At 45.6% G+C, this 72,089-nt stretch overlaps 1 protein-coding gene across 2 annotated transcripts; it reads right to left on the bottom strand.

Annotated features, from left to right (window-relative positions):
• Positions 1-30,776: 30,776 nt before the first annotated feature.
• Positions 30,777-64,425, bottom strand: LOC144771924 (lysozyme g-like). 2 transcript variants are annotated; one of them, XM_078656161.1, is made up of 6 exons: positions 64,362-64,425; positions 57,690-57,763; positions 50,745-50,843; positions 38,349-38,545; positions 38,086-38,224; positions 30,777-31,084 (listed from the first exon to the last, which is right to left on the bottom strand). In XM_078656161.1, the coding sequence occupies exons 2-6, from the start codon at positions 57,730-57,732 to the stop codon at positions 30,954-30,956; spliced, it is 609 nt and encodes a 202-aa protein (XP_078512287.1). In that variant the 5' UTR covers positions 57,733-57,763; positions 64,362-64,425; the 3' UTR covers positions 30,777-30,953. The 2 variants fall into 2 exon arrangements, with proteins under 2 accessions (XP_078512287.1, XP_078512285.1); XM_078656159.1 differs by lacking the exon at positions 64,362-64,425 and adding an exon at positions 58,406-58,498.
• Positions 64,426-72,089: the final 7,664 nt, after the last annotated feature.

Below are 72,089 nucleotides of genomic sequence, written 5' to 3'. Positions count from 1 at the left end.
GAACCCGTGCATGCAGAGTGACAGAGGGGACCCGGGGCGCCAACGTGCCCGACCTCCTGGAGCCCTAGCTGGGATCCGGGAGGCGAATGGCACCTCATCGGGACTTCCAGGGAAGCCCGGCCATCTGGTCACCCCATTGGGAAGCAATGGGTGCAACCAGACGGCCGAGTTGAAAGGCGCGACCAGATGGTCGGGACCGACATGACGCCAATCAGCCTGTCCCGAGCCTCCGCGGAAGGGCTCCTGCCTGCCATTCCAGGGCTCCGGGGCTGCAGGGCTCGAGGCTGCAGGGCTCCGAGGCTCCAGGGCTCCGAGGCTCCAGGGATCTGGGGCTGCAGGGCTCGGGGGCTGCAGGGCTCCAGGGCTGCAGGGCTCCAGGGCTCCGGGGCTCCGGGGCTGCAGGGCTCCAAGGCTCCAGGGGTCCGGGGCTGCAGGGCTCCGGGGCTGCAGGGCTCCGGGGCTGCAGGGCTCCGGGACTCCAGGGCTCGGGGGGCTGTAGGTCTCCGGGGGCTCTGGGGCTGCAGGGCTCGGGGGTCGCAGGGCTCCGAGGCTCCAGGGCTCTGAGGCTACGAGGCTCCAGGGATCCAAGGCTGCAGGGCTCCGGGGCTGCAGGGCTCTGGGGCTGCAGGGTTCCGGGGCTGCAGGGCTGCAGGGTTCCGGGGCTGCAGGGCTGCATGGCTCCGAGGCTCCAGGGCTCTGGGGCTGCAGGGCTCTGGGACTGCAGGGCTCCGGGACTGCAGGGCTCCGGGGCTCCAGGGCTCCCGGGATCCAGGGCTGCAGGGCTCCTGGGCCGCAGGGCTCCAGGGCTCCGGGAATGCAGGGCTCCGGGGCTGCAGGGCTCCCGGGCTGCAGGGCTCCGGGGCTCCTGGGTTCCGGGGCTCAGGGACTGCAGGGCTCCGGGGTTCCAGGGCTCCCGGGCTCCAGGGCTGCAGGGCTCCTGGGCCGCAGGGCTCCAGGGCTCGGGGAATGCAGGGCTCCAGGGCTCCGGGGCTGCAGGGCTCCGAGGCTCCAGGGGTCCGGGGCTTCAGGGCTCCAGGGCTGCAGGGCTCCGGGACTCCAGGGCTAGGGGGGCTGCAGGGCTCCGGGGGCTCCGGGGCTGCAGGGCTCGGGGGTCGCAGGTCTCTGAGGCTACGAGGCTCCAGGGATCCTGGGCTGCAGGGCTCCGGGGCTGCAGGGTTCCGGGGCTGCAGGGATCCGGGGCTCTGGGGCTGCATGGCTCCGAGGCTCCAGGGCTCTGGGGCTGCAGGGCTCCGGGACTGCAGGGCTCCGGGGCTCCAGGGCTCCCGGGCTCCAGGGCTGCAGGGCTCCTGGGCCGCAGGGTTCCAGGGCTCCGGGAATTCAGGGCTCCGGGGCCGCAGGGATCCCGGGCTGCAGGGCTCCCGGGCTGCAGGGCTCCGGTGCTCCGGGGTTCCAGGGCTCGGGGACTGCAGGGCTCCGGGGCTCCAGGGTCCCGGGCTCCAGGGCTGCAGGGCTGCAGGGCTCCTGGGCCGCAGGGCTCCAGGGCTCCGGGAATGCAGGGCTACAGGGCTCTGGGGCCGCAGGGCTCAGGGGGGGCTCTGAAATCCCAATGCTGGGCCTCAGGCACGGGGAGCACTGCCCGGGACCCATGGAGCCCGTCCCGGGTACTTTGCCACGCCGCGGGCTGGAGGAGGGAGCCCCGGACGCCTGTGAGGTGTTGCCTGGTCATCGCCCATCTGGTCCCCGGCAGGGAACCGTCAGTCCCGGAAAGGTGTCCGGGCGTACCCTTGCCCCTAGTAATCCGGAGGAAGGCTACCCCTCTTTCTGGGAACCCGTGCGTGCCGAGTGACAGAGGGGACCCAGGGCGCCAACGTGCCCGACCTCCTGGAGCCCTGGCTGGTATCCAGGAGGCGAAAGGTACCTCATCGGGACTTCCAGGGAAGCCCGGCCATCTGGTCGCCCCATTGGGAAGCAATGGGTGCAACCAGATGGCCGAGTTGAAAGGTGCAACCAGATGGCCGGGACCGACATGACGCCAATCAGCCTGCCCCGAGCCTCCACGGGAGGGCTCCTGCCTGCCCTTCCAGGGCTCCAGGGCTGCAGGGCTCGAGGCCGCAGGGCTCCGAGGCTCCAGGGCTGCAGGGCTCCGAGGCTCCAGGGCTCTGGGGCTGCAGGGCTCCGGGACTCCAGGGCTCGGGGGGCTGCAGGGCTCCGGGGGCTCCAGGGCTCCTGGGCTGCAGGGCTCCCAGGTTGCAGGATTCTCGCGCTGCAGGGCTCCGGGGCTCCAGAGCTCTGGGGCTGCAGGGCTCCGGGGGCTCCAGGGCTCCTGGGCTGCAGGGCTCCCAGGCTGCAGGATTCCCGCGCTGCAGGGCTCCGGGGCTCCAGAGCTCTGGGGCTCTGGGGCTCGGGGGCTGCAGGGCTCCCGGGCTGCAGGCCTCCTGGGCCGCAGGGCTCCAGGGCTCGGGGGACACAGGGCTCCAGGGCTCCGGGGCCGCAGGGCTTATGGGGAGCTCTGAAACCCCACGCTGGGCCTCAGGCATGGGGAGGACTGCCCGGGACCCATGGAGCCCATCCCAGGTACTTTGCCACGCCGCGGGCTGGAGGAGGGAGCTCCGGACGCCTGGGAGGTGTTGCCCGTTATCGCCCATCTGGTCCCCGGCAGGGAACCGCCAGCCCCGGAAGGGTGTCCGGGCATTCCCTTGCCCCTAGTAATCCGGAGGAATGCTACCACGCTTTCTGGGAACCTGTGCGTGCCGAGTGACGTAGGGGACCCTGGGCGCCAACGTGCCCAACCTCCTGGCGCCCTGGTTGGGATCCGGTGGGCGAATGTCACCTCATCGGGACTTCCAGGGAAGCCCGGCCATCTGGTCGCCCCATTGGGAAGCATTGGGTGCGACCAGATGGCCGAGTGGAAAGGTGCGACCAGATGGCCGGGACCCACATGATGCCAATCAACCTGCCCGATCCTCCGCGGGAGGGCTCCCGCCTGCCCTGAGCCTCCGCGGGAGGGCTCCGGCCTGCCCTTCCACTGCTCCGGGGCTGCAGGGCTCGGGGACCGCAGGGCTCCGAGGCTCTAGGGCTCCGAGGCTCCAGGGATCCAGGGCTGCAGGGCTCCCGGGCTGCATGGCTCCGGGGCTACAGGGCTGCAGGGCTTGGGGGCTGCAGGGCTCCGGGGCTCCCGGGCTCTGGGGCTGCAGGGCTTCCGGGCTCCAACCAGGCCGGGGAAATCAGGGAGTCTGCCCAGGCACGAGGGACCCCTGTCCTGGGCACACGGACCCTCAGGACGCGCTCCCGTTTTCCATGATTTTTTTTTCCAAAATTTTGCGTAGTGTGCGTAGTGGCACTACGCAATCTACGCCCAGCCCTACTTGGAATTAGCTTTTATCCATTGATGTTGTCAACAATAGCGCTAAATTTTGGGCGGTGGTCAACAGGCCCTTTTTCCACGAAACCTGTAATAGCGAGCTTGATTGTGGTATTCAGGAACAGGGTTGGCACAGTCCTTTTAAACAAGTTTATGATGGGGAAGATATGCATGCTAACCTGGACCTTAATATTGAAGAATACACCATATCCTTTACTGAGTCAGAGGTATCGGAGGCAATAATCCAAATGACGAGCAATAAGACCCCTGGACCGGACGGAGTGCCGGCAGACCTTTTTAAATCCGACATTAAGACATCGTCAAAGATATTGTATAATGTCTTCGTCAATGCCTGTCAACTGGGTCTGCCTAACACATGGGCAAAATCCGTTATAGTTCCAGTTTTAAAAAAAGGTAATAGAGGGGATCCTAGCTGCTACCGCCCGATATCTCTTATTGATTCCTCAGTTAAGGTACTAGGAAGGGTGGTGTTAAGCCAATTAACTGGCTGGCTGGAGGAGATGGGAACACTCTCTGTCGTGCAGTATCGCTTTAGAAAGGGGATGGGCATGATAGACTAATGCCTAAATCTGCAATTATTGATTGGGAAATATACAGTCGCCAAGAAGGGTGCACTTTTCCTGGCCTTTATGGACCTGTCTTCGGCTTTTGACCGAGTGAACAGGTCCAAATTGTGGACTATGCTTCTGACCTTAGGAGTTGACAAAAACATCGTCCACTTTTTAGCAGATCTACACAGGGATTTATCTGCTAATGTGAGGTACGACCAGCTGGGCAATTGCACCGAAGGAATACCCATTGTCAATGGCGTTAGGCAGGGGTGTATCTTGGCGCCCCTGCTTTTGGCACTTTATATTAACAATTTGGATTCCACTTTACGTGCTTCATGTAAAGATATTCCCTGTGCTGGGAAACGTATGATTCCGGCACTCCTCTATGCGGACGATGCCGCTCTCTTAGCTAGAACTGCGGTAGGACTCCAATTACTTTTAAATTCCTTTGCGGTTTTCATGAGATTACTGGATCTGAGTGTAAACTTTTCCAAATCTCATGTAATAGCCATTGGTCAGAGAACCACAAAGGTTAAATCTCTTCATTGTGAGGGGAACATTTTTACCAGGGTGTCGACGTTTCCATATTTAGGAGTTCTATTTGATCATCAGGGATCTTGGGGAACTCAAATTTTAGCTAAAAAAACTGTTCTGATTAGAGCAACATCGGCTGTCCTAGGTTTTACTCGCAAACTAGGAGCCAGGCCAATGAAGGCCCTTTTTCAAATATACAGAGCTAAATGTGTATCCTTTGTAATGTATGGGGCTGATCTGTAGGGCATTAAGAATGTGAAGGTCGTTCAGATGGTTGAAGACAGGTTCCTTAGGAACACTTAATCCGTCCCATATTCAACAGCCAATTACATTGTCCATCAGGAATGTGGAATTGGCTTTGTTGAAGATTCAATTGCTGTGGCACCCTTGTTAAAATGGATAGTGACTTGGCTAAACCCTGAACTAGTGCTAAACCACGAAATCTTGTATGGCACTTGATCGTGGGCATTGTATCCCCTGGCTTAAATATGTCCACAACCTATCAGAAAAGCTGGGTAGACCTGAATTATATAACTCACCAGAAAAGTTACTGAGGGGAGATGTAAAATGGACGAAAGAAACATACCTGCGAGTAGCCACTATGGCAAGAGAAGAGAGGGAGATGGAAAAGGCGACAGTAAGGGCTCATCAATTGAGGAAAACTACCCTGTCCATGGAACCATACCTGGATATTGTCACAAACCCTAATCACTGATTTTTATTGATTAGATTTAGATTAGAACAATTTCATTTTCTCCTTGGTGATTCGCCAGGTTGGAAGAGGGTTGAAGATCTTGGGGCTTGTACTTGTGACAATTTCTCTGGGCAGGACATAATGCATTTTATGTTTTTCTGCGAGCATCTTACTGGTATTCGGAAGCGCTTTATTCTCCCAATTTTAGCCAATAAGGGCTTTGTGCAAGTTACGCCAGCTCTACTCTATTTGAAGATGCTTACAAATGTATGGGAAATTTTTAACATTGCCAACTTTCTCTCTGCGGCTGTTAGAATCATAAGGAAAATAAGCTAAGCTCAAATTATATATGTTTTAACTTATTGTCGTGTCCTGATGAAATTTACCCAAACTGCCTTTTCGACTGTTTTATGTATGTAAATATTCGTATATTGTTAAACATGTTTTACATGTAAATCATGGTTTTATATCTCTTCTGACATTATATGTCTTTTAGTATGCTTTTATGGTTTGCACATAAACCGAATAAAGTAAATTTGACTGATTTACGTCAACATCACAACTCTGTTTTCTGCATACAATCGGATAGAAAGACAGATAGTAATGGTACAAAGAAATACAAAATATACCATGTTGTACATTGAAAAATTGGACCAATTACCTTTTACCGTGGCTGAGTCACCTTCTACTGAATAGTTAATCCATGGCTACATTACACCGGCAGTCACAACTTTCCAATTTCAATACTGTCTCCAGTATTACCAGGTAGGCAGATATAAAGTGCTAGGAGAAGGACACATACATGAGTACTGGGAATTACCATACAGATTTAGATGCAGGAATAGGGTAACTGAAGTTTTTCTGAGCAGTTCAAACTGTGAAAGTACCTTAAGTGGATCCTTAGTTTGTAAGGATGTTTAGCTTCACTGAACCAGTGATGCTTTGGTTGCTAATTTATCCTGTCATTTAAAGGGTTCCCCAGCTGCCTTGATTCATCCGGTATTCGAGCTGCTCTTGAATGGTCACAGTGAGTTCCAGGTTTTCTTGTTATATGCAAGTAATTGTTTCCACCGTCCCACACAGATGTGGAGGCAACACTATTGCCTTCATTGAATGTTCCCTTTATACGGTTTGATTCATGGAGCAGACTGAAGCCAAGCTTCTTCTAAAAGGTGTGGCCCTAACCTCAGCCCGAGAGACGTTTGCTCTCCAGGTGGCAAGGTCTTCATCTGAGATACAGGCATAAGTCCGTAAGAACTTCCCGCACCATTTCAGGTAAATGGTTCACTGTATCTTTAACATGTCGGATACGATGGGGATTGTTCCCCTATTTTAATGTATAGGGTGTGGGTTATTGGGTACCTTTCAGACAATCTTCTGAGTTATTCCAGCTTTAAAACACTCCTTATTGGGAAGTGTTTTTTGGAGGGCTTCGGCTGGTCCTGCTACATGTAGGTGGCATCCTGGTTTTAATTTTCCTGCTTCACAATGGATGTCCCAGTTCATCAGGAAATGGCAGTGGCACAGCTAGCGTCACGTTGTCGTGACTGATTTTGGGTGGAATTCGCGTAGCGGCGCTATGCAAAACTCTGCGAAGCTGCAAAAAGCTCCACCATGCTACGTGGAGTTCTGCGAGCTAGCGGAGTTGCTTGTCCTGCCTATTCGTGTGACGTTTCTCACCGTAAGTCAACGCGGATTGTGTGTTTAGGGAAATATTGCGCAAACTTCATCATGTGGTTGTGCATGGGCTTGGACAGCTTGTTTTTCTTCTCTGTTATGGTGCTGGAGCTTCTTTTCAATCTTGCCTAAATATTTTCAATCCTTTGTTCTCCAATTTTTTTTCTGATCTTTTTTATTAATTATCTAACCCTATTTTTTCTTAAGTGTATATTTTGCATTTTTTCTACTTTTTGTGTGTTTTTTTGTGAGTTTTTCTCTTCATGGTATTTTTCTCTATACTGCTACTTCCTTAACCTTCCTTCCTTCTTCTTCTTTTTTTATACTTTCTGCCCCACCACCCACCCAGCATCATGGTAGAGAAAGATAGCAAGGCCAAGGAAGTTGGTGCCTGGAAGGGGTGCAGGACGGGCCCTGTTTTCTGAGGTGGAGGTGGCAGTGCTAAATTATTTGTTCAGCGCCTCCTCCCCTCCACCCTGGCAGTAGGCAGCAGGCAGCAGGCAGCAGGCATGGGTCTAGGTAGGTGCTAGGGGAGTGCCAGCAGCAGTGGGCAGTGTATCACTGATCTGGGGACCTGCACATCCACAACCAGCTGATGCACCGGTGGTACGACATCCTGGACCAAAAGCAGGACTTGCTGGACCTGCTAGGTGTTTGAGTTCACAGGGCTTGGTGAGTAGCTAATTATTTAATATTATTTTTTAATTGATTAATATTTATTAATTCATATTATTATTCTATCCACTAGAATCTGTAGTAGACGTTATTAGTGTTCTTATGTAATTTTAGAGTTTCTTCTGTTTGTTTCTTCACCTTGAGTGGATCTTCAATTTGTATATATGCAACTCTAACCCCTAGTATCTGTGGTAGGCGTATGTACTGACTAATGTTCTTTTGTGATTTTAGAGTTATTCTGTCTGTATATTTTATGAAACTCAGATACTCAGAAGTCCTTATGTAATGTAACTGGTACTTTTGTAAGTACAGAGTTTATCTGTGTGTATCTCTTCCTTGAGTGACTTTACAAATTGTACATTTGCAATTTTTCCCTCCTTTCGCTCCACTTGTACATTTGCAATTTTGTTCCTGTTTTATATCTCTTATGTAACTCATTTAATCCAAAGTCCTTATGTAACGCAACTGGTTCTTTTGTAAAGCGCTCTGACACCTTCGTGTAATGTTTGCACTATATAAAATCGCTATAAATAAATAAGTACAAATAAATAAATAATATTATTTTACTTGTGTGTTCGATGTTATTGTTAATATTTTTTCCCAAATAGAAATCATGCTGCTCACATGCAGGTAAGTTACATTTACAAATGTTATATTATGTTGCGATTGTTATTCTAGACAGGTACTAATGCTCGGCACTACCTAATTGTACTTTTGTTTGCAACTTTGTGCTCGCTTGGGTAGATTATATAAGAACTTCATTTAGGTGTTGCAGACTAGGGGGACTCCTTTCCTTTGTCCTGTCACTAAGATAGTGGTAGTTAGTTAGTAAATTAGTATTTTTTTTCAATTTACCTTTATTCGGTCGTATGACCTTAAAAGTGCACAAATAAATACATTAAAACCGTAAAATCCTTAATAAAACGCCATTGATATACGAAATAATTAAAAAAGTCTGTCATGAACAATGTCCTCTTAACAACCGGTGTGCACATGGTACCTTGCATCTTCACATTTCAGATCTACACAATCAGAGTACATCAGAAAATGACTGGTACAATGTTATTTGATTTCTTCATATGAATCTACAACATACATATTTGCTATACAATGATATTAAGGATATCCGATTTTATACAGTCATAAATTAGTATTAAACAACCTTAGATAAAACATATCAGTATTTAATCCTATAAAACTGGACACCTCAATAGTCGGCAATCCCTCTTACTGGATATTAATATAATAATAATCAATTTATCTAGCTACAATTGCAACTCATAAACATATACAGCTAGATTCATCATTGAAAAATCGGCTCGCAAAGGGCCAGATTCTGAGAATCTGGCCCTTTGCGAGCGCAATTTTTGCATTTGGGACTCATCATCCCAAATGCAAAAATCGCTATTATAGAAATCGCACTTTTGCGAGGAATTGCATTTAAGGAATCTCTATTTGAGATTCCTTAAATGCAATTCATGAAACATTTAAAAATTGCGAATTCGCAATTTTGGGCCGCTATTTACCTCGAAGTCAAACCTCTTGGTAAATAGCGGAAACTTAGAAAAATGCACTTAAGTGCATTTTTCTAAGTTGTATGTTACACACACACATGTCCTTGAGACATGTGTGTGCATAGCACCAGCGTCCAATATCATTTCAGGGGTGCAACAGGGTGTACTTGGACACCCCTGCACCCTTGAAATCGCAAACTCAAATGACATTGATATGTCTTCCTATTCATTCCTATGGGCCTTTAGGCCTATAGGAATGAATTGGGAGTTATTCCTTATTTGCGATTAGCAATTAGCTAATCGCAAATAAGAAAGCTGTAGGAATCGCAAAATAAATTGCGATTTGTACATGATTCCCGTTTTGCGAGTCTGTAATAGCGATTCCTTAATAATCGCTATTACAGACTCGCAAAATGGGACTTTGATGAATCTAGGGGATAGTGCTTTGTGTCTCAAATCATCAACATTCCTGAATAGAAGTTACTAAGCTGGCAATTGTTTGAGTGCTGGCTATACTTGCAATTCAATTAAGGCTGGCACCTCACGAACAACCTGGGACATGAACTTCTGTTGCCTGAACTAGATACTCAACAAAAACCTACTTATGGCAAATACAATATATGCTAGTGTCAGGTTTTAATATCCTCAGCGCAACTCTATATTGCCTAATTCCAAGTCTACAACAGATTGGGCAACTCCATTTTTTGCGATAAAAATAATACCCTTTGCAAACAAATAAGTATGTGTTCCACTGTCTCCAATGCGTAGCCACAAGCTGGATATCCAGTTCTGTCTGTTTCTACTTCCAATACGTTGAATGACCTTAAGGGTAAATAGCTAAATCTGAATCTCACATAGAGTATTATCCCCATAGTTGGTAAAATTAGGTAATAAAAGAGCTCACTTGTATCAGTCTGGTTGTAGACACGCCTATTTACTTTTTGTTCTGGCGTTTTTTAGGGATTTGCTTCAATCCTCCTTGACATACGCGTCTGAGGATACATTTCATCTCTATACGCCATTGGTAAGCTAGTTTTATCTAGCTACAACAGATCTTTTTGTGCACGCTGACACTGGTCTAGAGGCATCCCCACATAAGGTGTCACTTTTCAATTGTTTTTACTCACCCCTTGGTAACATGTGCTTGGCTCTAAGGTATCATTTTTCAAATGACTTCACTCACCCTTTTGGTAAGATGTGCTTGGCTCTATGTATCACACACTCTTCTGCTCACTGATACTGCACTACTCACTTGATCTAACCTCCTTGTTATGCACACTTCTATTTTTAAATTGTTCACCTTCCTCTTTACTCTTTTCTCTTTCCCTCTCTATTATCTCCCTTTTCTATTAACTTAGGGGCATATTATCAAGGGGATTTATCTCCGCTTTTTTGGCTTTAAAAGGCAAGAAAGCGGAGATAAAATGATCTCCCTATTACCTAGCTGTCGCTAACACCAGTTAGCGACAGCTAGTAGGAGATAGCGACCATCTTGGGCCCCGCTTTGCATGTCAGTGATATTTATCACTAATGACATGCAAAGTGGGCGTGCCAAGATGTTAGAGACTTGAAACAGTCGCTAACATCGCTATCTCCTATTACCAGCTTTTGGAGATATTCGCGCTAAGCGCGAATATCTCCAAAAGCTAACACCTGCCCCAGAGCAGTTCATAGCCATGTTATCCAATGGTAGGTGGATAACATGGCTAAGAGCATTAGCTCGGAAATGCATGAATATAGCTGACTTTTCAGCGATATTCATGCATTTCAGCCAATTTTTATCGCTTAGGAGATAAACCTTGATAATAGCAAGGTTCCTAAGCGATAAAAATCGCCGCAGCTCGGCGATAAAAATATCGCCGCTAAACCAACATAGCGATAATTATCGCTAGTTGTTGGTAATATGCCCCGTAATTTTCTCTAATTGTTTACAATGTTTTACGTGGTGCTATACCTTTATTCTAAAACACATTCATGTTGTATGCCATTACAGAACTGAAGAAGCCCATGTTTGGGTGAAAGCATTTGCTGGTTTTATCACAAGAAGCATATCTGAAAATAAAAAGATTAGAAATGTTTATCTGCGAATGTGCATGCCTTTAATTGACGTGTTCATGTATACTTAATTGCCTATGTCTATATATTGCCACTCATCCAATCAATTTACATCCTTTTAGAACTAGCCAAAGCCTTTTCCGTGGCACCAGGTCACAGGCGCTCACAGAGATCAACAAAGACTATGTACAATGTTTGCTTTTTAATTGCATGTATTTCCAAATAAGTAAAATAGGCCTGAAAGCCTTGTTGCATGTACTAGTTTTGGTGCAGAAGCCTGCTTGATAGGGAGACAGGATCTCATTGTCATCCACCCAGAATAATAATATGCCCTGAACATGTCTAGTGAGCAATTTTTGCATGTTATCTAATAGGTTGATCGGTCTGTAATTTTATGGGGCGGAAGCGTCACCTTTTTTGTTTATAGTTATTATTTTCGCCCCTTTTTAGGTCTCAGGTAATTTTCCCCCATCATCAGCTGCATTGGACAGAAGATTTAGGTAAGGAGCCCAGACTAGCGGTTCTGACTTATTCAAGTCACCCGGTTTCTTATCAGGCCGGGTGGCTTTTGCAGGTTTCATTCTCTCGATAGCCCTAACCGTATTGTCTACGTTAAAAAGATGTCTGTCAATATTGGCACCTCTCCTTGTCTCATTGAGCTCACATCTGAGCAAATTATCAGTACCACCCACAGGGAGGATAGCTTCCCTCTTATCATATAGTAAGGTGAAGTGATCAACCCACTTCTCAGTTTGAGTAAAATTATCCTGTGCGGTGACTCCTTCTAGACTCCTGTGTGATATTATATGCCAAAATGTTCAATTGTCATTGCAGCTTGCAGTGGTCAGTAAATACTGCCAGTTCTTATCAGCGCAATTGTGCATGGCCTTTTCTAGAGCTGTTTTATATCTATTGCATGATTGGGCAACAGCTGGTTGGTTGCCCCTCTTGGATCACTGATTCTAAATAAAATGTTGCCTGTTTGAACTCATGATTGAACCATAAACATTTCTTCCAATCCCTGGGTTTCTTCACAGCAGATTGTGATAAAACCCCACCTTTCAGATCCTTGAAGAACAACAAATGGGTGGTTATTATTTGATCAGGCAATAATGTGGCTGAATCAAGGCTAGAAAGATGGCGTACATATAATTCATATATTTTGCTTGACATCTGCTATCATTTTGGGTTCTGGGTCACAAAACACTTCTAAATGTATTAGAAATGAAGGCTTCTTGTTGAGTTGTGAGGCTACCAGACACACCCCTGCTAAGGGGAGTACCAACAATGGAAAAAAGGAGGGGATTGTGGTCACTGTCAGACCGAGCTGTAATCATCATGTCATTCACCAAGGGCCACAATCTAACATCCACCAAAATATAGTCGATGACATTAGAACTAGAGCCTCTCTTGAATGTAATCTGTCTTTTGAGGTCTGAGCTTGTCCTACCGTTACTTGCCCCAAGACTTCCACACTACTAGCAAGATAAGCTGGAAGGCTACTCTAGTATGACGTGATCCTCCTGTTTCATTAGTTTAATTAGGGATTTCCCAAAATTCATCCCCATTCTCAGTTAGGGAATCAAGTACCGTGGAAGGCTCAAACGTGGAATTATAATCCCCAGCTACCAGAACCCTAGTCTGTGGCTGGTAAATACCTACCAGTTTGTCCAGCATATGTAAAGTAGGTGAGTAATTCCCTGAAGAAACAGACCTAACATAAACATTACAGATAGATATAACTAACCCTGAGGGAAAAGGAGCCTGAATCCCCATGAAATCCATTGAATTGGTTTGCAGCTGTTTGTGAGTGCACGCAATATATATACATATATTTAAATTGTTAGACTCCTGCTTTCCCTCCCTGTATTCCTTTGGACTAGCGCCTTGTAACTATATGTAGTTTATCCACAGATAAATAACCTCTCTGTGGCCCAGGTCTCTTGAAATATACAAATGTAAATATTGTTTATGAGCTTAAGCCACACAGGATCAGAAGGTTTAGGGTGAATCCCTGCAATATTCCACAATATGATTACCACACAGGAGCTAAAAGATAAATCTTCCTCCCCAGTACTACTTGGGTCCTCAGTTTCTGAAATGTCTAGAGGCACACATTTAGAATCAGTGGTACATACTACCCACTAAGCATTGATTAATGACCCCACAGAATGCAGGTTCTCAATATCAGAAAAAGTATCTTTGTTATTATCATTTACCATAGGCGGAGAAATTGCAGCAGCCACACCATTATTGCTATGACAAGGTGTCCCGCACAGTTACAAGGATCAAATGAAATGGCTAGGTCAGTTTTAGCATTTCATACAGGTGGAATACTCATGGATCCAGGCCTACTCCAAGTGATTAGGCCCTCAGATGTTTTGAGAAACGTAGGGGAAATGTTTCTAGTACATGCCCCAAGTCAATCCACATGCCCCAGTAAACCCCAGCGGACAGGTCACATCTTTGACTTCTATATTTAAACTGTGTGATTGAGTTGTTAGGTGGACAGCTCCTAGCATCAAGTGAAACCAAATTGTCCGAAGTCCCCCATCCTTCAAAAACTGTTCAATAAGATCATAATAAGATCATAAAGTGGGTTTGCCATTGGACACCTACTTGCACTAAGGATATTATCTGAAATCACAGAGCGACATCCTCTGATGTATCTAATCCAGTGCGTTTCCTTGTAAATAAGTGAATCTTCTGACTCATACTTCCCTTTTGAGGAATGGGGTTTCTGGACATTTACCATAAAGATTCTATTCACAGAAGGATAATGCATCTGTGAATTCTTTCTATTTTGACTTATACTAGACCTAGACCTACTGCTCTACCCCACTGCGCCCCCTATATGTCTCCATGGACGTCCATCATAGGAATGAAGTAATGGCCCAGTACAACCTTGGTGAATGGAATTGGATTTAGTCATACGCCCAGCAACATTCAGGGGGCTATGACCTCTCTCACAGGATTTGTAGCCTGAGTACACAGTACTCAGGAGAAGTTGGTACTTATGAAACGCAGGTATACTAGTCGAAGGTAAAGGTAGAGGTAATGATGGTACTAACATCTTCTCAGGGGCCTACGTAGAAGTTACACTTGAATTTAAATTTTTAGGTGGCTGAAGTTGTTTTACTGTTGCATCAATTGGCTAATAATGGCTTTTAACTCACCCACCTTCACCTTGAGTTCCATTATCAGGGGAATACAATCAGTAACAGAAGTAACAGTAGGGATAAAATCATCTGTTGGACTAATAGGCAGAAAGCTACTGCTAGAATTCTGTAATGAGACATCATCAGCTCAATCAAGTAAAGGTAAAAACAGATTTTTGCGTGGAAAATCAACATTGCCACATGATAAATTCATTAACAATTAGAGCCTGAATCAGGACTCCTGCTTGCATCCACATTATGGCACAGAAGGGGGTGGTGATGGACGGAGCATCTGAACCAATCAAACACTCACACCCAGTCAACAGATCTGGGTTTAATCCATCACCGTTCTTTAGCCCACTCTGCCACCCCAGTTCAGACTCACGTCTGAGCATACCCTGCCAACTTATGGTGAACAAAGTGGTACAAAAGGAGGTGGTGATGGACGAAGCATCTGAACTAATCAAACACTCACACCCAGTCAACAAATCTGGGTTAATCCATCACCGTTCTTTAGCCCCCTCTGCCACCCCAGTTCAGACATGGCCATACATAAATCAGTCTGACCCTGTGCCTCATGGGAACAGTCCAGCCCGAACTGCCAAGCCATGCCTATCCTGGACCGGAAACAAGCTTCCGAGGACCGGTTTCTGGCATTTCAGCCGTCTTCAGCCCGGCTTGCTTGAATCCAGTGGCAAAGTGAGCACGGGACTCACGTCTGAGCATACCCTGCCAACTTATGGCGAACAAAGTGGTACAAAAGGGGGTGGTGATGGACGGAGCATCTGAACCAATCAAACACTCACACCCAGTCAACAGATCTGGGTTTATTCCATCACCGTTCTTAAGCCCACTCTGCAACCCCAGTTCAGACATGGCCATACGCAAATCAGTCTGACCCTGTGCCTCATGGGAACAGTCCAGCCCGAACTGCCAAGCCATGCCTACCCTGGACCACAAACAAGCTTCCGAGGACCGGTTTCTGGCATTTCATCCGTCTTCAACCCAGCTTGCTTGAATCCAGTGGCAAAGTGAGCAAGGGACTCACGTCTGAGCATAGCCTGCCAACTTATGGTGAACAAAGTGGTACAAAAGGGGGTGGGTGTGAGTGTTTGATTGGTTCAGATGCTCCGTCCATGTGAGTGTTTGATTGGTTCACATGCTCCGTCCATCACCACCCCCTTTTGTTCCACTTTGTTCGCCATAAGCTGGCAGGGTATGCTTAGGCGTGAGTCCCTTGCTCACTTTCTCACTGGATTCAAGCAAGCCGGGCTGAAGACGGCTGAAATGCCAGACACTAAGCCTCGGAAGCTTGTTTCCGGTCCAGGGAAGGCATGGCTTGGCAGTTCGGGCTGGACTGTTCCCATGAGGCACAGGGTCAGACTGATTTGCATATGGCCATGTCTGAACTGGGGTGGCAGAGTCAGCTAAAGAACGGTGATAGATTAAACCAGATCTGTTGACTGGGTGTGAGTGTTTGATTGGTTCAATCCTGATGGTCCCTGGGGGTGAACTAGTCCACCATGTACCTCCAGTAAGTGCCACTGAGCTGCGTTATTTATTAACAGTTTTCTATAGCGCGAACAGGACCCTTGGGTATCAGAGCCCTTAACATCACATGGCATGGGTTAAAACAACAATGCATAAAAAGCAATAAGATCTTAGAAAACGTAATTAGTATTACTTTAGACCTAGTCTATAATTAGCTAATATAAAGAAAACAATAAAGGGCCAGTACCGATTAAACACGAGTAAATAATGTTCTGAGGTAGTAATTGAAAAGAGTTTAACGACTTTTCTTTAAGGCTCTATCAACTCCATTCCCATGATAAGTATCTAGTAATCACTTCAGTGATAAGTCTTAGGTGGCAATTTGTCGTACCTATGGGAGGAACTTACTCATAAGAAAGATTTTAGTTTCCCTGTTAAATTTTACAGAGTTTGCAATTTTTCTGATGTTTGCGGGAAGAGAGTTCCAAATTCTGGGAGCCACGCCTGAGAACGTCCACCCATAGGTTTTTTTCTTCTTGAAGATAGGTGGTCTCAGGAGCAGATAATTGGCACTCCTGGCAAGTCTGTTTCCTCCTGAAGTTTCTATTTTGTGGGCGAGATATTTAGGTGTGTTGTGATGAATCGCTTTATGGGTGATACATGCCATTTTCAGCTGTACTCTAGCTTCGTAAAAGCTTTCAAGTGAGGGGAGATATGGTCAAATTTCCTCGAACCTGTAATAAGCCTTGCCGCTGCATTGAGGCAAGCTTTTAGAGGTGCTGTGGAAATTTTTGGTAGTCCATATTCAATCCTAGAAATAACCAGTGATTGCACAGCTAGTTTTAAGTCGGTCTCCGTTAAAAAAGATTTCATTTTTCTCAAATAGTTCAAATGAAAACAGGCGTTTTTTGCCATTATTTTAATGCAGGTTTTCATATCAAGGTTCTCATCCAGTGTGATTCCGAGTGATTTAGCAGAATCAACTAGAGTAGGGATGCAATTTAACGCAGTGATCATTTTGGACCATTCCTTCACTATGGATTGATTCTTTTGTGGTGTGATAAGTAAGAATTCTGTTTTATTTGCGTTTAGCTTGAGATGATTGTTAGTTAGCCATTTTAGCGATATTTTGAGGGCCTCATTCATTGTGGTTATGTCTTCCAGGCTTGAAATCTTGTTGTAAAGTTGCGTGTCGTCCGCATACATGGGGTAAGATATTTTTGATTTCTGCAGAATTTCTGTAAGAGGTTTGATGTATAAGTTAAACAATGATGGAGATAAAGTGGATCCTTGAGGTACTCCGATTGTGTTTGGGCATGAAGGAGAAAGTGATTGGTTTACTAGGAATCTCTGAGTTCTGTTCTGTAAAAATGATTTGAACCATTTCAGTACAGTGCCAGACATTCCCATCCTGTCGTGAAGTCTGTTCAGTAATTTTTCGTGGTTCACTGTGTCAAATGCTGATGACAGGTCTAGGAGGATGAGTAGACAAGATTGATTGTGATCTAGTGCTTGAAGTGCATCATCGACCATGTGTAGGATTGCTGTTTCCGTGCTGTGATCTGCTCTGAATCCCGATTGACAGTCATCTAACAATGAGAAGTTGTCGATATGCCTGCTCAGCTGATTCTGCACACATTTCTCTATCAGTTTGGCAAGAAAAGGGATGTTGGTCACTTGTCGATAGTTATTTGGATCTGCTGGGTCCACTGTGGGTTTTTTGATGATCGGTACTACTTGTCCTGTCTTCAAGCTTTCTGGGAGGACCCCCTGGGAGAGTGAGGCGTTTATAATTTCAGTCCATATTGGAATCAAAGTATGGCTGATTTCTTTTAGGCATTTTGGTGGTAGTGGGTCGTTATAATGGTTGTTGGGTTTCGTGATCACTAGCGTTTTAGCAATCTCATTCTGGTCCAATAATTCGAAAGTTTCCCAGTGTGCTTTGTTTTTAGTCGTCTTGTCCGCATAATTCGGGGGCAGATTGTGATGGTGGTGTATTGTCGTCAATGTTATCTGCAGCGATCCTAAGTTCTTCTTCCAGCTTATTGGCTTTGTTAGTGAAAAAGGTAGAGAATTCTTCGCAACTTATTTGCGTTTTAGTGACCTCTTGGACAGATTTTGCCATCTTGTTGGATTGTTGTTTTATGATTTCAAACAATTTCCGTGGTCTGTTTTTGGCGTTATCCAATTATGTTCTGATAAATTCCTTTTTTGAGTGGATGATCTTCTTGTTATATTCATTTCTGATTTTTGTGAGTGATTTCAGTTCAGGGGAAGATGGGTGTTGTCTCCATTTTCTTTCTGCCCGTCTCAAATTACGCCTTTCTTCATTCAATATTCCATTAAAGCATGGGTTTTTAATCTTTTCCGTAACTCTTTTCAATTTGAGTGGTATGGTGGCATTGACTATTTCCGTTACTGAGGTAGTGTAATGGTTCGTTAGATCATTCACATTATTCATGTTGGCAGGTGGGTTTAAGTCTCTCTTGCAGCTTTCAATTAGAAGATCCATATTTGAGTCTCTGGTATCTCGGATCCATCTTTTCATTTTGTTAGTTTGAATGGTTTTTATCTTCTCCCGTGATGGTATTAGGAAGGTTATGGCGTGGTGATCTGACCAGTCGCAAGGTTCTATGGAGAGGTTTGAGATGTCATTATTCTTCAAGATGATCCAGTCCAATGTTGCTCCTTTCGAGTGTGTTGGTTGAAGACATGCTTGGGATAGTTTTAGTTCAATTAAAAAGTCTTTAAAGGCGTTGACCTGTTTGTCGTTGTTGTTGTTCCAGTGTAGATTGAAATCACCTAAAAATATCTTATTAATGTCGGTGTTGGCGTTAGCAGTGATGATCTCCATCAGTTGGTCAATGAAGTTCAAATTGTTTCCTGGTGGGTGATATAGGGCATGTAAGTTGCAAATCTGTTTGTTTGGCGATCTTATATTGAGCCCTAGGTATTCGCATGATTCGAGGGGGTCGGATTGAAATTGGCCAACTTTTAAGTTCGATCTGTGGATACAGGCAATACCGCCCCCTGTCTTTTTCTATCTGTCCAGTCTCATTATGTTATAGTGCGGTGGCACCAGAAGGTCCAAGACTGGGGACGATGATTCAGATAACCATGTTTCGGTAAGGATTGTTATGTCTATTTCCTGATTGATGATGATGTCAGCTATGTCAGAAGCATGCTTCGCTGCAGATCGACAGTTGAGCAGTAGACATTTTAAATATTTCTCCGTTCTGGTTGTGATCATGTTTAACGGATCAGTGGTTAGTTGGATTTGTTGTAAGTTGTTGAGATTTAGTTTCCTCTCATTCCTCGTGGATGTTCTGTAGGCGCCTATCGGTACACTTTTGATTTCCTGTGCCTTCATGAGGTCTGATGTTTCATATTCCCGGAGTAGTGATAGTATGTCTTCTTCAGTTAAATAATTTTAATTCCTATCCGGTCTGTTTTGTCTGTTTGACAATGGCATTGATCTCTTATTGTTTATATCTGTGCTTGTGTTTACTAGCTCTCTGATGTGTTCTACTACATTGTGAGTATTTTCTGTGATATCACATAGTTTTTCTATCCCTTTCAGGGTGTTTTGTATTTCCTGTGATAGGTTGCTGATTTGTGTTTGGATCTCGAAGATTTTTCTCATGATTTCGATCTTCACATTTTTTGTTCCCGAATTTCCGTTCTGAGCCATGTATCATTGACTTCTTGATACTTTCCTTTGGTCGATTTTCACCTCTGTCATTGATTGTGGAGTTAGCCGCTCTATCAAAGCTTGGAGAACCACTGCTGTTGTTGTTATTATTTGTGTTTCGCGTTCTCTCTGCTTCATTCCTGACTAACGTATTTTCTGTTCCGCATATGGCTCCTGGTTGAGTGACTTGTTCCTGTGGGTCTCTAGATGGAGTGTTGTTTTGTTCAGGTTCCTGTCGGTCTCTGGTTGGGGTAATACTTATAGGGTTGGTGTCGGATGAGACTAGGTTGTCTGTTGGCGTATTCTGGAGTTGTAAAGGCCTAGTATCTCTTATTTGCGTAACTTGTTCAGGTTCCTGTCGGTCTCTGGTTGGGGTAACACTTATACGGTTAGTGTCGGATGAGACTAGGTCGTCTGTTGACGGATTCTGGAGTTGTAACAGCCTAGTGTCTCTTATTTGCGTAACTTGATCCGGTTCCTGGTGGTCTCTAATTGTTGTGCTACTTATAGTGGGGTTGTTAGGTGGGACAAGGTTGTCTTCTATATGAATCTGGTGTAGTAGTGGGTTTGTGTTCTCCACATTTCTTTTTAAGGATGAGAAGATGTTGTCGAATTTTTCCAGTTCTTCGTTAGAGGCTTGGATCAACACTATTCCATTCTTGAAGATAGTTATGCAAATGTCCGCTCTAAGGTTAGGTGATGCTCTGGTCATAAATTTTGTGCCATGCGGGATGTTGGTTGTGGATTTAATATATAGCATGTTTGTAAAGGCCTTGCGCCATTTCGCCCTTCTTCTGGTGAAGAATATCATATCTTTCATGATGATTCCTTTATCCATGCAAAAGGAAGTGTCAGAGATCAATGTGTCAGGGTTTTTCCTCATGAGGTTATGCTTAAATTTTTGAGCTGCATTTTTAGAGAGATAGGTAGGGTATTTTATGATATAGGCGTTCCTACTTATTCGTTCCAGGTAGTTGTCCTCCATTTTGTGATGTGTGTTAGCGTACTAAAAATTAGTTGTCTTTTTCCTGGTGGTATGAGTATTCTCTTAGCATAAATTACTGAATAATAATTATAATTATACCTGGTAGTATAATAATAATAATATTCTCTTTAGTATAAGTAATTAAATAGTAGAATCTGATTTTAGATTCCTCTTCCAGGTAGTTTTTTTCAAGATTCCTCTGGTAAATACCCTCTCCAATACAAGTGATTATATAATAATTACTATTTTCTTATGATGTTTGAGTGGACTTTCCAAGATGTCTGCCGTTTTCGTTATCTTTCTTTAGGCTGATGTCTTTCTCTCTTTCTACAATTTATATTTGTCCTCTTTCCCTTGTCATAGTCTGTTTAAGTCCTAGATTTGGCTCCTTTCTCCATGTTTATTGATTCATCAGTCCTCTTTCAATTGCTCCTCTATCATGCCGCCATTTTTGGAGTACTATTTCTGAAGCATTTTATGAACAGTTGGTCATAATAGGCATCAAGAGCTACCTTCCCTTTTTGCAAATAGAATTGTCCTATGCGGCCGTCATTTTAAGGTCAGGCGCGCCGCTTCGTAGTTTCCCCTTCATTTTACTTTCCGGGCTTTATTACTCGTTTCTGTATTCAGACACAGCTTTCGCTAGGGAGCGCAGGGTCCATCCATTCCTTTAAACGTGCCTCAAGTCCAGCGCCGCCCCGCCTCCGCTCCCGTCCCTCACCTCGGCTCAATGCAGCGTAGCTGCGCTGGTCGGGGATCTTTGTTTCCTCGCTCCGCTGCTTGGCGACGTGGCATATCACTCCGGTTTGTACTCGGGCTCCGATCGGTCGGGCTCAGTATCTCACCCAAAGTTCCTGGGGGCCAGGGCAGCGCAGAGGATATCGTGGGGCAGTGGCAGTGCCTCCATGGGGGGCACCGAGCAGCCTGGGGCAAAGCGGCAAGCTAACAACCGGTGTCCCGCGTCATCCGATGCCTCCGACGTGGCGATCCCCGGTGCAAGAACGGATCTGGAGAATCACCAGGCCATGTCCTCGAGTGCCCTCTGATGCCTACGATGGGATAGGCTCGGTGCACGCCTCAATCATCCGAACAGCGAGTCTGGCGAGGAGAAGTCGCGCTGGACTGGAGTCAATCCTCTCAGGGTAAGCCGAAATTAACTTCTTTTAGCTCCAGGATGTTCCGATGTTAGTTGTGTGGCCGGAGGGTGGACGGCAGGGTTTATTCAGGGATTTCAACTGCTTATGTTATCCCGAACCCCGGAGCTCTCACCAAGAGCTCCTACAGCGCAGCCATCTTGTAAAAGGTGGAAGGCCTCTGAACACCTCTCTGCAACGCAGCTCTCTGGCGCATACTGGGGGTACCTGGTGGGCTAGTTGCCCCCCAGGGACCCTCAGGATTGAAGATTAATTAATCTCCCAACCTAAAACGGCCACAGGGCGTGTTTACACAGTGGTGAAGGGAGGGGATGGGGCCTGAGGTGACACTCTCTTTATGTGGGCATCCCGGCATATCAAACACAGCGCCTGCAACTCATTCAAAACCAGGCGGCCAGATTAATTTTGCACCTTCCTACCCACCAGCATGTAAAACCCTCTTTGAAGAAATTGCATTGGCTCCCTGTGAGCCAGCGTGGTGCCTTTAAGCTTGACTGTATTACATATAAGGCGCTGTCTGATGCCCGCCCAAAGTTCATTTACAACAGGCTCAAGAAATATACTCCCCTCCGCACTCTTCGATCCGCTGGCCAATCCCTATTGACCATTCCCAGGTCCAGGCGCATAAAACACGGAGGCCTTCGTTTCTCGACACTTGCCCGCGAATTCTGGAACTCTATTCCCCTTTCAATACGCACTACCGGCACCTTTTCCCAGTTTACACAGCAACTAAAAACCTGGCTCTTCCAACAAGCCTACCTTAACCTGACCACTGATTCATCAGGAGCCCGTCCCCTCTAGCGCCAAGAAACCTATCCGGAGAACGATGCGCTTCACAAATACTTTTTAACATAACATAACCTAAAATGTTCAAACACACCCTGTGGTGTTTTTTAAGTTGGGGAAAAAATTCCCCTTCAATCCTGAGGGCCCCTGGGGGACAACTAGCCTATCAGGTGCTTCCAGTAAGTGCCACTGCTCTGCATTGCAAAGAAGTGGTCCAGGCCGTGCCCCTTTTTACACCTCTCTGCAACGGCGCTTACTGGAGGTACCTAGTGGGCAAGTTTGACCATAGGGACTCTCAGGATTCAAGGGGACTTAATCTCCCAACTTAAAATGGCCACAGGGCGTGTTTACACAGTGGGGAAGGGAGGGGACAGGGCCTGAGGTCAGGTGAGGTGGTCCAGGCCGTACCCCTTTTTACACCTCTCTGCAACGCAGCTCTGTGGCGCTTACTGGAGGTCCTTCTTTTATACAGAGTTTTGTCTTTGAAGTGGCGGGAAGCTTCTAGAGGCATGCTTTTGAAGTGCACAGATGCTGTATCTTCCCCATCCTGGCTACAGACTAACTACGGTAGGCATGCAGACCTTTGTATGTGACAGGACAGAGCCTATTCTGGTGTAAGTGGGGCTGGGCCCAGCTACTCCCTCCCATTCTTCCAGTAATGGCTCATCCAGTCACACCTAAGTTTTCATTGCGTGTGGCTCTCTAGTAAGAATATACAAAGCCCCAGTGCCAACTACACCCAGTCATGTGTTATTGAGGTATTGTAATTTAAAATACGACTTCACCATAAGTTAGTATTTTAAATTAGAATTCCAGAGACATCAAACATGACCCAGTTATATTTTCCCATTTGGAAATGACACTTATAAAAGGTAATAAGGCACCTCCAATGTGATCTTACGGGAGTGAAAGGTCTTGCAGTAGGAAATAACAAATTTAGGAGTTTTTCGCTACCAGGACATGTTAAACTTAAAAGTACATGTCTGACTTTTTAAATACACTGCACTCTTCCCTAGGGGCTGACTAGGGCCTATGCTAGGGGTGACTTGTATGTATTAAAAAGGAAGGCTTAGACCCAGCAAAAGGTTCAGGTTATCAGGTTGACTTGGCAGATTAAAACTGCACACACAACAGTGCTTAATTTGAGCTCGTTGTTTCCGGTGCTCAGCACCAGCAATTAATTGCTGACACCGACACCTAATTGTCGGACCTGCACTTATGACAGGCGCCACATGGTGAAGCTGTTTGTGTAATTTAAAGATAAGCAGAAAAACAGTTGCTTGTTAACTCAATATGCATTCAAAACAACTAATACCTGCCACCCAATCAATTCTTAAAGCTATGGCAGCCTCGAACATTCTGAATTGTCACACATGTAGCAGTGTGATGGTTAGTAGTTGAGTACGTTCATTGGCAATGTCTGGTGCAACCTGCGTTGGCCTCCTGAAGAGGGCCCCAACACTTATTTGTATACAAATTAAGCACTGACACACAGGCTCTGCAATGGCAGGCCTGAGCCATGTTTAAAGGGCTACTTACGTGGGTGGCACAGTCAGTACTGCAGGCCTACTGGTAGCATTTAATTTACACGCCTGGGGCACATGTACTGCACTTTAGTAGGTACTTATAAGTACATTAAATATGCCAATTGGGGATGAACCATTGTAAAAATATTTTAGGGAAGAGTGCAATCATTTTAGCACTGGTTAGCAGTGCGAAACTGCACAGACTCCTAAGGCCAGCAAAAACAAAAATTCTGAAGGCAAAAAAGTCGGAGGGAAACCATTCCAAGGATGCCAGGAATAACACAGGTGTTTACAACATTAGTGTGGTGGGCCTACCTGTGCAGGATCGAGGGATCATCCACGATCTCATTCATAGCAGACAGGCTGCAGGTAATGGTGGCCCTGGAGGGCTTGCCCAAATACTATGCCCAGGAGCGAGTCCAAAGAGTGCTGGAGTGCCTCCCCTCACCTGGAGTGCCCCTGCATCCAGTGGGGGTCACAACGTTTGCCTTACAGAGACTGCGACTTTCTGCCGTGACACGATGTAACCATGGTCCCTACAAAGGGTAAAATGCTTGAGTCTAGATTTTCCCTTATTTTACAGCCTCAGTTCAGAAGCAGTGAGTTTCCTTATTGAAAAAAAAGTGTCTACTGGAAATGGAAGTTCCCCGTATGCACTGCTGTTCCTGGCTAAGTCGTGGTCCTCCTTGATGGGAAGTTAATCTGCTTATTCATACCTGAGAAGGCATGGCAATGGCTCAATGACAATGACTCGAATGGCCACTGCCACCCAGACCCTGCCCCATCGGAATGCCGTAAACACAGGAAACCTCACCCACATCGAGGAAGTGGGGCTCAGCCCATGCAACAACAGGCCCATGTCGGCTGTGATGAGGTGGTGGCGGCAGCAGCCACAATTATACCGCCCGAAGGCAGTCCCAGGGAGACGACTGGCTCCAAAGCAAACTCTGATTCCATCCCTGGAAGCAGCACTGACTTGGATGCTATTGCGCCCCTGCCTGTGGGGAACCCTGGCCGGGCTGATGGACTTATAAGACTGTAACTTCACCATTTTCACTTCTGTTCTTCCAGGTATGGACTCATTTTTATACGCGCCCTGGCGCCCAAGTGATTGACAATTGGACCGCATGTTTTCTTTTGGTTTGAGTAGGATGCTCGTCCTACGGTGCTATGATTCACTCTCACCCACTGTGGTGCCATGGGAGAGTGGCAGGGTGGCATTCCTCTCTGAGGGCACCTAGATGGTATATTCTTTGATCAGTGTGAACAATATGCGTTGATGTAATCGTCCTGGGAGGGGTCAGTTGTGGTTTGATCTTGAAGGTTCTTCTTTGTCCCTGCTGAGAGTTTCCTTAAAGTATTGCATTGAGGGGGCGAAGACATTGGGCAGGAACCAGAGCCCGTGACTGGATGCAAAGAGACAGGACCACGACTAGTGCCGATCGACAGTCCAACTCGTTACCTGGAATGTGAGGGGCCTAAAAAGTTGCAGAGTGCAGGCCTACATAAAAGGGAGCAAAGTACAGGTTGCTTTTCTACAAGAACTGTCCTAACTAACTTAGAGGAGCTTGTACTACAAACAACAATGACAGGGTCTCACCTACTACACAACTTTCTCGTCTATCTCCCCTGGATGCGCTTATTTGGATACTGCCAAGGGTACCCTTTCTCCCACAGATGGAGAGGATCGATCCAGAGGGAAGATATATAGTACTAGGGGGTAAATTAGAGGAGAAGAATGTTGCATTGATACATCTCTATGCCCCAAATATAGACCAAACGGTCCACAAACATCTACACTCTTCTGCACTACCCTCTGGTCAAACTTCTATGACATTGTGGACATGAGGCTGGACAGAACCCACCCATCTCTGTCCTCCTCTCTGAGTCACTGCATGGCAAACATTTTCTGAGGTTGGATGCAAGAGTGGAGTCTGGTTGACACCTGTTGACACATGAAGGGAGGACAACCCACTTTTCTGGGAATACTCAAATCACTCTGGCTTACATGACACCCATGTCTGGTGGCTTAGTGGACAAATGCATCCACTGTAGGGGCCTGTGCGTTCTGGTCACATGTTAAAATTCCAGCAGGGCCACTCAGCCTGTCAACCTTCTGAGGTCGATAAAAATGAGTACCATTGTGTTGGGAAACAATAAACATCAGTTATTCAGCACCAAGATACCCTTGGGTGAACGTCTTCTTTACAAATATACGTGTTATGTTATGTTACATTTTTGTAAGCCTAGGCACATTACTATGCAATGAGGTTCCGTGACATAGGGCAACCCACTCAGAATATCTTGCTATGACTCTCTCACAACCACTTTCTGTTGACCCTTTGCCAGGACTCTCCAGACTGCTGATCCAAACTGTGGGCCTCATTTATGAGGCTGTGCGTCACTTTTACGCCGCTGGTGCGTCACTTTTTGTGACGCACCAGCAGCGTAAAATATGTGCCTTGTTGCACCATATTTACAAAGTGACGCATCTAGGTAGATGCGTCACTTTGTAAACCCCTGCTCTACATTATACCTATGCCAGTGATAATGTATGCGGGGGGGCGTTCTGACGCAAGAAAGGGTCATAGAAATGACGCAGTGCAATCTATAAGATTTCACTGCGCCACTTCTAGGACACAAATGCGTAAATTTCTTACGCCTGCCTCACAGCAGGCGTAAGACTGACGCAGGCCCTTTCACATGGGGTTTACCCCATGTGAAAGGATACATTGCTGGATTTGCGTCACGTTTGTGACACACTCCAGCAATGCGTCACTTTTGCACCATACAGATACGTCAGAAATACTGACGTATCTGTAACTCCTTGCGCAATGATGCGTCATACCGCAAATATGATGCATCTTTGGTGTCGCAAGGAGGGCGCAGTGAAAAGTGACGCATCGCTGTTTTCACGCAGCGATGCGTCCCTTTTCATAAATGAGGCCCTAGAAAACTAAGCACGGAGGCCCTGGAGGACCCAATCTTCTGGGAAACTCTGGGGCCCACTTTGCAGAACTACTTATCGAAGAATAGAGGGCACTGCGTCCTCTTTCCTGACTGGTTGGGTGGCCCTCAAAGTGGTGACTCATGCCAATGCATAGCCTCATCTATCTGAATACGTTCGGAGCTTCAGCATGAAATAATTCAGTAAGAATATCTTATTTACAAGATAGACAGGCTGGGACACTCATGACCCTGCTGCATGACAGCGGGCTATGCTCGAGAGACAGACTTTGCTGGCATTAAATGAGAGAATTAAGGGCCACGACTACTTTCTAGACATAACTAAGGCCCACTGAGAACAGGATAAAGCTTGGAGCCTACTAGCATGGCTTGCTAATTCCAATGGACACCATACACCTATACTCTCCCTGGTAGACCATACTGGCCAAAAAGTACACACACTAGCGGCCATGATTGTCACCTTCCGCGACTACTAAGCTTACTTTTACACTGCCCATCCTGGGCTCGACCCACAAGAATTGTATGCTTATGTTATAGTCGCTGAAACTAACATGCTGCACAAAGACATGGCTGGCCTGCTTGGGGTAGATATCTGGGTTCAAGAGGTGAGGGAGGCTATTGAGTCCCTGGCAAGGGGGAAAGTGCCAGGGACGGATGGGTTACTAGTCGAATTGTTATTGACCTTCTTGGACAAATTAGTGACCCAATTAACCAAACTACAAATCCGTGAGGGAAAGTGATGCCCTGCTTGTCCCACTCCTTAAACGAGGGCAATGAGTAAGATCTGGTCTCCTCCTACAGGTTACCATCAATATTAAATGTGGACTACAAGTTACTAAGCAAGATCCTAGTCACTCGACAGCTGCCTTGGGTCCTGACGCTGATGCACACGAATTGACAAGCAGCACAGTCCCTAAAATCACACAGCTTATTCATATTTTACACTCCTTAAACCAGGAGTACCCAAAGTCCACTAGCAGTCGACATAGAGTAAGAATTCGACTTCATATTTTGAGACTTTCTATACATCGCCATGTCCTGTATGGGTCTTGGCAGTGGCTTGCGAAGATAATGGTTCTTCCCCACCTGTTATATTTCTTCACTGCGATCCCCTTATGTGTGCTTCAGGCTGTCTTTCAAGAAATAGATGGGTTGCTGTTGACCCCGTTGGGTGGTGGTGGAATACATAGGGTTTAATCGACCTAGCTCAAACTCACCACTACCGAGGGCAGGTTAGCAGTCCCAGACTTTGAGCTTTATTACTTAGCCCCCAGCTTGCATGGACAATGCTATGGAGGGAGACTCCAGGGGGCACACATGGGGCCAAGACCATAGAAACCCCTAGATACGAGGCCCTGTTTCATTTGCTTCTCCATACCACGAGAAGGCAACACAATACTGGGGGCAATGGGGGGTCTACTCGATACTTCCAATCACTCCTAAGTCCAAGTGCTTCAGTGAGGAAACACTCAAAAAGTCCTGCTGTTGGCATTAACTGCCATACATCCTTTAGGAGATTGGAGTGGGTTGTGGGACTGGTCAGGTTTGATCATTAGCACATTGGGGGATCTGTTGAAAATGACACGCTCAAAGATCTCCAGGCCCTTACTGATGAGTTTGTGCCCCCCCACCATTTCTTTTCATATGGCTCCATTAGACTGGAATCTTGGCTCTGAAGAACCTCTGGCACACATGACGTTCAGATCACCTGCACGATGACAGGTAAAACCAGGGCGATTCCATTATTCTCTAGTGCATTATTGCAGCAGACCAATACTGACTTAAGAGAGCTGGGGACTCGCTGGACTGTGGACATCCTTGACCCCTGGGGTGGTTCTAGCATTTTTGGAGCCCGGGAAAGAAAGGGAATGTGTGAGGCCCTTCAAATTTGCCTACAACTTAGCACATTCAGAGGTGTTTCCATCACTATAGATGACCCTGCTCCTGAAGTTGCATTATACACACCTCACCTGAGCTACAACCCCTCCCTCACAGCCCACTACAAGCACTCCTTTTACAACTCGAAAAGGGCTGAAGGTGTGAATTTTACGTGTAGGCTGAGAGGGTTAAAACTGCTGGGGCACTTAACTATGGGACAGTGGGCGCCCTATGGTGCCTCTGTTTGCACCGCAGGGTAGGAGGCCTGATTGCAGGGTAAACCTGCAGAATGTGTCTCCTTCAACAGGAGACCATAGGAGGAGGGCCCCGTCCCCATGTCTCGCTTCGCTACACCACAGCACAGAGGCACAGGGGAGGAGGTGCCCGCCTGTGGGCACAACTACAGCGAGATGCATTGCTCTCCATTAGATGGGCAAGAGGACTAGTGTGCCATGTCCTGGCTGTGGCATAATGGTACGGGCTTTATGTTGGTGGGCTGAGTGTTTGGTCCTGTGCTGCTGCCCATGCCCAGTCGGGCAAAGACTGGGACAGCATCTTAGTCGCCACTCCACATATATCCAGAAACACCAGGCTCAAACTTATGGAATGTTACTTCCTCCATAGGACCTACCTCACCATGAAGAGAATCAATGCAATGTTCCCCGGGGCTACACGTGACATGCCCCAGATGCTCCAGAGAGGGGGCAGATGTTTTCCATATGGTTTGATGTTGCCCAGAGAGCCACTCATACTGTGACTCTATGACACAATGCACTCCCATAGCCAATTCTGAAAAGGCCAATCTATTGCTTGCTGGGAATTTTTCTCAGACCCCGGACAAAGATAATAGCGATTAAAATCATAGACCTGGCATTGCTCATGGCATGACGGCAACTAGCGATGGGTTTAAAAGCCCTCTGGAACCTAGCAGTTGTAGTGTGACTGCCTGAAGGTCGGGGCCGGACTGGCCGTAGCGGGCATTGGGCATTTTCTCCAGAGGCAGGAAGGGTAAGGGGCGGTTTTGCAGCAGTGGGGGCTTTTTAGTTACTGGTTACTTATTACAGTAGCAAAAGCAGCAGTGCTTCACACTTGTACACTTGCACCCTTCGCCACACCCTGTGTGGGTGGCTGGTCCCACAAAAACGCGAGGGCTGCTTTGGGTTCCGAGTCCGGCCCTGCCCAAGATAGATGATTCAGGATTCACATTTTGCCCCCAAGAATGAGGAGGGAGACTCCGATTGATTTTGCTACCTTACCACTGACTCAACTTTCTTTGCATACTTACTTATCCCCCTCCTTCCTGAGTATTGTGCATCCTCCCACACCTCTTTGCGCTCTCATTCTCAATGCAGCAGCAAGGATTCCACCCCGGACATCTGTTCCATTGGGCTCCTATATCCCATTCACCCCAGCAAGTTGATTATTTTAACTGGGTTTTCTTTTTGCTGTTCTTTATTGATCTCTTTTGTTGCTTTTCTTGCACCAGTGAGTAAACCCCATACACTGAACCACCTCTGTATGGTATGTATCTGTTGAACCCTACTCTATTTTGCCAATGCACATCAGTTTCCACACACCCTTTCTGGATCACCAAAAATGACCTAAAATTATTTTAATATGTTTACTGCATTTGCTGTGTACGTAGAGTTTCTTACTGTAAACATGACTGCCACAAAGAACGAGTTATAAGTCGAGGAAAGATGAACACATGATGCAAAACTTTCAGAAACCTCAAGGAAACCATTCCAGCAGTGACTTCTAGGTAGATTCGCATCATTTTTGATTTTTTTTTTAATGTATTTTTTGCTGCAGTTCAACAGCTGCTAATAGTTTGCAATTCTCCCCTTGCAAGTAATTGGGTGGAGGGAACATCTGCAAGACCATGGATTTTTCTGAATCTCCGCCTAGGAGCAGACTGTGCTGGTCAAAAGGCCTTATGAGAAGGAAACACTGAGGTTAAGTTTCAAGCGATACCTCCCTGCATTTCCCCGGATGTTAACTTTTCCTTTAGCATTCCTTTTACAATACCTTTTCGACTCTCCAGACACAAACAGAGAAAGCATTCTTTCTTTCTTGTTCACAACACGAGTAATGAAGTTAGATTACGGTACTTATTTATTGAGTGTGTTCATTTGTAAAGATTACATTATGTGGGGTGATTGGCATCACAATTTTGGCTTTTAAAACCAATTCTGAAAATCATATTTGTTAACAATTTTTCACGTGAAACAGATTTATGTTCTGACATTTTGCAAATGAAATTGATCCACGTTTTTAATATCCTTTTCCACTATAATAGTGGGCTCGAGCAACAACATCGCTCGCATAATCTTTTCCAGTGGTGTAGCTGTCCACGTTTAGGTTCCTGACATTTCCAGGGCCAGCATTATATGCAGCAATTCCACCTAAAATTTTAAAAACATGAGAAAACAGGTAAGTGAGCACAAAACATTTTCTGGGAATTTCTTAATATGTAGACCGAACCATTATAAAACATGAACAACACACAAGTGTAGAGTCTTTTATTTCTTACAAGCTGATAGGTTGTTGGTGGAGAGATACTTTTGTTCTATACACTGTTGAGGTATGTTTGTCCCACTACAACTTAAAACAAGCATTGGCATAGCCAATAGGTCTCGCCTTTGGGACCTTATAAGTGTTTAGCCATGCAACAGTTGATGTTGTTGCACCAAGGATATTGTGCTGAATAACTAAACACTTATAAGGGGGGAACATCCTTTACAACGCAACTTTTACAATGCACTACCATTACGACGCAACTTTTACAACGCAAGTATTACAACGCATTGCGCTGGGGGGCGCTCTAGGATAGGGAATAGTTTAATTTACTATCCAACACCTTCCCTACTATCCACGGGGACTGGAGTTGGAATAGTAAATTAAACTATTCACTATCCAGCGCCCCCCAACGCAAGTCGTTGTAATGACTTGCGTTGTAAAACCTGCGTTGTAAAGGCATGCGTGGTAAAAGCATGCGTTGAAACGTCATACATCCCTTATAAGGTCCCAAAAGCGAGACCTATTGGCTATACCAATGTTTGTTTTATTAATACCGTGTGTACATCCGCGAGGACCTGCATGCAAAATATAATTTGCGGATAGATGGGGGATGAAGCCTTGCTTGAACCATTCATGGTGTGTGAAAATGAGTTAGGATACTTTAAAATCTATCTGTTGAGTAATAGTGGTTGGGAGTAAAGTAGATGAGCTAGTTTAGAACACAAATTGAAAATGCGGCAAATGAGTTACTTTCACCAAGTCCAAAGTACCACAGAATGTGTCAGACAGGTACAGATGCGAAATGTACCTTCGTCGTATGCAGTCCTCTGCCTTCAAGCCGCATTATCTCTGCGTGGAGCTACGACTTGCTTGTATACTGTGCTTCTTCCATGTACTCGAATTGACATGCAATATTCAGAGCAGAATATGCATGGCAGCGGTCTAACCCTCTGCATTTGGGTGCCAAGCAGCAGCCTATCTTCCGTGAGGAAATAGTGGTCCACAGATGGCTGGGATGTAGTTGTAGCCCTAGTATAGAATCCCCACCGCATTGCCTTTGAAGTGGTTGGGCTGTGCATGTGGGAATGCAGGGTTCGAGTTGTGCTCTGGTACTTTGCTGCATGCAGTCAAAGCGGCTTGACTTTGATAATAAATATATATATAACATAAATACTCACCCTGCTTTGCCTGGGGCTATAAAGTTCGGTTTTTATCCCAGGTTAAGATGCCCAACCATGCACTCATCCACACCCTCATGCCACCTTGGGAAACTTCTTTTAGGGAACAACTTGGAGATATTAAACTTGCTTACCTTGGAATCAATCGTCAGACCTGATATTCCAAGCTACCAGTACCCAGGGAGGGACAAATATGCCCCAGATCATGCCATTTGATCGTTTGAGGAAGTCTTAACTCTCCTCACTGCGTCAATGGACAATTTATTCACCAGACATAATTCCTGATACTGCATTTATATTCGGACTCTGATCTGGCTGGACATTTTTTTTACAGAAAGGTTTGTGCATTTAAGTTTTCTTTGAAAATATCATCACAAGAATCCCATTAGGCTGCTCTCCTTTCCGTAGCTGTTAGTTTAATCCATGTAGTGTGTGCATTCATGTTTCTTCCTGTGAGCACATCTCACACAAATGTACACCAAACCAGTAGTTCACAATCAGCAGATAGAATGGTATTATTAAAAGGAAGTATAGCGTCTCTACGATTGAGTGGAGCTCAGCGGGCTAATGCCTCTGCAGCCAAGGTCAGCGTAACATACTTTTTACTAGTTCGAATCCAGCAGTGAAACCTAAGCCTTTCACACTGTTGATAAAATGAGGAACATTAACTTGAGTGATGATAATAGTTGTATTTACAGAGTTTCTGTATGCATGGATTGGAACACCGTGTAAAATATAACATACATATTACAGTTAATAATACTGCCCTTGCAACAGTATTGATGAGAGATCGAGGGTGAAAATGTTCATTAACTTTTGGGATATTCTTCTTTGTATAATGTTTATTTATGTTAAACGTTTACAACTGAGACTTTTGCTCAGCCCTTCAAATACCGTAAGTCTTCTGTACCTACGTTTTGTGCATACAGCTCAGTGCAGCATCAGGGGTGCATCCTAGAACTTCTGCTAACTTAGCATCTACGTGCAAAGCAGTTTGTGGAAAGGCTAATGCCACAGTGGAGTAATTTACAAGTTTATAACAAGCGCGGCCACGCTAATTGCACACACATGGCCCCTGCGCGCCTCTGCTCGCTCCTGCAAGGTGGATGCCAGCACAAGCACGAGTGCTTGAAAAGGGCAGACCAATTCCAAAAGGTCATCTCCTAGAGCAGCGCATGCGCACTGCCTAGGTGAGACCTAAGGAAAAACGTTAATCGCTTGCTCCTGATATTATCGTTTCCCCTGTGTGATTAGAAAGGATTTACAACTTCTTCATATTAGCTTTCAGGGTGCCTGTGTGTCGGGACAGGAATTGCACTGCTGCAGGGAAGACCAGTAATCTGAATCCTAGGACAGGCACCCAGCACAGCCACTGCACCTCCTAGCTGGATTACTGTGAGAGGGTGGAGGAGCTTTCACCTTTAAAAGGTCCCAGACTGTGGTGGAAGCAGGAGGGAAGGCGGAATGGCACCAGGAAAGACTGCAGCCTGCTGATATCCTGCTAGAATTTGTGTCAACGCTCCCCAATCCTTAAAGTGCCATCCCTGTGCGAATAGGGGAGTCTGCATTGATTTTGCCTAAGCTTGTATGGGAGACACAAGAGTGGGTGGTTAATAAAATGTAATAACATTCCACATGTTGTTTCATTCAGAACTATGGACCCTCTGCCATGATGTAATTGATAGAATTTATTTCAAAGGGATATTCCTTACATAGATTGAGCTTGGTGTCCACCACCTTTGGAGAAGACATGACCAGTTACGGCCGGTTCAGGCAAGAGCGGAGGGCAGGGTAGGGAGGTTGACAAACGATGACGAGGGGAAATAAAATGTAAGAAAAAGAAATACACTTAACTTGAGCTCGCCGCGTTGCAGAGTCCACGATGTGGCAAGTGCAAGGTAGGTGGTTTTCTTCTTTTTTAATTTAATTTTCCCTCCTCCTCGTCTGTCATCTCCCCCCACCTTCTCCCAACGCTCTTACCTGCACCGTCCGTCACTGGACATGACTGCTGGAAACATATGACGGGCTCTCTGATTATGTATCACTAGAGTTCTATCCCTCTTTGGCTGGCATTGTAAGTTCCAAGAAGGTTTGGTGCCTAAAAACTAGAGAGTTAAGTAAATCTAGCAACTAATTAAGGAATCTTGTAAATTCTGGCAACTATTTACGGGTGCATTTGATAGTAATATATTCATTCATTATATCTGAGACCTCTTTAGTGACACTGTTCACCCAGACTCTCCACATGTACTAGAAATATGAAGACTTCTGTTCCAATTTCACATCTTAACTGGCTGAAGGTAATCAGGTGACTAAAACTTCCAAAGCCTTCGTGCCTGATGATTAAGTTGAGATCACCTTACCACAATTTCCAAATTGGTGGTTGTCTTGTTGAGAGTTTATTTAAAACAAAGGATGCATTGTTGAATATACATTTGCTTCATTTACTTTCTGTGTAAGGAGCTCTGATTCGTTAACTTGTCTTCTAACACCTCAATGCACACTCTTACATTTGAGAACTCCTGCCTTCAGCCTTGTTCTCACTGCAGGAGGCTTAAATGATCATTCCATTTTAAGGACACAATATTGGTCTTACTCAGATTAAAGTGTCTGGGGATTCCTTACATCTTGGGGGGATTCCTATGCAGGGTTAGATTGGTCTTTAGGGACATCTGGCAGTGCCAGAAGGACTGGTCTGACAGGTCAGTGTGTGGGCTGCTTTTTGGCTGGTAGTAGGACTGTTTATAGTTTGGTGAGTCCGTCTTACTGTTGATTTCCAGGATAAAACCATAAACATTGCCTACAGCACGCACAAATGCATGTTTTTTTCATATCCTGCAACACACCTATACAACAGGCCTTTACAAGTTCAAAACCGCCTTGATTTAAAGTTGTGGAACACTATTTAAGCTTTCAAATTCAATAACAGGGGCTGATTTTTATATTGGTGCGTGGACCTCTTTTCTGTCCCAGTCTGACACTGTTCCTAAGTCTTAGGAAGGTTTTACAGTGTTCATTGCAGTTACGAAAGATGATGCATTTGGTGTGTAGCTCTTTACTATACTTACAGAGTACATAGCAATGGACCCTATGTGCAGTCAGAGCAAAGTCAGAGGCTTGTGGTGAGTAAGAGTTAATGCATAGGGTGGTCACGTGGGAGTTAGGGGTTTCACCTTGTTGCTTTTTTACAAGCCTTAACTGTATTTTCCAGTCCAGACCAGTACAAATATCTGGAAAAGCAGTCAAATTGCTGGTATTTTTTGTTTACTGAAACATAAACCTAAAATAGCAATCACGTACAAAGAAAAGCAATTAAAAAGTACCCGAGGGTTCTCTAAATCATCCCAGAATGATGATTGGAGCGAATAGAAAGATAATTTCCCTGTTACTGAAGAATCCTATTTAAATACAACAAGATGATGAGGCTGGCTGATGAGGGGTGATAGCCTGAAACCAGTCCCAGGATGCTTGTTTCCATTCCAGGGAGGACTTGGCAGTTCGGACTGGACTGTTCCCAAGGGGATCAGGGTCAAGGCTGATTTGCATACGACTGGGTCCAAACTGGAATGATGTGGCTAGCAAAATATTGATGGATTAAACTCAGATCTGCGACTCAGATGAGTGCTTGAAAAGTTTCAACACTCCATCCATCATTTTATTTTGTGGTGTTGCTATGTGCACCCTAAGTGGCTAAGGGTATGCCCAGATGTGGGTCTCTTGCTAGCTGTACCCCTGGATTCAAGCTAGCCTGGCTGATTAGGGGTGATACCCTGGAACCGGTCCCAAGATGCTTCTTTCCAGTCCAGGGAGGACCTGCCTGGGCCGTGCGGGCTGGATTTTTCCCATGGGAAGAAGGGTCAAAACTGATTTGCATATGGCTTGAGTCCAAACTGGGGTGGTGTGGTGAGCAAAATAGCAATGGATTAAACACAGATCTGTGACTGGAGTTGAGATTTGAAAAGTTTCAACACTTAGTCCACCATTTTATTTTGTGATGTTACTAAAGAATCCTGACCATTTTACAGGAATTATTTTTCACTTACCAGATCTTGGCTATTCCAGAATGGCTAAATATAAAACACATGGCAGGTATTATGCCTAAGAACTGTGGAATCCTGCCTAGGTAAAGCAGAATTTTGAGCCTTAAATTCTGTGAGGCAATGGGGAGTTGGAGTTTGTCTGGCTGGGCAGCAGGATGTCTTCACATCACAGGGCAAGACTAGCTGCAGATGGGGACAAAATGCATTGACTGCAGACATCAGTTAAAAGGAGTCATGATGAATGTGTGAGCATGGGGAACATTTACTCTGCTCATGTGCCCCTGCAAAAAGTCACGCTAAGGAAGGCACAGTAGTGCAAAGTCTGGAAAGGGATTTAGTTCACAGCACTGAAAAGAGACCCTTTTCTTAAGGCAAATAACATTTTGCCCTGCTTCGCCCGACTTTACATCAAGGGGGTGTTAGATGGGTGGGAAGTGATCATTGCAGCACAAGCACCTATGGGCTTTGATGGTAAGCCCGATCTACTAAGGCAGCCAGGTCATGCTTTGTGTAAAAAAAATAACACATCTGTGAGGCAGGTGGAAACTTGGAGAAATGTTTTTATTTCTCCAAACATTTCACATATTGCATGTGTGAAGCACTTTACAGAGCACATCAACACATCCAATTTGTGTGAAATTATAAAAATTGTCTATGCTTAGGATTGTGCACAGGAAAGGTGTGTTTTTAGTACAAAACCTATGTTAGACATCATACCGACACCTGTTCCCCAATGGTGTAAAGGTGTGTGCATGGTGTTAAGCAACCTGTGCCAGTGCAGGGCAGGTCAGCAGCATTAGGTCATTATTAGGAAATGTGTCTCTACTGCTTTCTCATCCTTGCTCATTTACGAGGCTCTAGTTGCACGTTTGCGCCTCTGGAGCATAACTTTTTTGATGCTGCGTTGGCTCAATGTGCAGCATCATATTTACAAGGTCATGCAAAGCCACTTTGCATGCCTTGGAAATAGGTGCCCCTTTTACGCAGAATACAGAGTGAAAGGGTGCGTTCCATTGGTGTTGGTGTGAGTGTTCCCATGCAACACCCATGGAATCTGAAACATTCCCCAGGGGTCGCCTTAGGGAGCTGCAACGAAGAGAAATGTCCTTATTTCTACTTGTTTTTTCCTCTTTCTATGTGTGCTGCATTCTGCAGCACACATAGAAGGAGGACATTGACTCCATTGATTGATTTTGTGCAGAAAGGTTTCCCTTCCTGCACAAAATAGATCATCCCCGTAACTCAGGCACCCTTGCAACATGGGGCAAGGGTGCCTGCGTTGGCGCATGGCAGCCTATTTTGAGCCAGCGCAGGGGAAAAGACCAGGAATGCTCTGTATCTAATAGATACAGCGCATTCCTGCACTTTTCTTTTGATGCAGGGCAGTGCAGGAAGATTTGTTGTGGTGCTGCCCTGCTCCAAAACCTCATAAATGAGGCACCAAATGTACTTCACCCCAATCACTGCCTCAGGACCTGGAAAATGATTGTGTCACAACATATAAAGGTAAAATATCTTTCATATTGGAGGGTTGGTGTGGAGCTTATTCCTTAGAAAATACACATTTCATGAATGTTCTCACTCCTAGATGCCAGAGGTGGGTAGTGGATTTGGAGTGAGGCCGAAGGTGAGCAGTGGGGAAGCAAGTCCTCACATATTGATACAGACCTTTCAATTTCTGCTCCACCGACCACTTCGGAAACTTCTTAGATATTGCCTTGATCATGCTGACCAGAATCTCTATAGCCTGGGTAATGTGTTCTTGACTGTTCCAAGCACCTCTGGGTTTGTGGTAGCGTTTGTCAACCTAAAATACAAAGCAACATTGGTACTATGTATCTGTATGACCAGTTCAGACACACTTTTGGCGATTAGATGCTCAACAAGGGATACATATCGGATCCCTTCTCAGTGCTCTTTTGATTTCTGACCTGCAGCAAACCAAATCCATTTCCTCCATCACCGTATCCGTTCCTGAGGGCAGAGCCAGCACGGGATTCACGAGAAGCGAGTGCAGCAATGAGAGCCGGATCCACGCACAACTTCTTGCCTACCGCCTTCATCATTGCTTTGAATTTGTTCATCTTTACCAGGTCAGTCGCTGCCATCTGTTGGGATGCACGGACCCCTGTGGTGAATAAAGTAAAATAGTAAAGATTATTGTTGGCAATTTGTTTAGATAATTGACATTTTCCTGAGGCAGAATTCGTGATCCAATGGCAGGAGCATGAAAACATGGAACAGTCAATCACCCCATGATACTGGCTGCACCAGCATTCGCTAAAACAATGACCAGCGTGTGGCTGCAGGATTCGGGATGTGCAAGGCAGTCAGGGAAGGTTACTGGGAGGTAAGTCCCCCTACCCATTTTCATTTCCATCACCTGCAGTGGCCTATGAGGCAATGTTTCGTGCCTGCTTTCTGCCAACATCAGCTCCTTTCTTTGGAAAGCTTCATACACGCTCTCTCCTACTGGCAACTCTCTCCATGGAAACTCCCACCCCTCCCCCTTCCTTCCATAAGCAGCTTACTCCTGGGTGTGTGTCCTGCCTTATCTATGCCAACATCCACCACACATAGGGGGCGGTACTTTTCCAGTCCTCTTTCTTTACACATGCTTTCCATCTCGAACATTCCAGTTGGGGGGAATCCTATTCCAACATACCTCACGTTTTCAGCTCTTCATTGAGGAAATCTCCCTGCCTGCCACATCCCACTGATAGATTCCCGACTGGTGAAATCCACCTGTCTACTCCCTAGGGTGCCCAACCGTCCGTAAATTTCACAGACTGCCCATTATTTGGACCTCTTGTCCGTTGTCCATGAGGATTTCTTCCATGCACGGATGCCTTTTGTCTGTAATTTTGGGGATGGCAGCAAGCTGTGCTGTTCCCCTGCCACAATCCCAGGCAGCTCGCACTTATCTTTTGAACACATGAGGCTGCAGCAGCCCCTTCCCGATCTCGCTCAGTCTGAGGACAGGCCCATTGTCATTCTGATTGTGGATGATTATCACATAAAGAATTACAATGGTCCAAAGGGTTAGGGAAGCACCCGCTATATCTGATTAAGTGGGGGTGTCACAAGGGGGGGTCAGATACGTTTTTCCTGGCCCTTTCTGTCTTTGATCTGTGGCTCACAGGTCAGCATAACGCAGAATAACAAATGAACACAGCAGAATAATCACCATGATGCAGCTGTGGGGAGGGGGCTAAAGGGTGCCAAAATAGCCAAAAGCGGTGACAGAGAGGGAAGTTTATGATTGTCTCAACCTAATATAAACTTATTTTGTCGTCTACTTATGTTGGTTGTCTATTTGCTTACTTATGTACTATTGCGCGACATCCTCTATGTGTCTGTAAAACATACCTTTGGTCCCGAAATTGTGTCCTGAATTTTGACCTTCAGTCCTGAATTTATGTCCTGAATTTTGACCCTTTGTTCTAAATTTTTATGCTCACTGTCCTGAATTTGAATCTATGCAAGTTGGTCACCCTACTCCTCCCTACTACCACAGCATACAGGAAGCTGAATTTACTGCCTGGCTCACTTCTATAAGCAGTTCACAGTGGGTTACTGCCTGTAGCTCAGACAGGTATGGCCACAGCTGCTGTTACCTCAGGCTTTCCTATTGGGATCGATAGCTTCAGAGGATGCAGGAGAGTTGCAGCAAAACAGAAGGTAGAGGCTGGCTGAGTTCTTTTAACCCTTTCTATTTACCATTATTCAATATCCAACATCTCACCAGTAAATAAGAGGGTACCCTGGTTTTCAAGAAGGCACAGTGTGCAGGAACTTTGACCCATTGTCCCTTCCTTACTACCTCAGCAGCCTCCTATCTGCTGTTCAGGAGCTGCTAGTGGAAGCAAAATATGGGAGCTTTTCTTCCCTGTACCAGTTGGAAGAAATAAAAAAAACAAGCAGCAAAGAGCAGGGTTCTGATCTAGCAGGCAGATGAGTGAAGCCACACTTCCCACCTCAGCATATTCACAGACTCCTTGCCATCTTCATCCTGGCCAGTGTGGAATAGTGCAGCCCAGAGATTAGGGGTGGACGTAACTCACGTAATTTGCTGTATAGAATAATTACGTAGATTTACTGCAGAATTATGCAAGATTCTGTGTGGTAGGAATAGGATTTCTGGTTGGCTAGGGCTTGCGCCAAAGCCAGGCAGAAACCACCACTCTAGTCAGGGCAAGAGAGTTACACGCTGAAGATAACCCCTGCTCTGCCCCTTGGTAGCTTGGCACAAGCAGTTAGGCTTATCCCAGAGGCAATGGGTAAAGCGTTTGCTCAACACACACACACAGCAGCAACACACTAGGCACACCACAAAAAAAGGAACTCCACTTAATGTTATAGAAAGAATAGCCTTTGTATTATCATAAACACATTAGAAACATAATCACACATTTACACTGTGCCAACTGGCACTAGGCAATATTAACAGGGGATTATATAAAGGACCAGGCCAATCCAACCAGGGTCAGAACCTTCCGAACAGGTAAGTAAATGTAAAATAAAACCAGTAACTACTGGTATGATAATTACCTACTGTAAAGGGACACTGTGTCGGTGTCCCAAACCAAGGCACTGTTGCTAGTGCAAATGCAACCATTTTTTGACTTTTTATTTAATCTTCTTCCGCTTAAATCAATTATATACCATGAATTATATTCTTCAACCATCTATAATCATGATTCATCCACGGGCAAGGGGATGCCAATTTACTTAGATTTCTCATATCCTTGATGGGCCATCCGAGCCTCTTCATTCAAAAATACGTACTAGAGGCGTTTTTCATCATAAGCAGTTTATTAAAAAACCCAATGCATTTCTGGCCTCCAGGGGCCCTTCGTCAGGGGTAACTGTAAAATTAATTAAAGATATATTAACATACATTGCGCTACTGGTTGAACTAATCAATTGTCACATTGTCTCATTTTATTTATTTAGGAACAACTAACATGTAATTCATAAGTGTTATGCACTCTATCTGTAGAATATAAATGTATTCTTTTATATCAATTTTATGGCAACTTCTAATTCATTACTTGCAGTTACATGATCGCCTGTGTACAAAGATATCCTCACAGTGTAACTCCCCTGGTCAACACATCTCTTTTCCCCTAAATGTCGTTACAAGTCTTCACATTATCCTGCTACTACATTGTTAGAGGGACTATCCTAAGCAACTGGTGTTCCCGTGATTAAAAAAACGCACTAGCCGCCTTTTCATTGCACTTCGTTACATACAATCAAATGGTTACGTAATCCATTTTATATTTTAAATTTCTATACAATCTTCCACTGTTGATTACCGTGTCTGAGTCTAAATCTCGATGAAACACTATAACTCGAGCGGCTGAGCATTCATAAGACATACTGCATTCCCTCCCCCCAATTCTCTCATCGCTTTCCTAGATCACGTACCTGCTACAAAATTGTCGACCTCTTAACCTGACCATGGTGAGACTAACCCTTGGCGCGCTCCGCGCTTTGCATTTAAACACCTCATTTGCCCCTCCTCCAACAGCTAACCTCCCATTAACGCGATCACATTCACATGTGTATAACTCCAATCAAACAGGGTCTCCCCCGCTACTCCAACTCCCAAGTTGCACCATAAAGTACTCTGCTCCTTCCGTGACCTTAATAAATGACATTGTCAGTGTTCACAAAACCAACTCTACTGTACTTCCGTATATAAACAAATGTTTAATTAACTCTAAAATTGTTCATGCCGAGAGCATTGTCATTGTATGTCAAACAAACTAATTTCCAAGAAACTTCTGACGTATCTGAAAATAAACGTGCCGAATGAAAACCGGTGTTTACGCCTTGCTCGTGGTTTAGAACTGTTCAATCTTCTGTGAAATTCTGTTTGTCCAATTTTTGTGGGTGCTAGCCCCATGGAGCCGATACTTTGAAACAACATATGGGGGTGGGCTGCACACCGTCTTTCATCAAATTCCTCCTCTTTCTCGTTGTGTCGTTTAAAAAAGCGTGCTCCTTCATGGTATATAATTGATTTAAGCGGAAGAAGATGAAAAAAAAGCCAAAAAATGGTTGCATTTGCACTAGCAACAGTGCCTTGGTTTGGGACACCGACACAGTGTCCCTTTACAGTGACTTAATGTTTATACGTGCCCAGGAGCTGGGCACGCTACCATTGAGCACGCTTTTTTAAACGACACAACGAGAAAGAGGAGGAATTTGATGAAAGACGGTGTGCAGCCCACCCCCATATGTTGTTTCAAAGTATCGGCTCCATGGGGCTAGCACCCACAAAAATTGGACAAACAGAATTTCACAGAAGATTGAACAGTTCTAAACCACGAGCAAGGCGTAAACACCGGTTTTCATTCGGCACGTTTATTTTCAGATACGTCAGAAGTTTCTTGGAAATTAGTTTGTTTGACATACAATGACAATGCTCTCGGCATGAACAATTTTAGAGTTAATTAAACATTTGTTTATATACGGAAGTACAGTAGAGTTGGTTTTGTGAACACTGACAATGTCATTTATTAAGGTCACGGAAGGAGCAGAGTACTTTATGGTGCAACTTGGGTGTTGGAGTAGCGGGGGAGACCCTGTTTGATTGGAGTTATACACATGTGAATGTGATCGCGTTAATGGGAGGTTAGCTGTTGGAGGAGGGGCAAATGAGGTGTTTAAATGCAAAGCGCGGAGCGCGCCAAGGGTTAGTCTCACCATGGTCAGGTTAAGAGGTCGACAATTTTGTAGCAGGTACGTGATCTAGGAAAGCGATGAGAGAATTGGGGGAGGGAATGCAGTATGTCTTATGAATGCTCAGCCGCTCGAGTTATAGTGTTTCATCGAGATTTAGACTCAGACACGGTAATCAACAGTGGAAGATTGTATAGAAATTTAAAATATAAAATGGATTACGTAACCATTTGATTGTATGTAACGAAGTGCAATGAAAAGGCGGCTAGTGCGTTTTTTTAATCACGGGAACACCAGTTGCTTAGGATAGTCCCTCTAACAATGTAGTAGCAGGATAATGTGAAGACTTGTAACGACATTTAGGGGAAAAGAGATGTGTTGACCAGGGGAGTTACACTGTGAGGATATCTTTGTACACAGGCGATCATGTAACTGCAAGTAATGAATTAGAAGTTGCCATAAAATTGATATAAAAGAATACATTTATATTCTACAGATAGAGTGCATAACACTTATGAATTACATGTTAGTTGTTCCTAAATAAATAAAATGAGACAATGTGACAATTGATTAGTTCAACCAGTAGCGCAATGTATGTTAATATATCTTTAATTAATTTTACAGTTACCCCTGACGAAGGGCCCCTGGAGGCCAGAAATGCATTGGGTTTTTTAATAAACTGCTTATGATGAAAAACGCCTCTAGTACGTATTTTTGAATGAAGAGGCTCGGATGGCCCATCAAGGATATGAGAAATCTAAGTAAATTGGCATCCCCTTGCCCGTGGATGAATCATGATTATAGATGGTTGAAGAATATAATTCATGGTATATAATTGATTTAAGCGGAAGAAGATGAAAAAAAAGCCAAAAAATGGTTGCATTTGCACTAGCAACAGTGCCTTGGTTTGGGACACCGACACAGTGTCCCTTTACAGTGACTTAATGTTTATACGTGCCCAGGAGCTGGGCACGCTACCATTGAGCACGCTTTTTTAAACGACACAACGAGAAAGAGGAGGAATTTGATGAAAGACGGTGTGCAGCCCACCCCCATATGTTATGATAATTACCTAAGCATTACCACATTTGCATTAGACACCATCCTAAAATATCATAGTATGACATTAGGCATATCCACATTAGGCCCAAACCTCATCAGCATAAACACATTACACATTCGGCTTCAATAGCATACACACAGTATGCAATAACCTAATAACCATAAACATCATTAGAGGCATAAATCAGGGTGCAGAAATCACATCACATAAATCACATTATGCAATCACATTCACATGAGGCATAAAACACACTGTGTAGCATTGTAGTGCCTGGCACTCTACCAATCTCACCCTGAATGACCCCAGGCCATCTGGCCTTTCACCTGGGCCCTAAACGCCCTTTGTCCAGAATGCTTGGCTGCCAATGCAGCAGAATCCCAAAGTGCGCAATTGCACAGGCCGAAACGTGGCAGCTGCCACTAATTGCTGTGCAGCTGTGATGAACAGTAAGCATGGGCATTCACCGTGCCATCTGGGTGGGTCCCCACTGGGACATTCTAAAACAAATGTGCAAAATGTTGCAGCTGCCCTCGCTGGTGTGGCGCAGCTGTGAATGAGCTAAGGGCCGGGCACCACTGTCCCTCTCCAGCCCCACTAGGACTCTATCACAAAATGCCCCCATCATTGCAGCTGCCCTCTGTCAGGTGGGGCAGCTGTTGCAAATAAATCAGGAGGCCCTGGGGCCCGCTCTGGCGAAGCAACCACAAGGGGAGGGCACCGACAATGTGCCTCGACACCTCTTCTTGTTTGAGAGTGAAAACAGAAGTGCCCCAACATTGGAGCAGCCCTCTATCAGGCAGGGCCGCTCAGGAAATAGGCACCAGCATGGTGCTTCTATCTTGCTCCCTCCCCAGCCATCCGCACTCAACGGGCTTTCTGCTGGGGGGGAAGTCTCCTCTCTATGTGCACATTAAAGCCCCACTCACCAGGCTCTGCAGGCTCTCAGTGTGCAGGGAGGCGGGGTTGGCTCCCGCTCTTCTTCCGGCACCTTCCTCTGCGGAGTGGGCTCCCGCTTGGATTCTCCTCTTGGTTCTACCTTCGGCACCGGGGCTCCCAACAGCTCATGGGAGCCCCACTCGGGCCAGATGCTGGCTTCCGGTCAGCTCCGCTGCCTCTTCCGCTTCAGCCACGCCGCCTCTTCCGCTTCGCCCCGCCCTCAACCAGCTCTTCCAGCTATTTTTAAAGTGCGGGGTGGGCTCCCGCGAAGCACACAATGCAGGGTGGGCACTCGCTACTTAGATAGGCATAAACTGGGGTAGGCACACACTTGAAGGAGGCACCAAACAATGGGGTGGGCTCCTGCAAAGCACACAATGCGGGGTGGACATCCACTGCTTAGATAGACATTAAGCGGGGTAGGCACCCGTTTCACGGAGGCACCAAACTGCAGGGTGGGATCCCACCACAGCACGCCAAGAGGGTGGGCACCCGCTCCTTGCTGCAACTCGGGGGAATACCTACACCAGGGATTTCCTCTCTCTCCGTGCAGGGCTGCAGACCCTCACAATGCTCCTTTCTGGAATGCAAATTCAGAGCGCTCATGAGGCGCTAGGAGCACAAAGTCCAAAGCATAGTCCTAGGTCCATGGGGCATAGCTGGGCCCAGGGAGGCCAGCACACAGGGCCCTGCAGCAGGGCGGCAAGCCCTCATGGCGGTTCCTCCTGCTCCCCCAGTGGCAGCAAGCCCCCAGCAAGTCCCGAAACAGCACTTTTACATGGGGTCACAGTCCCTACATTTATATTAACATTTCCATTGTCTGCAGTACAGGGAATTGGGGGAACCAGATGCAACTCTCCTCTTCTCCATTGTTAGGTGGGGCCTCGTCATCTGACACACTACAGGGGGGCAGAGCCAGCATTCACTGGGGCAGGCACAATCCTAATAAAGGACCAGGGACTTCTCCTCCCACTACTCCAAATACAGATGTCCCATTCAGCCTAGCACTGACTCACCCTGCCTCTCCTGGAGCCACACACACCTCCCAGCCCCTGTCACTCAAAAGCCAGACATGCAAGTCACATCAGGCAGGCAGACACATAGCACACAGAAATGCCACCTTCTAAAAGTGGCATTTCTAAAATATTCATAATAAATCTGCGGACACCATTGCGGAGCATTTGTTATCACTATTACAAACATTCTAAACATGACCACGCTGTGCCTCTCACATCAGGATTTACCACTGAAACTCTTATCAGGGAATCCCCAAGGAATTACTATGGGAGGGCAGCCCCACAGTAGTGAGAAACCAAAATGGCTGTTTGTCACTTCCAGGACATGTCACACACTTAAGGTACATGTCCTATCTTTTACCTACAATGCACCCTGCCCATAGGTCTAGCTAAGGCCTACCTTAGGGGTGACTGACATGCAGTAAATAGGGGGTCACAGACATGGCACACACTTTAGGTGCCACGTCACAGCGGCATTGACACTGCGCACACAGGCCCTGCAATGGCAGAGGCCTGAGATAGGTTTGCAAGGCTACTTTGGTGGGTGGTGCAATCAGCGCTGCAAGCCCAGCAGTAGCATTTAATTTACCAGCCTTCGGTATATGAGATACCACAATCTTACCATATTTCACACAGAGAGCACAGGACAGCAGTGCTAAAGGGCCCAGAGTCCTAAAACCATCAACACCATGTCAGAAAAAAGGCTAGGAGAAAGGCAAAGAGTTTAGGGATGACTGTTGTAAATGCTTATGTTGTTTAGTTTCCTTATGGTTCTTGCCCTTCCTTTGTGTCCATTCCCACTTATCTTCTAGAACTATAGAATGTTCTTTATGTGTTCTCTTAGCCAGCGGATTCCAGATCTGGCAGTTACCAGTCTGGTCAGCTGGGGAGTGTTTGCTGTTGCCTATGCTCTACAATAAAATCAACACTTACCTGTTGAAGACTTCGAGTCCATCTATTGATTTACTTGCATCAATGACCCTGCAAAAAGGGCCAAGTCCAACACTTTGTAATTATATCTAATCTACTTTTGCAGAATGTGGTCACTGACCTCAGGGTATTGAGGTTCTTCTTTATTTAGATTAGGGGTCACCCTCTTCGCGTTCATGGCAGCTATCTATCTCCCGATTCCCTCTCAGGGACATTACTCAAGAAACACTAGGAATAGCATATATTATCCCTTCACGTTGGCCAAATACGAAATACTGCTTCCACAGACTTGGGATTACATTGGCCTCTGGGGCCCAGCTCTTTCCACACAGCACCTTCCACTGTGTTATAGTCTTTACATGGGGACAGCCCCAGCCTCTCAGAGATATTTTGTGACATCGAATTACTAGCTCTGTGGAACTCCTTCAGGGTGATATTCGGACAGCCAGGTCTAACCATGCCTTTCTCAGCCTAGCATTGGAGCGGAACTGGGACATAAAGTCACCACCCCACAAACACTGCACACACACATCCTTGGGGAAAGTGCCTTTATTCTTAAAGCTCCTTTTCTGGTGCATTAGCCTCTGACCAGAAGTGTACGTAAAGAAAGAAAGAGCTGTGTGAATGTGTCAGTACTGGGATATTAGGATAAACTAGCATTCGGGTTGGTTAGAAGTACTCTACAAATATTTGTTTCAGTACTGCACCTGTAAGGTCCACTGTAAATCTCATAAGAGGAGCGCTGTGTGATGTCTCAGTACTCAAAACACTAGTGCGCCACACATAATGCAACTCAAAATAGAAGCGCTGTTTGAAACCATTCTGGGTGTCTCTGTTCTCCAATATCATGGTGCATGTTATATATTCATGATTACTTGTTTCTATTATTTAACAGTGCACTACAAACCATGGTAGAGGTGAACTAAGGGAGCTCTATGAAGATCTCATTGTTCTCTGGTGGGTTGTGTGATCTTTGTAGCTGTTTACATGAGGGAAGGTAGGACTGAGGTCCACTGAATGAACTCTTGTGTGAAGAGTGTGTTAGCTTATAATGTTGCGGGATACCAGAGACTACCGTAGGCATTTAAAACTCAAATTAGGCATCTCATGTTCAACTTGGACATGTGGTGACTGTCTGACATATAATAGCTGTACCTTGATAGGTGTTAGATGTGTCCCTGACATATTGTTGCATCAATCTAAATAATATATAGGAGGCTACTAAACTGCAACTTTATTTTCTCTGTGCCTCTTTCCCCATTTTCTCAATTCTGACATATGCTAGTTTTCACCTCTGGCTATAGACAGCTGTGGTTACCTTCTAGCAGCACTAATGAGTTCCATACTGCCAGAGCCTCAGCATAATGCAGACAGATACATTTAACAATCAAAAACATTATGTCACAGGTGAAGCAGCTGCAGTCTCTTTCCTCTCCACGAGGGCAAATGCACGCAATAATGGTGTTCTATGCAGCAGTGTGTAGACTGATGTGTTCTTTGATTTCAAAGCACAAATCAATAAATAGATTGATTATAGAGAAGCTGCAAAGAATACAGGTGTAACCCTATGCCTAGTTTGTTTATTACAGGGAAGCCAGACACGTAGGATATGAAAATGCTTACTTAGGTTTCACCTTAAATGATGCATCTGCTATTCATGGTGAATATATTGTATTCTTTAAATACACCAAGGGGCTTTAGTTCAACCATTGCCATTGGCTTCTTTGGCTGATAAACTTTGAGCCATTGGCTTGATACATTGTCAATCAAATCTTAGGAGTATTTTAGTCCCACCTTCTTAGTATTGGCTGTCCTGGCTTATCCTTCCACCTCCACTGGAATGTACGATGGACTATTTTACATCTGAAAACTCCACTCTGTCATCACATATTTAATTCATTAGCTCAAAAATGAATTGTATAAAAAAGCGATCTATGTTTAGGTCTCACCTGCAACTTTTGAAGACCTATTGGGTTAGACCCTTGCACATGATTTGATGGCTTGCTTGTCTATCTCAGCTCGATGCTTCTGCTTTGACCGCTCTCCAACTTAGATCCTGTAACATTATTTTGATTGGATAACATGCATCTTTCCACTGTTTATCTCATGGAACTCATTTTTAATTTGTGTTTTAGCACTGCATGGGAGCACATGGCTTTCCTTGCTATCTCTACTATCTGCCCTCTCCCAACTGCCTATCAGCACTCACATCCCCAAAGATGCGTTTCTGTTGTGCTCCTCCCCTTCCAACCCCAAACCATTGTTTTTATTAATTACGGGCCTCATTTATGAAAAGTGACGCATCGCTGTGTGAAAACAGCGATGCGTCACTTTTCACTGCACCCTCCTTGCGAGACCAATGATGCGTCATATTTACAGTATGAAGCATTATGGCGCAAGGAGTTACAGATACGTCAGTATTTCTGACGTATCTGTATGGCGCAAAAGTGACGCATTGCTGGAGTGTGTCACTAAAGTGACGCAACTCCAGCAATATGTCCTTTCACATGGGGCAAGCCCATGGAGTGTTTTTCATGATTTACCATGTCAAATGCCGATGACAGGTCAAGAAGGACTAGCAGACATGTTTGATTCTGGTCTAGGGCCTGTAGTGCGTCATTGACAATATGTAGGATCGCTGTTTCCGTGCTGTGTCCTGTTCTGAAACCTGACTGGCAGTCGTCCAATAGCGTGAAATTGGCGATGTGATTGCTCAATTGATTCTGCACGCATTTCTCAATTATTTTGGCAAGTAATGGGATATTGGTAACTGGGCGAAAGTTATTAGGATCTGCCGGGTCCGCTGTAGGTTTTTCGATGATGGGGACTACTTGTCCAGTTTTAAGGCAATCTGGCAGGATCCCTTGGGAAAGAGAGGCATTTATTATTTTTGTCCAAATTGGAATGATGATATGGCTGATCTCTTTCAAACATTTTGAGGGAAATGGATTGTTATATTGGTAATTAGGTTTAATGGCCAGAAGTGTTTTGGCGATGGTATATTGGTCATATAATTTGAAGGTATTCTACTGAGCCTTGTTTTTTGTCTCTTTCAAACATTTTGAGGGAAATGGATCGTTATATTGGTAATTAGGTATCATGTCCAGAAGTGTTTTGGCGATGGTATATTGGTCATATAATTTGAAGGTATTCTACTGAGCCTTGTTTTTTGTCATCTTATGCGCTTTCCTAAAGGTTTACATCTGGACTCTGATCACCTGACTCGCTTTGCTCCTGCCCGGAGTCCCATATCCTTGGGGCTGCCCCCAGGTCTTGCTTTGAAACCTGCTAAGCCCTCGCCCTTTCCTAGAACATGTTGGAGGTATTTTGCATATGCACCAGGAACCAACTTTCAAGGCTAATTAAGCTTGACTCTTACCCGTTATGGGGTATACTGGAGAGGAAATGACAATGATCTTGTCATTGAAGTGCCATTTCAAGCTTTTTAGGACTATGTGTTTGTGGTGTAACGTCTCTGTGCAAACTGTGAAGTCGATTTGTACAGAAGGCAGAATTGGCTGTAGGGATTTAAAAGTAAGGATACTAGAACTGCTAAAATCATACGACTGATGAATTTGGTGACTCTCTTATACCCCTGACAGATGTGCACACTAAAAGCATATGCAAATGAAGCGAGGCAGAGAATGTGCCTGCTAGTTTATGATCATCAGGAATAAAATAGCACCTACCACAATAACCCAGTTTGTCTTGCCTTGCAGTTGCACAACTAGCCCCAGTTGTGCCAACCTTCTTGATATCTCCATAGCAGCCAACTCCGGTGGAGCGACCTGAAGAGAGGAAAGAAAAAATGTCACCTAACTCAAACTGCATGCAAAATTTTAGATTTTTGATTGATCATGTGGTGTCGTATATTTACTCTCTGTGGACTGGCCATGGGTCAGATTATAGCAAATGATTTGTACCGCATTTGCAAAATTAAAATCCTAACATTCTTGATTGTTTGAATCTACACCAGGCTTGTCCGGCAAGTACCTCGTGAGCTCCTTATAGCGCTTCTTCTACCTGGAAGTAGCTCCCAAAACTGAAAAGTGTGTCTTTGCAATGAAAATGTGTGTGTTGCTATAGCTCATAAGCTGATGTTTAGAGAAAAATGGTTTTTCAAAGTAAATGTAAAGCTTATGTTTGAGTGATAAATCATGCAATATTACTAATATAAGTGTGGTGACTGGGGCATTGCAACAATTACTGCCTAGTAGTACCCATGTAGAAGAATTCCAAATGGAATGTTCTTCTAAATTAATACATGGTGCACTGAAGTGATCAATGCTGGTAATCTTGCATGGGGTGGCCATTTAAGTTGTCTTATCTTATTTGGTCACTATTACATTATTAATGCTCATAAACAGTTCAGGTGTGTCTCTGGACACTGCAGTTTTGCATCCAATCATGCATTGCACACTTGTGGCCAAGAGTGTGCCAGTGATATGTCCCAAATGAAGTGTGCCATGGTCATGAGGTTAATAAACAGCTGCAGGCACAGGCTTCTGCAGGCCCTGACGCTGAACAGCCAGCCTATCTTGGTGTCTTTTTATCAGGTACTCCTCTCACATGCGCCCCACTCACAGTGGGACTGAATAATGGCAACGAACTATGAGATTCTGCTGGACACCCCTGCCATGCAGCAGAACCTAAAGGAAGCAGACATATCAGGAAGTGCAACTTAAAGGCAAGTGAGGAGCACAAGGTCTGATGCTTCAACCGTGGAAGTTAGACCTGCTCAATCCTTAGTTAGTGATGCAAAAAGACAATGCAACTGACTGCACAGACAATCTGACAAAGACAACCAGAAGTCTGAAGCTACCAAGCTGACCTTCAGCCTCATTCCTTTTATGTTCATGGAACGCCTTCCTAACTTGCAATATCCTTATCATTTACGGTAGGGGGTACTTTATCCCACATATTCTAAGTCACTGAAGTAGTGTGTGCCCTTATTTCTGTAGATGCATGACCACTCACTATCCCTGCTCCCTGCCAGTGTCCTACTCTCACTAACCACTGCACCTCTGGTTCCTTAACATATCTACTATCATCCCTGGCCATGCATCTGCCTACCCCTAGCCCCTGACCAACAATGGAGTATACCTCTACACCGGGTCACTGACCCAGGTTCCAGACCATTTTAATTGGCTCTCTTATTCCTACCATTCTGAAGACTCTTACTCTGTATTCCCGTAAGGCTGCCCTTCTTTTTGTGTGTGTTAACCCCTTGCATGCTTGTGACGTAACCGTTCCGTCACAAGCCTTGGGTGAAAGTAAAGTAAAGTAAAGTCCACATTTGTAAAGCGCACAATCACCCGTAAGGGTCTCTAGGCGCTGGGGGGCCGTCGGGAAGATTAAGCGAGCTATTGCCCAGAGTCACATGGTGCTGGGCTAACCTGCCGCCGGAGCCGGGGATCGAACCGTGGTCCCCAGATTCCAGCGTCAGTCGCCCTGGCCGCGGCGCCACACCTGTGCTGTGCTTGTGACGGAACGGTTCCGTCACGGCCCGCTCGCCGCGCCTGCGCGGCGCGAATTCCGCGCCTGCGCTGAGTGTTCTATTGGGCGGGCGGGGCCGTGACGGAACCGTTCCGTCACAAGCACAGCGCGCCCGAGGCTCGTGACGGAGCGGTTCCGTCACGAGCACGGGCGCGCCATTGCGGCGGAATAGCCGCCGCAGTGAAGGGGTTAATATTTTTACCACCTCATTCCTAAGTTTAGAGACTTATTCATTTGCAATGACATGGCTCTTTCCTGAAGCTGAATTATTTAAGTGCAATTTTGTGTACCAATCGGTTTCTGAGCTCGAAACCCACACCACTTCATGGAGTGAGCCTTGATTGATCACTCTCTACTGCTTCAATCAATACTTGAATTACTCTCCACTGCTTGAAAATCAACCGTACAAAAGAGGAGCTTGGTTATCCAATTGGACTGCAGTAGTGCCCAAGGCCTTGTGTCACCACTTCTAAGTGACTGTGCAGTGCCAGCCACTGATACTCACCACTAGCCACGGCCTGCCTATGGCCCATAGAACATGCCTCTCATGATTCATTTACATTTTCAGGGAGTAATTATGGGAGGATCCGGTGAATACCCTTCACTTCAGCAAAACGGCTTAAAACGCAGTTTAAATAGTGACAACAGGCATTACCCGCCTTTGTCGACCTACACTTTCGGTCCATTCACTTTTCCTTGTGCAGACCCGTGCACACTTCAACCTTCTAAACCGAACAGGAGCGGTTTGGAATTATCACAGTTCCCCCGAAAACACAACCTGATACACTAGTGCAGCCCTGAAGAGTCATTGGGTTAACGCCCTTACTGACGAAACATGTGTCGGCTGGTTTCCTTCTATATGGATCTCCTCTGAACAGGAGAAACATCCATACACCAATTAAAAACAAGAATGAAAATTGACACTAGTGTGTGATCTTATCCTTGGAGAACTTTTTATCTTGATTACCCATATCATTGAAATTGTTGTGTGCGCTTGATTTGACATTTATTTCACATAAGGGTTAGCCTTCTCACCCTTTGGTTTCAGAGTTATAGGGTTTTCTCTGAACAAGCTGCACCAAACACTAACTACAATCAACAGGGTTTCAGATGTGAGGGAAATTCTGGGCGCACTGCTCAGGTTAACGCACAAAGAGATGCTGTAAGGCAGAAGGTGCATGCAGATAAGGGGAAAATCCCTGTAACCCCTCAAAATGTGTTTTGAGGACACATCAAATTCAATGAAAACAAATTCTGCAGCACACTTATATGAAAATTCAAGTCAAAACGATGTCTCAATGGACATAAAGTTCAAAATTCATGGGCGAAGAAGTGGTCCACCAATGTATCGGTTCCTCTTTTATTGTTCATAGAAAGCCAGCCGACACGTGTTTCGTCGCAAGAAACCACACTGTTTCCGCGACTCCGCAGGGCTGTAGGTAGACGGTATGTAACCACAGGTCGCGGTGCCGGTGATGATTCCGACCCGGCTCCGCTCGAGACTGGGTAATAAAGTAAGTCAGAATTCGATTTCACAAGTATGGAAAGTAGTCTTCTCCAGCGGTCATGTAGAGATTCTTTATGAATAAACTTGCTACATATACTGCTCATTGAAGTAAGAATATTCGCAAATGTCTCTTCATGACCGCTGGAGAAGACTACTTTCCATACTTGTGAAATCGAATTCTGACTTACTTTATTACCTGGTCTCGAGCGGAACACCAGTATACAAGCAGTGGCCTCCTTAACCCATGGTGAGTCTCCACGTTATGACGTGCTGCAGGACATGAGGTCCACACCCAATAGAATTGGTCATAGTGGTGCTTTGGTGAATATTAGTGTGAATGAGATAGAAGGGAGAGTGGACAGAGTGGAAGGATAAAAACTTTGAAGAGAAAATGCTGAAGTTGAGAACTAAAGAAGATGACATTTGAAATTAGGAGAATTTTTTTTTAAAAACATGCAACTAGTGATCCAATGGGGCAGGAGGTGAAATGCAGTGACACACTGCCAGAACTGTGCAAATAATTCATCTAGATGTTCTTGATTATATTAACTGAATGATCTCAAGGTGATTTTAGTTTGCTTTTTGAGATATGTCTTGTGTAATGAAACCCCTACCGTGAGACTAAGGGTGACATGAGCAGCTGCCAGGAAAAGAGACTTGAAATGAATGTATTGTGAGAGACTACTGAGCCATGGGAAACAAATGAGGAACAAACAGCTGCAAGCTATGAAGAAAGAGATGTTGGCAAACAAATGTGTGGTTTCACACTGGTTCCCAGACAAGCCCTTTGTGGTTTATGGGGGCAGAATCTACTTTTTATTCGACTCCTGTCAGCTTGTCACCGCAGAGATGCTAAAAATCTTGACTGGGGTCTAGCGTGAAATAGAGGACCACGGTGCTTGTGGTCTGTTTGCCTTAGTAAGCTGTCTGATTGTGTGGCCTGCCTCATCCCGAGGCTCTAGAGAGGTCCATGTGTCCTGTTTTATCTATTGCTTTAAATGGGTCAGTACTCACAGGTACTGACCCAGTGTCCATGCAGGCAATGTGCTGGCAATCACATTATTACTAGATGTGCATTTGTGCAAACACAGGAATTGAGGCAGCCCACTGATAGAGGCAATTAAGAAAGCCATCTGAGGTAAGGAGTTAAACTGGTCTTGCAAGAGTGTCTGCTGATGTCTGTGTGTTTGCCTGCTTGTGTGTGCATGTTTTTGTGAAAGAGAAAATAAAGAGAAAGAGGGAAAGAATCGGGACACTCTCAGGAGGTATTTTAAAGGAAATGTACAGAATGCTTTCTGCTTGCTTTTTTCTGTGTGCGTGCACGCTCAAGAATATATCATTTTGTGCCAAACAGCAGCAAATAACAGTACGCTATGAAGACGCTGCAAATATTACAAAACACGGAAATAGTAACATCTCATCGCTTGTGGCTTTCATTTTCTGTAACATGAGTTAACCTGCTTTGTATATATAAATGCGTTTCTCCTGAGTTTTAGTATGTGCTGCAACTGGTAAAGAAGCCATTAAGTATCATCACGTCTCATGTCCAGCCCTAAGACCCGTCCACTCGCCACACCTTTAGCTCTTTTTAGTACCTGCACTTATTTTTCCCATTTAATGCACTGGTTTTATCCATTCTGTGTTTGTGTTTTTTCTATCATATCCCGCACTGTTTCCCCATATTTTTTCCCGTTTTCTTTAGCACCCGTTCTGGTGCGAGCGGGTGTAGATTTCTCTCAAGTTTGTTTATATGAGGAGCTTAGGCTGAAAAAGCGGGTAAGTACACCCCTTGTGCTTTTGTCTCGTAATCTATTCTTCAATAAATTAGATTTAAAAAGAGTTGGGTGATAATTATATTCTGAGACAGTCTGCTGTCATTCAGGTTACATGTAAACACAAACTATTTATATGTGTATCCACTAGTCATATTAAATCATATACACATATAAATATAACTATTAAATATAAACAATGTGTACTTCTGCATAGTTTTTAGGGAATTTGGCAACTGCAGAAATGTATCAGCTTTTAAACCTATTGTGAACTTTGCACATTAAAGAAACATCTCATATTGTGGATCTCCGATCTATCAAGAGTTGTCACATAGCTCGGGCTCTATCAACACGAGTTCGGGAAGCACATTCACATTTCTGAAATTCCAACATTTTCTTTAATTTTTTTTAATCAAATTAGCAGAGTACTGCTGTTGGCCATTTTCTTCAGCACGTCTCTACTTCTGTGGCGGAGGCAGATAAATCTGATGGACGACAGCTAACTAATTGCATATAACCAGGGCAACTAGAATTATGTGATTGGCCGGTCGCAGCGATTTTCACGTAACTATGAATTTGCCGCATTTACCACATAATCCATCATCTGCTGCATAATCTGCATATTTTAACAAACAATACATGTGTTTCTAGCTCAAACGCTGCAAAAGTTACTAAAAATGCAGCAGCGTGTGATGCTGTGCAGTGGAAGGCCCTTTGCAGGGCAACTAGAATTATGTGATTGGCCGGCCGCACGAATTTTCAAATCATTATACATTTGCCGCATGTACCACATAATCCATCATCTGCTGCATAATCTGCTGATTTTAACAAACAAAAAATGTTTTTCTAGCTCAAGCGCCGCAAAAGTTACTAAAAATGCAGCAGCGGGTGATGCTGTGCAGTGGAAGGAATCTGCCGTTCCCTGGCGGTGGCACAGCAGTCAGAGGCCGCAATATGCATGGCGAGACCGCCTTGGTCCCATCAAGCATATTAAGAGTTTCTCTCCGCCAGGGTTTTCATGGCGGTTCCACTGCAATGAAAACCCTGGAAGAGAGGAAGCAAAGGGAGCCCTACAGGACACCCTTCTCCCTCTGCACATGGGGGCACAACTTGTGCACCCCTGTGGGCATGCACACCAGTTCCTGCACAGCATGGACGTTACCGTCTATGCGGTGAAGGAACCTTGTTAGGTGTTCCCATTATGGTGCCTTTTTTGAAGGCACCGTTGCCTTTTATAGAAGAACAGCAGAGGGAACAATCATGCCTCCCGCCAGACTACAGAAAACTTGTAATCCGGCAAGCCACAACTCTTGGCGGTGCGGGAGCACGGCAGTGGCGAGCCGCCCGTCTCCATACCACCCTACAGGTACAATGTACTGAATTAAAAAAGGGAGAAACAGAAAGACAAACATTAGATTGTTGGAGCAGAAGGCTTTATAGAAGCTATTATAAGCCCGGAGCTACTTCATTGTCATCAACGAAGCTCTCAAAAGGGCAGTGTTCTAATATTCTGTGCACCAGTGTAATGAAATGTTTAGGGAAGTCATCACCTCATGAACACTTTAAAGCTCCATATAAATAACTAATACTGAGTAGTTATTTGCTTGAGAATCCATAAAGTGCTTCGGAATTTTACAGGATAGGAAAGTGCTCTATAAATAGGAATACAATATTATTTTATCTTTTATGTACAATTTGTAACAATTCAGAGAGAGTGAGTATTTTTTCTCTTTCTCTTTTCAAACTTTTTTTATGGGTCGATACTTTTGCTAGAATCTCAGAATAAATGGAGCACACAGGGCATTATCACGCCGAATAAAAAAGTGAATTCCATAAATTTGCTCAAAAGTAGCACTTACCAATGGAGCCAGCTAAGCAGAGGCACAGGAATACAACCAACATTGCGCCAGTTGTTTTTCAGCTGCCTAAAAACCTGAAGCATAAACAACGCAAAAATAATGAATATCATGGATGGTATGAAAGAGTTACCTGAAAATGCACACTGCCGTGACATGACATAAATAAGACCAAAATAGAAAATTTACCAGAATACCAATTTGTGAGCTCTTACGTTTCCTAAGTCGTTGAAATTGTAACTCGTCTAGTCCAAGACTTTTCCATAAGCAACAGAGTGCAAGGAAATAACCTTGCCTGGATGAGCAACTCATACACATATAAGTGGGAAACCTGAGATAATTGATTAGTTATGTAATGGTAACTGTCCCACTAATTCCAAAGTACTTGCATCACACTCTATGTAAAGGTTCTGCTTCTCCTGTGGCTAGTTCTGCGCTATGTAAATACACTCATCAAATAAATAAATAAAGTGTGCAATAAAAATGGAACTGAAATCGAAACATATGAATCAGGTTTAAACATCCTATTCCCGCTACAATCGGTCGAGTAGGAGTAGATAAAACAATAAATCTGCCTTACGGAATCGATTCCAACACCTGCCACCCCAATGACTAATGGATTGTTTCAATGCAATTGTTCATCTTCACTCCCCATGATCAGTAAAATCAGATTTTTTTGCTAAATCAGTTACCCACTCGGTCTACCGACACCAGCCTACCTGTATGTATGATTGTATTCTTTGGGCTCTTTCCTTCTTCCTGACTTGCCTGCTTGAGAGGAGAGCTTTATAAAGCCTGCTGACTGGCACCACTCGCCCTTGTTTATGAAGAGATCTAATTGTGCAAGTGCCTATTGAGAAACAGGGACGTAAAAACATCAAATGTAGGTCATCCCAAACGGACGTTAAGAAATCCCTCTGTTTGTGAAACTGACAGACCGTTTGGAACCTCAATTAAATGACGTCACCTGGTTGAGACACCCAACCCGATTATCCAAAATACAGCCTTCCGCTAGTGAACTGATTACACTGAGCACTGCACTGGAAATCACTCCTGGCAGGCAAACATGGCAATTTATGATGACTGATGTGTGTGCAATGCACATGGTGAGAACAATGGAATACCCAAAGCAACTCAAAGTGTGGCAAGATGGAGCGGGGAGAGGCAAAGCTGCCCAACTCGCCCTTTGGAATGGACAATGTCACATCAGGGCCATGGTATGGGACGATCTGCTAGGGTTTTGATGTTATCATCAGTGTAGCCTTACACCTTCCGTTGATGACATTTATTCCCTCATATGTTTTCTCTTTTTCTCATATCTTTGCCCAAACATCCTAGTTTGCTGCGAAATATATGTGTGTGTAGAGCTTCTTTCAACTCCTGCCTGTACCTGTTGTATTTTCCTGTTGTCTTTCTCTTGTCATGCTGGTCTGTGTTCCAGTCTCCTGCTGTCTTGATTCAACACACCAGTAACCCTTCCTGCTTCCTTTCTCCATGACTAGAAATGTTTTCTGTATTACCGTTCCCCAAACTATTCATATCAGCCTCTCATCCTAACTTCGCTCTAACTAAGCCATGTTTGCTCATCCTATAACCTCTGAATATATGAGCTATATTGAAACATGGTGATTTTTCGTGTCCTGTGATGATGACACCTCTCAGCTTCTGTTTACATTCTGCGTGCCGAAATGTCACTTACCTCTGAAAATATAGAAACCAATTGCACCAGCTCGGTACTGTGTTACAATCTGTCTGTAATGAAATGTCGGTGAAGGCAAAGTCCACCTTTTAGCCTAGTTTTACTCACATACTCTGTACATCTCCCTGAAAACCGGCTGGGTGGAGTTTGCACTAAAGAGGACCATGAATAAATGATTAAAATATGAAAGTGTCCACCCCCATACAGTTTGCTCTCTCTGTTCTCTATAATTTCCACCATACATAAGGGAAGGCACATTGGGCAAAGTGCACACAGATTTTTTTCAGGTAGCAAACTGCCTGATTCGTTTGTGACCAGAAAAAACCTTTTTACATGTACCAAACCTTACTTTGTGATTCGGTAATGGCTTAGTGATTTGGAATTAGGAAATGATGTGTTTAGGGCGTCCCTTCCTAATAGTGACTCGCAGTGGCCCTTATGAACGTTTTTTAACCCTTTCCCTTTGTGAATGTATGCAAAAACGTTTTCTGAGAGCAGACAGTGGTCCCAAGGACAACTGCCAACTCTTAAACAAGCATTTGCAATGCAACAGGTCTCCCATTACTAAATGTTTGACTTTTGGCGTTGCTAATAGTAATGCAACGCCAATAGCTCAGACTTTCAGTAATGCAAGACCTATTGCATTGTAAATGCTTGTTTGAAGCAGATATTCGAGTGAGACAGCACACAATAATCGAATGGCAATTACTAGCTGAAGAGAAAATGCTTATAGAACATGAGGTACTATACACTGCAATTACTTATATTGATTCGGAAGGCTCATGCCTGTATTCAGCACATGAATATCACAATTCAGTCTCTTTAGTGAGAAGTAATACCTTACAACAGCTGTTTTAACAAAATGTTCCTGACTTTAAAAAAGAGGGATGCCTAAAATGTTGGCAGGGAGGCAGCATGCTGAATCTAGGCCATACGAATGTCACTTCATTGTTTAACTGAAAGAAGAAAAGCTGAACTATACCCAACTCCTAGCCAACGCTGCAACAACATTCTGCCAGCTAAGCAAGCTAAGGAAGAGATGCAACTACTGCAAATTTATTAAAAAAATAAAGGATACCCTAAATTGTACCATCTGTACACTACATAAGGATACAAAACTGAAATGCGATTGCTATATGTAACGAGAAATCTTTTATTGCAGTGATGCACAGTAAACACACACAACGTCCAAAAGTAAAAGGCAACTTCAAATGACGCAGTGTTCTGCCTGTATTCTAACAACATTTTAGCATCTGGCTACTGCGTGTAAAGATACGAGTGGGATATAAAGGTAACTGCTATAAAAAAGAAATCTTTAGACTCTGAGAAACACCAACCTCAACGATGCGTTATTATAATAATGCCCCACTTTTCACCCACCGCGGTACAAAAGGGGGTGGTGATGGACGGAGCATCAGAACCAATCAAACACTCGCACCCAGTCAAAAGATCTGGGTTTGATCCATCACCGTTCTTTAGCCCACTCTGCCACCCCAGTTCAGAAAGCCAAGCCATGCCTTCCCTGGACCGGAAACAAGCTTCCGAGGAACTTTGCACCCAGTCACGGATCATTGCAACTTTTTCCATGTTAAAAATGACACAAAAGTGGCGCAAGGGGCTTGTAAATCTGCCCCTAAGTGCCTGACTGCCTGTTACTGCAGAGCCGGCTCCATCTCCCTGGGAGGGCCGGGTGGCTCTCTCTGCGGGTAACTGCGTTAAAGACCTGCTGATTACATTTAAGTCTCCCACAGCCAAGGAACAGAGCGGACAAGACCAAGCATGTGTCCAAATGCTTGGTTAAGAAAGCCTTGTGGCGCACCTGAGGCCGGCCCCGCCGTCACATGCATTTAAACGCTACACAAACACATGGCTACAGTGTCGGACTGGGATAGAAATGATGCCCAGGCACTAAAATAAAAGTGTCCCTCATTCCCATATCAGGGCAGTTTTGAACTTGTAAAGACAAGCTGTGTAGATAGTTTGCAGGGGAAAGGAGGCTGCATGCATATGTGTGTCAATTTCATTGTGTTAAAGCAGCGTGGATCACAAATTGTATAAGGTATCATTCCAAACACAAACCAATGGGACTCCTTGTGTTGACTAATGGAGGACAAAAGGCCGAGCTCGCCCATAGATTTGAATCAGTAACCTCAATGTCTCACCAACACCTGCAGGGGATGCCACCAAACTGAGATACCTTGTGGTCTTCTGTTATGTCACCCCTTTGCCCCTGTTCACACCCTGGAGTAAGACCAGTGCTTCAAACTGAAATGTAGAAACGAGAGTACACACCATCCCCACAGCACCAGCCCGATACTGCGAAGTGCCTGTACTCCCCCTTTGAATGTATTGAGAACCTGCTGAGAAGTGCTGGTACTCCATTTCGAATTAAAGATGGGAAGTACTTGGTATCTCCACTTGACCACCATGTGTGATTCTGTGCACAGCACTTTTATCTCACTGCATGTCTCTTTCATCAATGAGCTAAAAATGCAAATAGTAGTCACTGCAAAAATACACCAGGCGGGCACCTGTATGGGTGGTGGGCTACGGTATAGCAATTACTGCCACGGACACAGTAAAGTTGGGAAGAAATGTTTTACCTGCCAGAAGGGAGAGCAGCAGAAGCAGCTAATACAGGACCCCACACAAGACCCCCAGATCCTGCACGTGGGTGAGGTGGTCACCCTTAAGAAAGGGGATCAGGCTCTCTGCATCGCAGCCCAATGTGGTTGCAGCAGAGCAGCTGATAATTTAAAACAAGTGGAGAGCTTCCCATTGTCCATGTTGTACTGTGAGATACATTGTAAGAGCATTCTTTGGGAGATGCTAAGAGCCACTGGGGCTAGGTAAACAAGAAGACAGAATGGGAGGGGTGTAAACATGAATTGGGGAAAGGGGCCCCTGACATTGACTAGATGGGAGGAAGGACAGAGAAATATTGAGACTGGAATAAAGAATGAAAGTCATTTTAAAAGGAACTATTTTTTTATTTAAGACTTTAAACATATGCAATCTAGCTGATGTGTTTTTATGTCCTTTAAGAGAAATTAGTCATATTACTTTTTAAAATACGATGCACCTATAAAAAGAGTAATTTATTTTAAAATATCTGCTGGACAGTGTTAGTAATGCGCCAATGAATTACTCTGAAATCACTGACCGTGCTTTATTTCCCATTAGGTTTTATACGTGACTTATATTCCTGGGACAGGGCTTACCTTGTTATTTTGATGCAAACCAACAAATGAAAACAAATGCCTGAGTGGCTACTCAGAGATGTTGCGATTGTTCATTTGCCAGCCATGGTTGATTATTTTTTTTGCGCCTTTATATAGCGCAAACTCTACCCGAAGGTAGCAGAGCTCTAAATGAGCACCAGTTGCATTCCCGATGGACATAGTCAGTTGTAGATACAGGGACATTAAGTGATTTCCTAGAATCATAGCATGTTTGAGCATCATTGTGAGACTTGAACCCAGGGGAATATTATCAAGGGGGGCGATAGGAAATTATCGCCGCTTTAGCGCCCGTTTTCGGCCGCTAAGTGGCGATAATTCTATCGTTCTATTAGCAAGCTGTCGCTAACAACAGTTAGCGACAGCTTGTAGATAGCGAGCGGTTTGGTGCCCGCTTTGCATGTCAGTGATATTTATCGCTAATGACATGCAAAGTGGGCATACCCAACCTGTTAGCGACTGAAAGCAGTCGCTAACATCGCTATCGCCTATTACCAACACAGGCGTAGCGATGGAAATATTCGCGCTAAGCGCGAATATCTCCAAAAACTAACGCCTGCTCAGACCAGTTCTTAGCCCTTATATCCAATGGGAGGTGGATAAAATGGCTAAGACCCTGTTAGCGATAATGCGTGAATATCGCTGTATTCTCAGCGATATTCACGGATTTTGCCGCTATCGCCGGGAATTTTATCGCTTTTGAGATAAATGTTGCTAATGGCACGTTATCTCAGCGATAAAATCTGGTGATGCGCGGCGATAAAATAATTGCTGCTAAGCCTACGTAGCGATAAATATCGCTATTTGTTGATAATATGCCCCCCAGTTCCCTAGTGCCAAAGTCGGCCGCCCTATCGGTTAGGCCACACAAGGCAACAAGCATTTACAACGCAATAGGCCTCGCAATGGCATTGTTTTGAGCTATTGGCATTAATAATTGTATTTATTTTTTTCACTTCGTGAAGCATTAATCAAGTAATGGCGTTATAAATGACAATGTATTTTACCCCCTGTTGACCCCCACATACAAACATGCATAGAAACCGCACTACAAATCGGCACACATGCATGCACACGCTGAGGAACCCACGCACCCCGTCAGACAGACACGCTAATACTTAGAGGCACACGGGTGCACAGGTCCACCGAAGCACGTGATCACACACACAGGCACAATGAGTCGCAGGCACACTGAAACTTCTAAACTTCTTTGAAGTGACACCTCAGCAGTGGTGAACCCCGCTCTTTACACCAAAGTATAAGTTTGCTGACTGTAAACTCCATGATGTATCTTGTCGCTGCTGGTCTTCGCACTTTATGTGACACACAACAGCACCTTTGAACAACACCTCCATCACCCACCTAGTTCATGTCACGAAATCCACCTTCCATGTTATCTACCACCACTCTACTTCAGCACAACATGTCTGCTAGAAATACTACTTTAACCTGAATAAATAAAGAAATACCAAATATAAGAATAACTTCTAGCATCACAAGGCATGGCCAGGTTTCACCCATGGCTGCCTTCAGAAGACCCCTGCAGGCCAATCAGAACTCTTCTGCACCACGACAACCACGGGTGCAATGCACCTCCATCCCATAGACCCCGATCCCAGGAGAGGGGAAGAGAAGTGGGAACAGATCAGAAAATAACGTATGAAGCGAAAGCTACAAACACAAAGGGGCAACAGTGGGTTTGGAGTGAAACGAAAGAGAAGTAAATAAAGTATGTACCTGCAACACTTCCGGAGCTGGTCCACCCCTCTCTCGTCCTGCTTCTCCAGAGCTCAGCAGCCGTGGGTCAGATCCCTGGGAGAAGAAGAAACACAGCAGATGTAGTTTGCTTCATCCTTCCTGTTCCCTCCTCAGCAGCAGCAGCAGCAGCAGCCCTTCAGCAGTGATTATTCACGCACCACTCGGGGATAGTAGGTAATTAGAAGCAGGCCCGTAGCATCCATCCTGGGGGTGGGATGGCGGGAGAGGTGGTGGAGGGGGGTCTGCCTGCGGGCTCCCCAAGGCCGGCAGCAGGAGAGGAGAGGCAGGAGGCGGCAGTGGGGTGGGGGATGAGCGAGGAGTGAAAGGGGTGTGGAAGAAGGTGTTAATGAGGGTAGGGGAGAAGTGGGTGTCCACGCAATACACACAAACACCATGGGCTGTGTAGGGACGCGAAGCGGCCCCAGGGGGGGCTTTGTGCAATGAAGTCTCTTCAGAGGGGGTGGGAGTGCTCCCTGGAAGGCAGGTTTCATTACACTGAAGCTGGGAGGGGGAGCTAGGCTCACCCGTGTGATCTCCCGAGTGTGCAGTGCCTGTGTGTGTGTGCCTAAAATAGCAATTGCACACACACTCAGCACTGCACCAACTCCGTGAAGAGCAGCGCAAGCCACAGGCGGCTGTGGGTAACCAGATGCTTGCCCTTTGTTTTGCACACACTGCACCCCCTCACCTGTGACACCTTCTCCATTCAGCGGCAGCATCTCAGCCGCGTGGCAGGTGAGACACAGACAAGGGAAGGCTGCGGGCATGCAGGGGTGAGGGGAAGCACGTGAGGGAGGGAGTTAGAGAGGAAGTGGGGGGTGCAGAGGTCCCGCTCTGATGCCTGCTCCCTGGTGTTAGTGGGAAGCGGGGTAACGTGTCACTGTATCTATTTGTTGATGAGGTCGGAGCTCCCTTGAGTGTGCAGGTGAACAAAGGAGGTGCAGAAAATAGGGAAGTGCAAGGAGGAAAGGAGGCAGAGAAAACAAGTTACGTGTGCTCCGGGGAGGGAGACGGGGACGCCAAAGCGAAGAGACCTCACTGTGCAGGGTAGTGCCTGCAGACTTTCATATCTTTATTGGGGAGCATCAGTTTCTAATTAGCATGGCCGTGCTAAGGTCACGATAATTAGAAACAGATGGCCCCCCTAAAGATAAGAAAGTGCTTCATGACAGCCATGAATCAGATGACCCAGTCCGGATGGGCCGGACGAAAGGGAGAAAGGGCAGTGGCCCAAAAGCATCCTTTTCAATAGGAAGCCAGCATTTAGCATAAACGCTGACGCGACCCAATGAAAATGACGGGCGGGGCTTCAAGTCCCCTTCTGAAATCTCCTCTCTCACTTTAGGTCTCGCCGAGTGACAGCGCATGCGCTGCAACGCTAGGCGAAACCTAAAAACAGCTGTCAACAAAGTTGAGCCAGGAGGTGACGCCACCATGCATGGAGCTGGGACTGCAAGGGTGGTTGGCAGGCACGCCTACTGCTCATTCAGGGGGGCACAGTACTGTGCTTAGCACTTGGTCTCTGGCTCACAGGGCATGTCTGCTTGTTGCTCGAAGTTCCGGCACCGATGTCGAGGGTAAGTCTGCAGCTTGTGCAGCTCCTTGGAGAGCTTGCCCAGCAGACAGACACTGAGGTTGGAGCACTGCTTGCACATAAGTCTATGCAGGCTACATGGAGAGAAAAAAAATCCCGTAGGAGGAAGAGAATGCATGCGCTTGTGCACTTCTGCAAAGTACTTCTGAATATAAAAGGTCACATACGTCCACAATGTTTTTGTAAGAGGACATTGTGCCCCGGCAGTCAGACTTTACTCCAAGCACATACACACACAGGGCACTGGGGTAAGGTAAAAAAAACTTTATTTGCATAGTTACTTAAAACCATTGCAGTGCATACAAAGAATACAACCATGTTAAAAATGTTCCATATTTAAAAAGTGCATGCTCCCTCATGAGCGTCGCAGCGTGAGCTGCAAAAAGACATTTCTGTGTCATTACAGTTTTAATGTCTCGACTAATTTTGTCTTTACTGCCTGTGGAAAAATGGAATCCTCTGTTGGAATTATCCAGTCACTTAGTGAAATTTCCCCCGTAGAGTGATTGTCTGCAAAATGACAATCAGTTTGGCATTTTTGACCGAGCTGCTTCGAGAAATTTAACTAGCCTAGTGTTCAGTTGTGGTAATGAGGGATCAACATGCCAGGACAGCTTGCCTCCTTGTGCTGATCCCTCTTTGATTGAGGGGAATTTTTAGCAGCTGTCTCCTTCCTTGACACAGCTCCATGCAGGGCACTGGGCGCATGGTCAGCGACTAGCTGCCGCCTCCCCCCCAATCCGGCACCCAATACCCAGGAACGTGGACACGAGACATCTTTACTTTTTGGAAGGCGGGCGCTAGTCGCCCGGCCGTATTTATTAAAGTATGAAATTAAAAAAGGTTTTAATTGCATAATCAACAATTTATACAAAAATTCAGCAGGACATTTAGGTACATAAATCTTAGCAACAAGTTTGAGAGCCTGACTTTAACAAAACTCTAATACATGTTGTTTCCTAACTTATACTAAACATCCTCATCTAGAATTTTTGTACATTTCTGGCCATATGGCAGGGTCACTACCGGTGTCAGGTCCTACAAGCTGCGCCTCCCCTCTGGATGTGCGCATGCGCAGTGTTACCCCGGGAATTGCCCGGTCTACGCCCTGAACTCCATTTACCCACTAAAGGAGGGCCCTTACTCTGCGCCGGTGGCGTCATGAGTCCACGCGCGCGGGGTGGCTACCAGCCTAAGGAAAGCGTGAACTACTCCTACCCGCGCTCCTTTGCTTTGCAGCATCTATTACCTTGCCCCTGGAGTTGTGGGAGTGGCCCGCAGGCTCCTCCCCCTGGGCGGGAACCTCCATAGGATGATGCCCGCCCCCTCAGACCTCAAATATGTGCTCACCGATAATGACCTTACCGCATGCCCCATACCTAATAAATACGACGACCTATGGGAAAAAATTCTAAAGGACAGCTACACTGGCTAATAAATAACAGTATCAACGTATAGCTAAAAAGGGAAAAAAGGCCTAACGACACATGGCATTGCAATACAATTCGCTTCAGACATGTTTCGCTAAATAACAGTATCAACGTATAGCTACAAAGGGAAAAAAGGCCTAACGACACATGGCATTGCAATACAATTCGCTTCAGACATATTTCGCTAAATAACAGTATCAACGTATAGCTACAAAGGAAAAAAGGCCTAAAGACACATGGCTTCAAATATAATTCACCTCACACCTGTTTTGCTAAAAAAGGGATAAAATTCCTAGACAAAAGCATCAACAATATACCAACAGTTCCATCTCTGTTATCCTGTGAGACCCGTGGACCGTACCCTCAAAACTTACCATTCAACCAGACATAAAAACTGCTACAAAACTTTTGTTCCAAGGGATGGTGGGTGGGAAAACAAAGAAGCCCCGAGCGCGGGGCACACCGTTATGGCGAGGGAGCGTCCAGGGACAAGAGGGTCTCCTGGGCGCTCCCTATCTCTTTATTCTCGAGGGGCCAGGTGGCCCCTCCTATCGCCCGCCCCCCCTGACCCGGACCCACTTCCCAGGATCCGGGTCAGGGAGGCCGCCAGCCAATCGGCGGTGGGCCGCGCCCCCCAGGGCACGCCCCCACCGCCGAATGGCGACAAAGGAGAGAGTGGGGGCGACGGTCGCCGCGCCGCCATGCGTGCGGGGGGGCCGAGGGCCCCCCCTTTTCACATGGTCAGCGACTAGCTGCCGCCTCCCCCCCAATCCGGCACCCAATACCCAGGAACGTGGACACGAGACGTCTTTACTTTTTGGAAGGCGGGCGCTAGTCGCCCGGCCGTATTTATTAAAGTATGAAATTAAAAAAGGTTTTAATTGCATAATCAACAATTTATACAAAAATTCAGCAGGACATTTAGGTACATAAATCTTAGCAACAAGTTTGAGAGCCTGACTTTAACAAAACTCTAATACATGTTGTTTCCTAACTTATACTAAACATCCTCATCTAGAATTTTTGTACATTTCTGGCCATATGGCAGGGTCACTACCGGTGTCAGGTCCTACAAGCTGCGCCTCCCCTCTGGATGTGCGCATGCGCAGTGTTACCCCGGGAATTGCCCGGTCTACGCCCTGAACTCCATTTACCCACTAAAGGAGGGCCCTTACTCTGCGCCGGTGGCGTCATGAGTCCACGCGCGCGGGGTGGCTACCAGCCTAAGGAAAGCGTGAACTACTCCTACCCGCGCTCCTTTGCTTTGCAGCATCTATTACCTTGCCCCTGGAGTTGTGGGAGTGGCCCGCAGGCTCCTCCCCCTGGGCGGGAACCTCCATAGGATGATGCCCGCCCCCTCAGACCTCAAATATGTGCTCACCGATAATGACCTTACCGCCACAGGCCAGCATTGTTAACCGACGATCTGGCCTCCCCCTGCCTAGGTCTACCCGACAAAGTTCTCCCTTTAGTAACCCCTTCCAGCCAGGCCCCGACATCATCAGACCACAGGACCCTCCCTTCCTCCGTCACATGGACTCCCGTTACCAGGCAGAGCCCATACCCCCATTACCAGGTAGAACCAATACACCCATGTTGGATCATCTGCAAGCCGAGTGGGGGCTTGAAATAGTTTGTCCCACTGTGTGTTGATCCCCTTGATCGAGTGATTCAACACCCTGACCGAGTCCCTGCCACCCCGGGATAAGTTGAGACCCTACTACCGTGCCACCCAAGTCCTGAAGACCCACCCACAGTGGAGAAGAACCCATCACTGAGTATTCGCCTCCCCAGTTTGGCCAATTCAGCCCCCCCTAGGTGAAGTATCACCGCTGACAGGAGGTCGGGCTGCTGAGCTATAAGTCCCTGAAAGAAGCTCCTGAACTGACCATGGCACAGACCCTCCAACCAACTCTTCCCTGTCCTGCGTCCAACTTGTTGTTTGTGCTGGCCCATTGTAGCTCCACCACCTCTGGTGATGAGTCCCTCCCCTGCGTAACAGGTTTGAGAAAACTGCAGCAACCAGGAAAAGACCAAGAAAACATGGGTGACAAATTCCCACTTCCACCGAAGGGAATGGGTAGCACTTACACCTGCCAGGAATACCTGGGCCCTTGGTGTCCTCTTTCTCGACGTTTGCTTCCCATTTTTTGTCCACCAGCTGTTGATGTTGCGGTGTGGAGCACTCCTCCGATATCCGCCATGGACCCAGCCGTGACTGACGTAAGCATCCCTTGGGCCGTCCACCTGTCGCAGCCATTGTAATGTGGGGCACTCCAGGTATTCACCATGGACCCGGTCATACATAAATTGGAAAGATAGACACACACCATTAGTGTTCCGGCAATAACTGCTGTACACGCATTAAACTTACATTACCATCAGTCGCTAAGTTTTAGATAATCTTAGTGCCAGGTCACCACACATTAACACGTCGACGGAAAATGTTAACCCTGGTAGGCTGTAAAATTGGCCTCCCATTTTTACAATCATTGTTACACGAGAAAGTTGTGCTGCGGGCGAGGACATCGCCTCTTAATCCTGGTTTTCTACCCACGTCTTCATGCATAGGGTCTTATGTGTAAAACAAGACAGCCTACTTAACAGTGCAGCATCCCAGTCTTTAGCTACAAGAATTAGCACAGCCCCATCTCCGCCAGGCCATACGCTGGCCCAAGGACCGTTTCCGCTCGCCACTTTGGCTTCTGGGAGATATCATCCCAGCCAACCGGACATGCTCACATGGATCCCCAGAACTATCTGATGCGCAACCAGGCTCTTGGGCACCTTTTAGGTGCGACATCAGGGTGTGTATCACTATCAGGACCCCAAGTAGTCTGTCCAAAGGCTCTAAGCCCTGTCTCTATGCCATTCGTGGTTCCCCCACCATGTTATTAATACGTGGCTTTGGTACCCCCCTAGAGCTCAACGTATATGGTGCTAAATTACAGTGTGCTATATGAGTTTCCACACTGTAATTATTTGCCTCAAATCTCATCATAGGCTCAACGTATCTTGTGCCAATTTACTTGTGTGTGAAATAAGTTTACTGACTGAACTAAAGGGGTGTGTTTAGTACAAATATACCTATTTGTTGGCATACCCCTGTTCTTTTCCATTTATTCATTCATGATATTAAAGACTGGTCAAACAAGCTGCTCTATATTCCCTCATGATGTTGACTTCAACCTATCATCCATGAATGGTCGTTTGGACAGGTGCAGTGATTGGACTGGTGCAATGTCCCCCCTAGAATAGTGAACAGCACCACCCATGGTAATCACCCCCAACAATGTTTGGCTTTCCGCTTTGGCTTGCACAGGGAACTGGGACCTGGGAAACTGGCTCTCTGCCTCGTCAAGCCTTACCTTTAGATGTCGTTAATCCCCAAGTTGACCCCAAGAGAGGATGGTATCCCTATTCGTGAATGGTTCCATGACTGTTCTAACTATCACCTAGCAGACACCAATGATAGTCGTTCTATAGTGTCAAAATTTGACTTATGTCAATAGCTGTTCCTTGCGTAAGAGGAATCAGCAGCAACCATGGCTTGGATAAAGTATTGCAAGTGCCTAGAGGACATCAATGAAGCAGCCCAGGACTGTCAACATCCCTCTGATTCTCCAGGTGAAATTTAATGTCACCCATGTAGCCTGAGCTCTAATTTAGGCAATGAATGGTCCCAAACTGAAATCATCAACTGAATGACCTGACGTCTTGAGCGCCGACAGAGCACCTTTTGGATAACCCACAACCCATGATGGGGCCCGTCCCATCAGGGAGCTGCGTCTGCCTTGTGAATTCTACAAAAGCACAACCCGAGCCTTTTAAAAAGCCCAAGCTCCATACTGATGACTCCCCCCCAGCATGTGAATGCGATCCAGTTGAATACAGTGAATACTGCCAGTGTTAATTTAAGATAGAGTAAGTGCCCCAGTTTTGAGCTGACTGGACTCTTAAATGCGTGAAAAGCTGGATAAGTGCTATTTTACCACATTTATGTTAAAATGGTTACCGGTGAAAGGAACTTTTAAGGTACAAGTCTAATTTCGGCTAGAAAGGCAGCAGCGTGCCCCCTAATATCCTTAATGTAAACAATAGAACACAATAATATACACAAAGTAATATAACAAGAAAATTAAATTTAACAGGGCACATCATCACGAAATAGTCAAACTGAATCCAACCCAACAGCTATAGGCCAGCGCAGTAGTTTGCAATAATGAAGTACAAACTCCGCAACACAAACATTAGCAGAACACATCACCCTCACCTTAAAAGTCACACAATTTGGTAACAACAAACCCTGCCTTAATTTACTACAAAGGACATAACCATGTTCTGTGATCTGGGACATTCTGGTGTGTGTTTAAAATTACTTCACGCTGTCTCACAGATTTATCTTAAACGAAGGGCATTTACACGTGCTTCAGCCTCTCGCAGTGCGTATGTCTTCTCTTCCCGCGCATTTAAAAATGGGAGTTTTGACCTTGAGCAGACGTCTGGATTTCAGAATTCCCTGCTTTAGTATAAAGGCAGCTGCATAAATGTTTAATGAATCAGACCCTTAAGTCTACTGCAGAATGGAGATTTATACTCTATTAAACCTGATCTTCCTATGCCCATTAGCCGGTAATTTCACCCCGGAGTGTAATATAAACCGTTTTATGCTCAATACTAATA

Source organism: Lissotriton helveticus, chromosome 8 (genome assembly GCF_964261635.1).
Source record: "Lissotriton helveticus chromosome 8, aLisHel1.1, whole genome shotgun sequence".
In the NCBI taxonomy this organism is placed as follows: Eukaryota; Metazoa; Chordata; class Amphibia; order Caudata; family Salamandridae; genus Lissotriton; species Lissotriton helveticus.
Note: the sequence above shows the minus strand (reverse complement) of the source record. Positions and strands in the feature narration are given on the sequence as shown.

Bases quoted from the DNA above. Each gene is read 5' to 3' on its own strand.
- LOC144771924 (XM_078656161.1), bottom strand. From the start codon at position 57,732: ATGTTGGTTGTATTCCTGTGCCTCTGCTTAGCTGGCTCCATTG. The intron at 50,844-57,689 runs GTAAGTGCTACT...TCCTCTCTTCAG, and splicing joins CTGCTTAGCTGGCTCCATTG to GTCGCTCCACCGGAGTTGGC. The intron at 38,546-50,744 runs GTAGGTGCTATT...TATTCACCACAG, and splicing joins AGACAAACTGGGTTATTGTG to GGGTCCGTGCATCCCAACAG.